The sequence below is a fragment of the Phodopus roborovskii genome, unplaced genomic scaffold (assembly GCF_943737965.1).
Source record: "Phodopus roborovskii unplaced genomic scaffold, PHOROB, whole genome shotgun sequence".
NCBI classification, from domain to species: Eukaryota; Metazoa; Chordata; class Mammalia; order Rodentia; family Cricetidae; genus Phodopus; species Phodopus roborovskii.
This window is the reverse complement of record NW_026126517.1, coordinates 12450642-12522730: the sequence shown is the minus strand read 5'-3', so window position 1 is coordinate 12522730 and position 72089 is coordinate 12450642.

The window sequence follows — 72089 nt, the reverse complement described above, 5'->3', positions numbered from 1 at the left end:
CTCTTCTCAGATAATTTTAGCTTGTGTAAAGTTGTCAAGTTGACTGGAAAAAAATAAGTATACTTTCATTCCTAATTTTATGAAGGCAAAATGGAATTTTGTCTGTTTGGTTGGTTCTTTTCAAGTTAGGGTTTTTCTGGCTGTCCTGGAACACACTCTGTAGATTAGGCTAGCCTCAAACTCAGAGATCCTTCTGCTTCTGCCTCATTAGTGTTGGGATTAAAGGCATGACAAATTTGGTTTCATTACATACTTTTTTTCATTCTTAATGTGTTAAGATTACCATGCATTTTTCCTCCTCAGCTTGTCAGTGTGCTTGGTTTATGTTAATTGAATTTCAAAGGTTGAAACAGTCTTATGTATCTGTGGTAAATTCCACTTGATTGTGATGTATAATTCTTTTTGTACATTTATTGGATTTCATTTGCTAATATTTTGTTAAAGCTCTACATCAATGTTTCTGAGGATACTGATCTATAATTTTATTACATCTGCAAGGTAATATTGGCATCATAAAATGAGTTACAAAATGTTTCTTCTACTCCCATATTCTGAAGTAGAAAACTCCTGTAATTTCTTCCTGGAATATTTGATAGAATTCACCAATGTACCCTTTTGGGCTAACTGCTTTCTGGGGGACATTTGGTAATTATTAGTTCAGTTTCCTTAATAAAGACCTGTTTAGATCATTTATTTTGTGTGAGTTTTTCTAAATTGTGTACTTTTAAAAATCGTTTTCCAGGCCTGAATGTTGTCAGGCTTAGAGCTGTTCAAAGAATTCTCTTCTTGTTTTATTTTCAAGGTTTCTCTGATTTGATCTCTGTTAATTCTGACATTAGTAACTCAAGCACACTTCCTTAGCCTGGTGAAAGCATTATCTTAATACTCATTTCATGGAACCAGCTCTTGGTTTCATTGATTTTTTTCTCTATTGATTCAGTTTTCAAATTCATTGCTTCCTTCTCTAATTTTTATTTCTTTTCTTCTGCTTCCCATGATTTTAATTTGCTCTTCTCTATTTAGATTCCTAAAGTGGAAATTGGGAAAATTGAATATAAATCTTTCTCCTTCCCAACATGTACATTCAGTGCTAAGAATTTTCCTGTAAATACTGCTTTCACTAAGTCCCACAAAGTGGGAAGTATTTTCATTATCAGTTACATAATAATATTTCAACTTTATGTAGTCATGGTGTGTAAATTTTTCTCTTTTCATTTTGTTATTGGTTTTTAGTTTAATCCCATTGTGTTCTAAAAAAAAAAAAAAAAGACTATATGACCTAAGTATTTTTCAATCAGTTGAAATATATTTTATGGTCCAGAATATGATAATCTTGAAGATTAGTCCACCTTTTTTCAAGAGGAATATATACTCTGTTGTTGTCAGGTGAAGGAGAAAACAGATATCAATAAGTTCAGGTGTTTATTTTATTTCTGAATTTAATGGTGTTCTTACCTGTTTGCACCCTGCTATGTCTGTAGCTGACTGGGCGCTGTAGTCTCTAGTTATACTTTATGTAGTTTTCTTTTTAACCCCTGCGTTACATTGTCATCCTCTTATTAGACATACATTAAGAATTGCTATGTATTTTCAGAAAACTGACCATTTCATAATTGTACAATACCATCATTTATACATGACGACTTTCCTGACTATGAAATCTTCTCTATGTTTACCTTTAAAAACTATTTCCTTTTTTAAAAAACAGAATTATTATGGCATAATTGTCTCCACTCATATTGGAACCTATTTTTTATATGTAATACAGTTTTTTCTTGATGCATGGATATACCAGCGGTATTTAATACACAGTTACCTGTTAGATCAATGAATGCTAATAATGCAAAGCATTAAACTTTATTGACACAAAATCTTTCTTAATATTCTTTTAAGCTTTTAAAATATATTTTGAGATATCAGTCTCCCAGCAACAAATTGCATTCATTTTGTTTGCTAAAGTCATCGTTTCTCATGAATTTTGGAGGAATATTTTAAAAATTCCAGAATTCCAGTTTGCATTGTGTTTCACTGAATATTTAAAACATTTTACCCCATTTTTTCTAATTTGTATGTATGTATGACACATGCTTATGTCAACTTTTCAAATAAACTTATCTTTTATTTTTATGTAGTTTGAAAACTATGTTCCTATTTATGATTTCTTTATTTTTAAATTTTCTTTGTATGTCCTGAATCTTTAGTTTGACATTTGACATCAATTTGGAGAAATTCTTAGTGTTTGCTTCAAGTACATCATCTGATACTTTCTCTAGTCCTTCTTTTCCTGAATTCCTCTGATGCATATATTGTACTCTTTGTAGTTGTCCTTCTTTACTTGAATTATGATACTCTGTTTAGCAGCCTTTGTTTTTTCTTTAATATTTTTTGGTCTTTTTGTTTGTTTGTTTTTAGCTTTGTGTATTTCAGTTGCCTCAGAGATTGTTCTTTTTTTTCAAACTATTTCCTTAGATGCATCTATACTAATAATAAATTTGCTGAAGACATTCTTTATGTCACCTACAGTTTTTGATATTCACCTAATCATTTCTATCTGCCTACAATGATTATTTGCTCTTTATGCTTCCTAATTTATTTATTAGTATTTATTATATATTAATTTATCCTAAAAGCTCATGTGATAGATGCTTGACCCCCCAGCTGGTAGCTCCACCTTTGGAGATGGTAGAAACTAATAGGTAGGTACAACTAGAAGAAACAGGTCACAGGAAGTATGATTTTGAAGTTTATGTCTTGTCCTTGATCTTATCTGCTTTCTTTTATCATCATCATAAGATAAGTATCCTTTGCAACATGCTCATACCACCATGGTATTCTGCCTCATGATGATGCCTGAATCAATAATTTCAATGGCTAGAGACTAAAATTTCTGAGCCAATATAAATCTTTGTTTGTAGGATATTTTACCATAGCAATGAAAAGTGTGAATAACATGTAGTCATTAGAATTATTGGTTATTGCTATTTAAATTCTGTCTGCAAATTCTAATATCATTACTGTTGTGTCTCATAATACTTTATCTGGTTCTTAAAATTTTGGGATTTTTATGTGTTTTACCTCTTATTTGTGGGTTTTATTGTTTTTTCTGAATAGACATGAACAAGTATTTGCTCTTCCAAACTGGGCACTGATAACATGTCAAACAAAAGAACAATTATATTCAGGTCTAGTTTAGTGAACCAACACATTTACTGAAGTTACTTCAGGAGTATGGGTGAGTGGTTATTTACAGGAGCATTCATAATGCAATGGCAGCTCCATTATAAGAAAATTTACTTCAGCACGAATGAGGTAGTTTCCAGTAACTTTTTGAACAACTTTCAAATAGTACAGCTAGTGTGAGAAGTTCTCCCTGGCAACTAGTATGGCTTTTGGGGAGGGAATTTGTGAATCTTGTAAGTTTCAGGAGCCTCTTAATGATTGTAAGTTTCAGTTGAGTCCTGAGCCTTGTAAATTACATTACTTCCTGAATCTTATGAGCCTCCCTCTTCCATCTAGGACAGGAAATCTAAATTAATATAAAACAGTTGTGTATAATACTTCTTGTATGACTTCTAATTATTTCTGTGTAGGTAGATGTGAACTCATTAAATGGTCCTGCCATTAAGTGGGCCCTTATCAATGTGTGACAAGATGGAGGAGATAGAGAGCATCTTTGTATACTACTGTGTGTACCCCTGAGTTATTATTTAGTGAGCCTATTGCATTAGAAATAGTTTTTGTTCTTTTGTAGAACTTGTGGCTAGAGAGATGAGCAGTGCCCCTTTTCCAATATCAGTGAGGTTCTAGTTAAATCATTTCTTTTGAACACAGGCTTTTTGAGGAGAGTGTTCTAAAATATTTAGAAGTAAGTTTCAATGAGTCTCACCCATCTTGAGCCTTCCTTTTACTTAGCTTCTTTGGTTTGTGGATTGTAGTCTGGTTATCCTTCAGTTTATGGTTAACATTCACCTATAAATGTTTGTCTTTCTGGATCTGAATTACCTTACTCATGATGATCTTATCTAGTTCTATCAGAAAATTTCACACTGTCATTGTTTTTAACAGCTGAGTAATACTCCATTGTGTAAATGTATTATATTTTTTATTCATTCTTTGTTTGATGTTTGATAGATATCTAGGTTATTTTGCTATTATAAATAAAGATGCCATGAACATAGTTGAGCAAATGTCCTTGTTGCATGATAGAACGTATTTTGAGTATAAACCCAGGAGTGGTACAGCTGGGTCTTGAGGTAGATCTGGTGCCAATTTTTGGAAAAATCACCATATTCATTTCTTTTTTTTTTTTACCGTGTGTAAACACTTATTTTTATTTTTTAATTTTATATAACCAAGTCCATTTAAATGAAAACAAACATTTATAGACAATATTTGGAAATTTGGGTGTTGTTCTTTTTTTTTTTTTTTTTTTTTTTTTTTTTTTTTTTTCGTGAGAACTTCAGTTTTATTGTCCGTCTTTGACACTGAACATCTGTGATCACCACTGATCTGAACTTCGTGAGTGTGCTGACCAGTGGGTTGGGTTTGGGCCTAAATGTGGACTTCCTGCTTGTTTTGGATTTACTTTGTGCCCCTGCTGGTGTTTATCTTTTTTTTTTTTTTCTTTCTTTTTTTTTTTTTTTTTTTTTTTATGCATATAGAGTATTTTTTATTTAATTTTATATAACAAAGTCCAATTAAATGAAAACAAACATTTATACACAATATTTGGGAATTTGGGCGTCGTTCTTTCCAAACTACTTCCTGCTGGTAAGGGGCGCTGTCTTGGGGGATTCGAAGAAGATTCAGATATCCTAGCTGTAGTCTGTAGGGCTGTTTTGTCCAGCTGTTTGGAATGTAGGATCAGCTTGTACTCTGTTTCAGGCGGTCTGGTGTGATCAAACCACATTAGTCTGGAAGGAATCCACATCTTTTCATTTTCTGTGGAAACAAAAATAGAAATACTTTTCCCCAGTAACTTGTTCTTCAACTTAAATTTTGGAGTCAAAGCGTTTTTTTTTTTTTTTTTTTTTTTTTTTTATTTTACATGTCGATCCCAGTTCCCTCTCCCTCCCTTCCTCCCCCCAACCCCTCCCTCCCTCCTTCCCTCCCTTTTGCCCTCTCTACCCTCTCCCATGCACTCTAAACACCCTCCCCTCCCAACCCCCCACCACAATACAATATGTAGGGGAATTCCATCCAGTTGGGGTCATGTAGATCTGACAGGTCCTGTGAAGTAGGGACTAGGGCTTCTCTCCTATCTCTAGAATAAGGCAGTTATCCCTCCATGGGGGATATGTTTGCAAAGTCCTTTTGTGCACCAGGGATACATCCTGGCTCCACTGTCTGAGGTCTCTTAGACTGCTCAGACCTTCTGGCTGAGACCCATATTCAGGGGGGTCCGAGTCAGACCCCTGTTGGCTTCCCAGCTATCAGTCTAGTGGCCCTTAGCTCCTCCTTGTTCAGGTAAGCTGTCTCTGTGTACTTCTACCGCATGGTCTTGTCCTCTCCATCTGCTTCTGGGTTCTAGTTTGACTCAGTGTTTATGTATGGGTGTTTGCTCCTGTTTTCAACAGGCATTAGTTGAGGACTCCATGGAGAAGTTAGTTGTTGATCTCACTCTCCGGGAAGGGCATTTATGATAGCCTTTCCATTGAAGCTGAGATTGTTAGTTGGGAGCAGTCTTGTAGTTCCCTCGACCTTTCTTTGTGTTCAACTTTATCTTCAAACCAATATTGGCTCCCTCTTTTATGTTCTCTCTCTCTGTCTCTGTCTCTCTCTCTCTTTCCTATTTTCCATTCCTAACCAGGCTCAATCCTCCTGGTCGCACATGCCTTCCTCTCCTCCCTCTCATTTTCTCCTACTTCTCTCTCCATTAGCTGTCCTCCCCCACTATAACTGAGGTCTGGGGGACTTGTCCCTTCCCAGTTCTGTGAGGGACTTTATATGAATCTCTTAGAATACAACTTGTATCCTAGTTCCTCTGGTGATGTGAATTATAGGCTGGTGATCATTTGATCTAGGTCTAAAATCCATATATGAGTGAGTACATACTGTGTTCCTCTTTTTGTGACTGGGTTACCTCATTCAGGATGGTTTCTTCAAGTGCCATCCACTTGCCTGCGAATTTCAAGATACCATTATTTTTTTCTGCAGAGTAGTATTCCATTGTGTAGATGTGCCACATCTTCATTAACCATTCTTCAATTGAAGGGCATCTAGGTTGCTTCCAGGTTCTTGCTATTACAAATAGTGCTGCTATGAACATAGTTGAACAGATGTCTTTGTTGCATGGATGTGAATCCTTTGGGTATATGCCTAAGAGGGGGATTGCCGGGTCCTGTGGTAAACTAATTCCCATTTTCCTGAGGAACCGCCATACTGATCTCCAAAGTGGCTGTATGAGTTTGCACTCCCACCAGCAGTGGAGGAGTGTTCCACTTTCTCCACATCCTCTCCAACATAAGTCATCACTGGTGTTTCTAATTTTAGCCATTCTGGCAGGGGTAAGATGGTATCTCAAAGTTGTTTTGATTTGCATTTCCCTGGTGTTGTTCTTTCCAAACTACTTCCTGCTGGTAAAGGGGCGCTGTCATGGAGATTCGAAGAAGATTCAGAAATCCTGGCTGTAGTCTATCAGGCTGTTTTGTCCAGCTGTTTTGAATGTAGGATCACCTGTTACTCTGTTTCAGGCAGTCTGGCTTGATGAAGCCACATTAGTCTGGAAGGAATCCACATCTTTTCATTTTCTGTGGAAACAAAAATAGAAATCCTTTTCCCCAGTAACTTGTCCTTCAACTTAAAATTTGAAGTCAAAGCATTTTTTAAATTTAATTTATTATTTTACATGTCGATCCCAGTTCCCTCTCCCTCCCTCCCAACTACCCTCACTCCCTCCCTTTCTCCCTCCCTCCTTCCCTCTCACATGCACTCTAAACACCCTCCCATCCCCCACCCCAATTCCATATGTAGGGGAATGTCATCCAGTAGGGGTCATGTAGGTCTGACAGGTCATGTGAAGTAGGGACTAGGGCTTCTCTCCTGTCTCTAGATTAAGGCAGTTATCCCTCCATGGGGGATGTGTTCGCAAAGTTCTTTTGCGCTCCAGGGATATCTCCTGGCTCTACTCTCTGAGGTCACTTAGACGGCTCATTCCTTCTGGCTGAGACCCATATTCAGGAGTCCTGAGTCAGTCCCATGCTGGCTTCCCAGCTATCAGTCTGGTGGCCTGTTAGCTCCTCCTTGTTCAGGTAAGCTGTCTCTATGTGTTTCTGCCGCCTGGTCTTGTCCTCTCACTCTGCACCTGAGTTCTACTTTGACTCAGTGTTTATGTATGGGTGTTTGCTTCTGTTTCCAACAGGCATTAGTTGAGGGCTCCATGGATAAGTTAGTTGTTGATCTCACTCTCCAGGAAGGGCATTTATGAGTTCCTGCAGGCAAGATCCTTGACCCACAAATCTGGGCCTCTGCTAAAGAAAGAGGCCTCAGATGGAGAATTCCAGTCTCCAGTGAGATCCGACTATCCAGCAAAACCTTCCCAAGTTTTAGTTCAGCCCTTGTCCTCTTCCACCAGCTATTGGCCAGAGGTAAGTCTGGGCCCAAAGTGGCTGAACAAGTTTGCATTCCCACCAGCAAAGGAGGGATGTTCCCTTTGCTCCACATCGTCCCTAGCATGAGCTGCCACTTGTGTTTTTTACCTTAGCCATGCTGACATGTATAACATGGAATATGGGCTCATGGGGACTCACAGAAACTAAACCCCCAACCAGAGAGCTTAGATAGGACTGACCTAAGCCCCTGCACATATGTTATACTTGTGTAGCTTATTCTACTTGTGAGTCTCCTACAGGGGAGACTGACTCTGTTCCTTTCTTTTAGGACCCCTTTCTTCTACTAAGTTGCCTCATCCAGTCTCAATAGAGAGGATGGACCTGGTTTTACCACAACTTGATATACCATGGCTGGCTGATATACATGGGAGGCCCGCTCTTTTCTGAAGAGAAAGGAGGAGGAGGTTGGGAGGAAGGAGAAAGGGACTTGGGGGAGGGGGGAGTGAGAAAAGAAGAGAGGGAGGGAATATTATGATTGGGAAGGAAAAAATTAATTAGTTAACTAAAATACATTTTTAAAACTTCATTTTTCTTCTTATTTGTTTCAGGAAATATCAGACAATTTTCTGATACTTACAGTGGCTACCTAGTAGAGTTCATAATGAAAAACATTCACAGAAATGTTGATTCCCTGCAGTTTGGAACTTTCAGACTTGTCTACACTGGGCCTTCAATAATTCTTCATTTACAGCTTAGGTTTTCTAGTCAAGGTGCTGGATCCCATAGTGATTTCCACCCATAAATCTGCCCTAGTAAACATGGTCTTCTGCCTGGGCCTGCCTGTCTCACTAGCCTTGTAGACAGTGACCTACTTAATGTTCTCTGTTTTCCTATGGCTTCAATAGGAGCTATTCTTTTATACCAGTCAGCTCCTACTTATTTGGATATAGTGGCCCTATCCAAGTTCTTTACACACAGATCCAACAGTTAGCATTTAAAAAACCTGATGGTTTTAAAGATGGTTAAAAATATTTTTGGCTCTTCCGCCAGCTATTGGCCAGAGGTGAGTCTGGGCCCAATCGGGGCTGCCTGTCCTCTACAACCTCTTTTCCCCCCTCCCCCACCCGAACTCCCTGGGATGGCCCCTGATCCTTCTGCTCCTGTCTCCAGTCCCCATTGAGAGCACCCTTGGAGCTCTGATACACCCCCACCCATCCCCACTTCCAGCCTACCCACCCCACCCTGTGCCCTACCCAACCCACGGTCCTGCCACTCTGGTTGAGCACTGGGACAGAGGGTGGAGACAACAGTCCACCCTACTTCGGAGACTTCTTGGAGCAACTCTGAACAAAGGAGACCTAACTATCCTCTCGGGACCACTCACCAACAGCTTGGTCTCTGACCCCCGCCTCCAGTCCTCTGCTGGAGTCCCAGGCCCCTCCCAGAGATCCTCCTATCTCTGCTGGTCCACTCTGAGTTCCAGCAGGCAAGATCCTTGACCCCCAAATCCTGGCCTCTCCCAAAGAACCAGGTCTCAGCTGGAGAGCGCCAGTTTCCACTGAGATCCCACTACCCTGCAAAACCTTCTCAAGTTCCAGCTCAGCCCTTGCCCTCTTTTGCCAGCTATTGGCCAGAGGTATTGGCCAGAGCTATTGGCCGGAGGACCACTATGAGTACCTGCTTACATCTTCTGGATCCTCATCCTTGACCCCATCCCTGGATCTCTGTCTGCGGAGAAACCTCCTAGAGAGCTTGGACCACACAGAGCTACAGATATTGAATCTCAGACCCACATAAGCCCATCGGGGAAGTACCATAGGGAGAGGGGGGATACACCACCAACACCTACTGGAAGAAGCTATGGGAAGAAGGCAATAGAAGAGAACACCTAACAATAGAAAGACAAACATGACACCACCAGAATCTAGGGAATCTACACCAACTAGAATGGAACACAACAACAAAGCAGAGGAAGCAGAAGGGTACGACTTAAAAATTACCATCATAAAAATGATAGAGGCCCTAAAAGAAGATGTGAGAAAATCCCTTAAAGAAATGGAGGAAAAAAACAAACAAAAAAGTGGAAGAAATGAACAAATTCCTTAAGGAAAGTACAGAAAGCCAAGAAAAAACAATTAACCAGGTGAAGGAAACGGTTCAAGACTTGAAAACTGAAATTGAGAAAATAAAGGCAACACAAACAGAAGGAATGCTGGAAATTGAAAAGCTGGGCAAAAAATCGGCAACTACGGACACAAGCATAACCAATAGAATTCAAGAGATGGAAGAGAGAATCTCAGGCTCAGAAGATAAACTAGAAGAAATAGATTCATCGACCAAAGATAATCATAAATCCAACAAATCCTTAACACAAAACATCCAGGAAATGTGGGACACCATGAAAAGGCCAAACCTAAGAATAATAGGCATAGACAAAGGTGAGGAAGCCCAGCTCAAAGGTGCCGAAAACATATTCAACAAAATCATCGAGGAAAGCTTCCCAAATCTGAAGAAGGACATGCCCATGAAAGTACAAGAAGCATACCGAACCCCAAATAGGCTGGACCAAAGAAAAAAGACCCCTTGACATATAATAATCAAAACACCTAGCATACAGAATAAAGAAAGAATATTAAGAGCAGCGAAGGAAAAAGGACAGGTAACATATAAAGGCAGACCTATCAAAATTACACCTGACTTCTCCATGGAAACCCTCAAGGCCAGAAGATCCTGGATAGATGTTCTAAAAGTATTAAGAGAACATGGATGCCAGCCTAGGCTACTATATCCAACAAAACTCTCAATCAATATAGATGGAGAGAACAAGATATTTAATGACAAAACCAGATTTTCCCAATATGTATCTACAAATCCAGCCCTACAGAAAGTATTGGAAGGAAAACTCCAACCCAAGGAAGGTAACTACGCCCACAAAAATGTAGGAAACAGATAATCCAACTACACCAGAAACCAAGGGTGAAGCAGAAAAAATATATTCACAATACCACCGCCAACAACAAACCTAAATCAAACAAGCATCAACAACCAATGGTCCTTACTCACCCTCAATATTAATGGTCTTAACTCACCTATAAAAAGACACAGGCTAACAGAATGGATATGAAGACAGAATCCATCCTTCTGCTGCATACAAGAAACACATCTTAGGTTCAAAGATAGACATTACCTAAGGGTAAAGGGTTGGGAAAAGATTTTCCAATCAAATGGAAATAAGAAGCAAGCAGGTGTAGCTATCCTAATATCCAACAAGTTAGACTTCAAACCAAAATTAGTCTAAAGAGATGAAGATGGTCATTTCATATTCATCTCAGGAGAAATCCATCAACACAAAGTCTCAGTTCTGAACATCTATGCCCCTAATACAAAGGCACCCACATTTATAAAAGAAACACTACTAAAACTCAAAGCTCATATAAAACCTCACACACTTATAGTGGGAGACTTCAATACACCACTCTCAACACTAGACAGGACCACAAATCAGAAACTCAACAAAGAAACAAAAGAATTAACAGAAGTTATGTCTCAACTGGGGTTAACAGACATCTATAGAACATTCCATCCAAAGACAAAAGAATATACCTTCTTCTCTGCTCCACATGTAACCTTCTCTAAAATCGACCACATACTAGGAGACATAACAAACCTCAACAGATACAAGAGAATAGGAATAGTCCCCTGTATCTTATCGGACCACCATGCTTTAACATTGGAATTCAACAACAACACAAATAGCAGAAAACCTGCAAACTCATGGAAACTGAACAATGTGCAATTGCACCACTCCTGGGTCAAAGAAGAAATAAAGAAAGAAAATAAAAACTTTCTAATATTCAATGAGAATGAGGATACAACATACCCAAACTTATGGGACACCTTGAAAGCAGTGCTATGAGGGAAGTTCATTGCACTAAGTGCCCATATGAAGAAAACAGAGGATAGTCACATAAGAAATTTAACAGCCCAAATGAAAACCTTAGAACAGAGAGAAGGGAATTCACCCCGCAGGAGTAGATGCCAGGAAATAATCAACTTGAGGGCTGAAATCAACAAAATAGAAACCAGGAAAACAATACAAAAAAATCAATGCAACAAAGAGTTGGTTTTTTGAGAAAATCAACAAGATAGACAAACCTTTATCCAAATTAACGAAAAAGCAGAGACAGAACATGCAAATTAACAAAATTAGAAACGAAATGGGGAACATAACAACAGACACAGAGGAAATCCAGACAATTTTCAGGTCATACTTTGAAAATCTGTATTCCACAAAAATTGAAAATTCAAAGGAAATGGACAAGTTTCTGGATAACTATCACTTACCAAAATTAAATCAAGAACAGACAAACTTAAATAGACCTATAACCCGCAATGAAATAGAAGCAGTCATCGAAAGCCTTCCAACCAAAAAAAGTCCAGGGCCAGATGGATTCAGTGCAGAATTCTACCAGACATTCAAGGAAGAACTAATACCACTTCTCCTCAAACTGTTCCACAAGATAGAAACAGAAGGTTCATTGCCAAACTCTTTTTATGAGGCCACAATAACTTTGGTAACCCAAACCTCACAAAGACACAACTAAGAAAGAAAACTACAGACCAATATCCCTGATGAACATCGATGTAAAAATATTCAATAAACTACTGGCAAACTGAATTAAAGAATACATCAGAGAAATCATCCACCATGACCAAGTAGGCTTCATCCCTGGAATTCAGGGATGGTTTAACATAAGAAAATCTATCAACGTGATCCACCATATAAACAAACTGAAAAAGAAAAACCATATGATTATCTCCCTAGATGCGGAAAAAGCCTTCGACAAAATTCAATACCCTTTCATGATAAAGGTATTGGAGAGGTCAGGGATAACAGGAACATACCTAAACATAATAAGAGCAATATACAGCAAACCAACTGCCAACATCAAACTGAATGGAGAGAAACTTAAGCCAATTCCTCTAAAATCAGGAACAAGACAAGGCTGTCCTCTCTCTCCATATCTCTTCAATATCGTACTAGAAGTTCTAACTAATGCTATAAGACAACAAAAGGAGATCAAGGGCATCCAAATTGGAAAGGAAGAAGTCAAACTGTCTCTATTTGCAGATGATATGATAATTTACATAAGTGACCCAATAAACTCTACCAGGGAACTCCTACAGATGATAAACACCTTCAGCAAACTAGCAGTATACAAGATAAACTCAAAAAAATCAGTAGCCCTACTTTTTTCAGACAACAAAGAGGCAGAGAAAGAAATCAGAGAAACATCACCCTTTACAATAGCCACAAGCAACATAAAGTATCTTGGTGTAACGCTTACCAAACAAGTAAAAGACCTATATAATAAGAACTTTGTGACTCTAAAGAAAGAAATTAAAGAAGATACCAGAAAATGGAAAGACCTCCCATGCTCTTGGTTAGGTAGGATTAACATAGTAAAAATGGCAATCTTACCAAAAGCAATCTACAGATTCGATGCAATCCCCATTCAAATCCCACCACAATTCTTCACCGACTTGAAAGGATTATAATCAACTTTATATGGAAAAACAAAAGACCCAGGATAGCCAAAACAACCCTATACAATAAAAGAACTTCAGGAGTCATCACCATTCCTGACTTTAAGCTCTACTACAGAGCTATAGTTCAGAAAACAGCCTGGTATTGGCATAAAAATAGACAGGTAGACCAATGGAATCGAATTGAAAATCCTGATATTAATCCATGCACCTATGAACACCTGATTTTCGACAAAACAGATAAAATTATACAATGGGGCAAGGACAGCATCTTCAACAAATCGTGCTGGCACAATTGGATGAGGGTGTGTAGAAGACTGCAGATAGACCCATGTCTGTCACCATGCACAAAACTCAAGTCCAAATGGATCAAAGACCTTAACATCAATCCAGCCACATTGAACCTCTTAGAAGAGAAAGTAGGAGGTACCCTTGAACAAATTGGTATAGGAGACCGCTTCTTGAACATATCTCCAGGGGCACAGACACTGAAAGAAACAATGAATAAATGGGACCTTTTCAAACTTAGAAGCTTCTGTAAGGCAAAAGACACAGTCGACAAGACCAAATGGCAGCCCACAGACTGGGAAAAGATTTTCACCAACCCTATATCCGACAAAGGGCTGATCTTCAAAATATACAAAAAATTCAAGAAACTAGTCAACAAAACACCAAATAACCCTATTAAAAATGGGGTACAGAACTGAAGAAAGAATTCTCAATGGAGGAAATCAAAAAGGCTGAAAGACACTTAAGAAAATGCTCCACATCCTTAGCTATCAGGGAAATGCAAATCAAAACAACTTTGAGATACCATCTTACCCCTGCCAGAATGGCTAAAATTAGAAACACCAGTGATGACTTATGTTGGAGAGGATGTGGAGAAAGTGGAACACTCCTCCACTGCTGGTGGGAGTGCAAACTCATACAGCCATTTTGGAGATCAGTATGGCGGTTCCTCAGGAAAATGGGAATTAGTTTACCACAGGACCCGGCAATCCCCCTCTTAGGCATATACCCAAAGGATTCATATCCATGCAACAAAGACATCTGTTCAACTATGTTCATAGCAGCACTATTTCTAATAGCAAGAACCTGGAAGTAACCTAGATGCCCCTCAATTGAAGAATGGTTAATGAAGATGTGGCACATCTACACAATGGAATACTACTCTGCAGAAAAAAATAATGGTATCTTGAAATTCGCAGGCAAGTGGATGGCACTTGAAGAAACCATCCTGAATGAGGTAACCCAGTCACAAAAAGAGGAACACAGTATGTACTCACTCATATATGGATTTTAGACCTAGATCAAATGATCACCAGCCTATAATTCACATCACCAGAGGAACTAGGATACAAGGTGTATTCTAAGAGATTCATGTAAAGTCCCTTACAGAACTGGGAAGGGACAAGTCCCCCAGAGCTCAAGTGAAGTGGGGGAGGACAGCGAATGGAGAGAGAAGTAGGAGAAAATGAGGGGGAGGAGAGGAAGGCATGTGTGACCAGGAGGATTGAGCCTGGTTAGGAATGGAAGATAGGAAAGAGAGAGAGAGAGTGACAGAGACAGAGAGAGAGAAAATAAAAGAGGGAGCCAATATTGGTTTGAAGATAAAATTGAACACAAAGAAAGGTTGAGAGAACTACATGACTGCTCCCAACTAACAATCTCAGCTTCAATGGAAAGGCTATCATAAATGCCCTTCCCGGAGAGTGAGATCAACAACTAACTTCCCCATGGAGCCCTCAACTAATGCCTGTTGAAAATAGGAGCAAACACCCATACAGAAACACTGAGTTGAACTAGAACCCAGAAGCAGATGGAGAGGACAAGACCACGGGGCAGAAGCACATAGAGACAGCTTACCTGAACAAGGAGGAGCTAACGGGCCCCCAGACTGATAGCTGGGAAGCCAGCATGGAACTGACTCAGGCACCCCTGAATATGGGTCTCAGCCAGAAGGACTGAGCAGTCTAAGGGACCTCAGACAGTGGAGCCAGGATGTATCCCTGGTGCACAAAAGGACTTTGCAAATATATCCCCCATGGAGGGATAACTGCCTTAATCTAGAGACAGGAGAGAAGCCCTAGTCCCTACTTCACAGGACCTGTCAGATCTACATGACCCCAACTGGATGGCATTCCCCTACACATGGAATTGGGGTGGGGGGATGGGAGGGGAGGGTGTTTAGAGTGCATGTGAGAGGGCAGAAGGAGGGAGGGAGGGTTGGGGGGAGGGAGGGAGGGAAGGAGGGAGGGAGAGGGAACTGGGATCGACATGTAAAACAATAAATTAAATTAAAAAAATGCTTTGACTCCAAAATTTAAGTTGAAGGACAAGTTACTGGGGAAAAGGATTTCTATTTTTATTTCCACAGAAAATGAAAAGATGTAGATTCCTTCCAGACTAATGAGGTTTGATCACGCCAGACCGCCTGAAACAGAGTACAAGCTAATCCTACATTCAAAACAGCTGGACAAAACAGCCCTACAGACTACAGCCAGGATATCTGAATCTTCTTCGAATCCCCCCAAGACAGCGCCCCTTACCAGCAGGAAGTAGCTTGGAAAGAATGATGCCCAAATTCCCAAATATTGTGTTTAAATGTTTGTTTTCACTTAATTGGACTTTGTTATATAAAATTAAATAAAAATTAAATAAAATAAAAAAATATTTTTGCATCATTCTATAGTAGTAGATATATTTCTTTTGTGCATTTGTCAAAAATTATAAAACTTTTGGTAGTGTGATGATAAATTAGTTAATTGTGATGGTCAAATTGACAGGATCTAGTAGCCCTGAGAAGACAAATCTCTAGGCAAATCTGCAATGGGTTACTTAGACTAGATTAACTGAGGCGAGAAGATATATCTTAAAGTAGTAGTATGATGACATGGCCTAGGGTCCTAAAATGTACAAAAACCAGAACACTAACTAAACACTAGCATTCAACTCTCTCTTGATTGAATGCAATGTGACCAGTGGCTACCAACTCCAGCACCCATTCCTTCTTTGAAATTGATAGGTCCAGAAATAGACCCTAAACATGGACTTCTCCATTCCATATGGAGTTTCCCATCAAACACGGAGCTGCTTTCCATCCAAAGCAGGGCTCTCTGTTGTGCTGAAAAATCAAGCCCCAAGGACAAAGGAGTTACAGAGAGTTGTCAAAATACAGATGTTGGATGAAAACCTGAAGCCTTGAGCAGCAAGAGGAGCAGATGGCAGGCTGTAAGGTGGTCTTAACAATAGAAATGCATACACTTTTGACAGCTCTTTCTTGATTGGTCCTAAGTTCTTACCTTATTTGCATGACCATATCCTGCAAATCAGTCTCTCCATACATTAGCAGACACTTAAGGCTTCATCACACAGATATAACAAGAGCTCCAAGGAGGAAGAAGACAAGGGAAACTTCTGAGCCTGACTCAGCTCCAGATAGGGGCCCCACTCTCCAATGTTCCTGTTTTATTTGTAGGAAAAAAGGTCGAAGACTTCAGAGGCAAACTTTTAGATAAAGTGCTTTTCTGAGGTTTCCTCTTGAGGTTTCTACCCCAAGTAGCAGGTACTGAAAGTCCCCCCATATCTGAGCATTCTTCTTTGAGCAGAGAGTTCAACCCAGCTAGCCTCAAGGATTATACCAGGGGCTATAGGCAAAGGCTTAGCCTCTAGAGACATGAAATTTGAGCACTGGAGAACTGTTGGATGCAGGAAAATTGTCCTTGTTATGCCCATCAGTGTCTTGGAGACTTGTTCTCTAAGGTACTGCTTTGGGTTAGCACCCCAAACCTGCCTGGGAACTTATGAACTCTAATACAGTCTCTCAGTTGGCAACTGAAACTTGCCCAAATCATAGGATTTAACATATGAGGCTCTTTGGTTAGGGACTGTGGATCCTGCTGAGGTCTTGGAACTAGAACACTACAAGCCTCTTCCAGTTGGAATCCTGTTGCTGTAGATGGTCTCAGAGTTCTTGCTTTTTTGTTCAAATTGTCATTCCATGTTGAAATAGATTTATCCCTGTTTTCCTTTTGCTATCTTCCCACTCCTGTCTTTATGGAGAAGTGGACAATGACCCAGGTGGAAAAAGGAGACTGTCGTTGTACCACATCATCCCTTCAAATTAACAGGGATGAATAAACCCTTCATCCCTGTTGTAGTTAGCTTTCACTCTCAACTTGACACTGTGAAACCTGGGAATAGGGAACAACATCAGAGGAATTACCTAGATCAGATTGGCTATGCCATGCCTTTGAGGCATTTTCTTCATTGTTAATTGATGTAGGAAGGATCAGCCCACTGTGGGTAATGCTATCCCTAGGCAAGTGGTCCTGTAGTATGAGAAATAAAGCTGAACTACCAGATGAAGCAAGCCATTAACCAGCATTCCTTTGTGATCTACTTTAGTGCCTACCTCCAGGTTCCTGCCTTGGCTTTTCAACATGATGCACTGTTAGAAAAATTCCTTTCCTCTTAAGTTGTTCTTGTTCATAGTATTTATCTCAGCCATGGGGGGGGGGAATAACTAGAATAGTTCCTCAAGTTACTTATTTCCAGGAATTTTATCAGAGCAATGATAAAAGAAACAAATACAGGAGTGAATAGCAAATCTTTATAAACACAAAATTTAAAATGTAGCTTAAGGATTTGAATGGATCTGGGAGAAATGAAAATTTGGAAAAATGATCAAATTGCATTCCAACCCTTAGAAAGGAGTGAGGGAGAAAAGATATAGAACTAAGAGACTTTTGAAAAGTGTGGCATCTTTTAGACTATAGACAAAGCAATGTACATAACAACCATACTGTACTCTAAGGCGCCCATCATCAGTGTCAAAACTCAGAACCATACATACATACATACATACATACATACATACATACATACATATATATATTGCAAATAAAGAGTAAGTAGATGGTAGAAGAAAGGAAATGTGTTACTAGTATTGGAAAGAGGGATGTGATTCAATTGAGGAAAGTGCTAGAGTTGTCTGTATGCATACACATAAATGATATGGCTTTATGCATGAATATTTAAAGAATTTGTATATGTTTAAAGTGGTAATTTGTATCATGCCGTAATATCTGAAGAGATTTATAAATAATGTCATCTCATCAGAGTGTGTAAAACCAAGCATATGTAGCAGGACAAAATTGATTTATAATATTATTGTCTGAGAAATAAAAGCTGGGCTACCTCCTTAGAGAAGTGAACACTTCTAAGACTGATTAGCCTGGAGCATATTGTATCAGAAAATGCAACACATGTAAGATTCTGGAGAAGCAGATGCTGTAAGCCAGACAGCAAAACACAAATACCACCTGATCTCACTTGTATATGGAATCTGATACAATTGAACCGGAACACCAATTACCAGTAACTAGGGTAGGATGGAGAAGAAAGACAGGAGTTGTCCTTGATCAAAGGGACCAAAGTTTTAGATAGACAGGAGGAATATCTTTTGAGATCTATTATTCAGCAGGGTGAAGGTAGTAGATAAAAATACATTGTTCATTTTTAAAAAACTGGAAAAGTAAATTCTAACTGTCTCACAACAAGAATCATAGGCGAGATGAGTTATGTTATTTAGCTTGAATTAATGGTAGCACATTTCCATATATAAAAAAGTGCTTTGAACTTCACAGTTGTATATAATTGTGATTTTTCAATCAAAATTAATATTGAAAAATTAGAAAAATTTTGATAAATTGGGCAACATCACCCAAACCAACATACAGCAATTTGAAAACAACAACAATAATAAACAACAATCTTGCTAAAAACAAAACGTGAAACATATTAATCAGAAAATTAGATAACACTGCAATGGATTACAAATCAAGTAAATAAGTAAATAAATAAACCAGAGACAGTTCACAAATGTGTGGGGTCATCCATCTGAAATTCCTCCTCAGAGGAGGGGACTGAAGAAAAGATGAGCGTGCTGTCATCCGTTCCCTAACCCTTGCCCACAGATGGAACAGGAAGCCTGCTGTGGGCAGGAACTCGCTTTATTGATCAGAGCACATGTTTAAATAGGCTTCAGGGTAGGGGCAGGGCTTTAGTGGAAGAAGTTTGATGATAGTGGGTGGAGAGATTAGTGAGGGCCAATAGAATTGTTTTTAATCACCAGTTATCAGGCAGGGTTACTTTATTTCACACCCTCCTGAATCATCGCTATTGGGAAGTGTAATCGAAGACAGGTCTCCAAACTTGAGGCAGGCTTGGGGCATGCCTTTAGGCCAGGCCTGGTGACCATCCCAAGGCCTGATGTCCCCACATAAATGCAGACTAATTTCTATAGTTACTACCCCCTTATGTCAACTGTGCATAGTGGCATCTTTCCTAAGAGTCCAATCCAAAACCAGAAGGAGAAGTAAGTTACCTCAAAGAAACTCAAATCACATTGCTACAGCCATGTGATCAAAGGTAAGAAGACTACCAGGCTATCTTGAAGAAACACATTGATAGCACAGACACTTGATATGATGTGCTGGGAGAGTTGTGCTGTATTTTTGGCCTTCTGTGACCAAGTTCATAGCTGTACTCTAGCATAGAAAAACATGCTACAAAATCATACAACTGGTCCTAAAATGTCAGCCTACAAAACTCCTGTGACCAAGATGGGTCTAAAGAGATGGGACTGAATATTGCAACGTGGTATCTAGAGTGGAATTCTGAAATCAAAGAAAGACATTACATATAGCTGAGAAAATTTTCATAAGATATAGATGTTAGTCAATAAAATAATGATGATGATAATGTATTTTTCTCTTGTTCATTAAGAAAAATGTAAGATGCTAGCTATAAAGAAAACTTGTACAGTATGCACAGGCTGTAGGTACCATATGTTAAGTAATTCTCTAAACCTAAACTGTTCTTAATGATTTTATTTAAACATTATTAAAGACTATAAAAGTCAGTAAATAAAAAAAACTTCATCAAAAAAAAAAAAAAAAGAAGAAGAAGAAGAAGAAAGAAAAGAAAGATTATTGTCTAGGTTAGGGTTTCTATTGTCATCATGAAACACCATGACCCAAAAGTAAATTGGTGAGAAATGGGGTTATTTGGCTTATACTTTCAAATTATAGTCCATCATTGGAAAAAGTCAGCAAAGGAAATCAAGCAGGGCAGGAACCTGGAAGCAGGAGCTGATGCAGAGGCCATGTAGTCATACTGTTTACTGACTTGCTTCTCATGGCATGCTAGGCCTGCTGTCTTCTGGAACCCTAGACCAGCAACCCAGAGATGGGCCCACCCACAATGGGCTGGACCCTCCCCCATCAATCACAAAATGTGAAAATGTCTTACAGCTTGGTCTCATGGAAGCATCTTCTCAACTAAAGCTCCTTCCTCTGATCACTCCAGCTTGTGTCAAGCTGACACACAAAACCAGCCATTACAACACTATGGTAATTTGAACATAATTGGAACCCACATGTTCATAGGAAGTGGCACTATTAGAAGATGAGGCTTTGTTGGAATAGATATGGTCTTGTTCCCTCCTCTCTACTATCTCATTCAAACCACCATGGGAAACCATTGTGACCTTCCTGTGATCCCTAGTGACAGATGACCTAACAGGGAGCTCGCTAAAGGATCTTTCCTGCAGTTGAGCACACAGCCCCTTGTTTCATCCCTCTGCCTTCCAGATAACAACGTTTCCCCTCTTTTACTGTCTTTCACTCATGCCAGCAGAAAACCTTAGTTTAAGATGTACAAAGTTATAGAATATGTGAGTAGAAGATGATAAAGCAGGAAAGCAAAAATAAATTCAAATTATGGAAAGAAAATACTGCTGTTCTGTTTCCAGTGATTAGCAGTTTTAAACTGGAGATAATCGGCCCTTATACAGAAGGTTTGAGGATTACCTGAAAAAGTGCAGGTAATCCAAATTATTCTATTATTGTGCAACTATTATTTTCCATCATTACCATCAAAGTTGTTTGCAGAAAAATTGCTTCTTCCCCTAATCACTTTATACCCTGCTTCTCCTCTTGTAGGTCTCCACACTACATTCTCACTTCCATGTGAATGTAAGTATTAATGCCACTTAAAAGATCTGTTTAAGAGAACTGTATGTAGAGTTTTTCTTTTAATTTTGGCTGCCCTAAAGAAAATCTCACAGGTGAGAAATGAAAAGATAAAGATGTATGTACACAATCAAATTAAAATATATGCAAGAGACAAGTTTTAAGGGAGCCCTTTTCCACACCTGAAATGCTGACTGTAGACAAAAACCAATTCAACTTACCTGCTTTTCCATAGGCCAAGTCCAAAGCTATGGGTTTCCTGGGAACCTCGTTTCTGGATAGGTTTTGTAAGAGATAGGCCAGTTGACTCTCATGGCGCCAGCCCAGACCCTGACTTGTGACCCTTACAGGGTAAGGTCAGATATACTTTTCTGCAGCTGGAGCAGGAAGCTGAATGATGAAGCCCTTGGCTGGGGGGGGGGGGTTAGGGGTCTGGGACCTCATTACTCCTAAATCAGCAAACATACACAAAGGACATAGGGTAAGTCAGTATGCCAGATGTGTGAAGGAGCATCTGGGCTCCCAGCCATTCAGTTACCCTGGCTGGGAATGTGGGAGTTCCTGTGGCTCTTAAGGGCATGCTAAACTCAAGAGCATTTGATTGTAGTAATTACCTGGGAGCCATCTGATTAATGTTCACACCTACCATGTGGTGCTGGAGACATTATTTCTAGGAAGTGATAAATGGCAGCTGCTTAATTGTTTGAAGAAAAAGGGGATGCCAGTTTCTATTTGGCCAGCTTCCCAACCTATAACCAAGAGTGCCTTTCCAAACAGCATCAATAATAGCATTCTCTAGATAGCAGGATCCCATTCCACTGGCATTTCTTACAGGCATTATGTCTTAAGTATATTCTCAGGGAAGGCAAGTATAATATGCTTAATCCATTTCTTCCCATTAGAGAAAATTATTCATTTGAATGCAGTGGAAAATGTTCAGAGTCACACAATGGATGTCAATGGTGGGGGCAAAAATGACCCCAGGAATCCAAGGCCTTAGTAAACTCGATGGTGTGAGGATGAATACATTTCACTTATAATGGGGGAAGATTTCTTCCTTCATAAAAGGAGGCTGACAAAAAGAAGGGTATCCATATTTACAAGGACCTACTTTGGAGCCTTATATACAATGTCAAGTGAACAAAGACTCATTTCTCTCCCCCTTCCTTTCCCTCCACTTCGTCACCTTTCTTCGTTAATGTCTCATCTCTGAGAAAATACTTTAATCTCCTATCAATCTTGCAATCATTCTTTCTAATAATTAAAGAAGGTGTTTTCCTTTCTGCCTCTTCCCTCCCCTGTATCCACCTCCGACCCACTTTCAAGGTCTTGACAAGCTAAACAGTTAATTAATCAAAGCCAACAGATGGGAACTGTACAGCATAGAACAGAGAGGAGAGCCTCTTCCTTTTCCTCTTAGCCTTTAGGAACTTGGGGGAAAATGGAGGAAACATCACTTCCTTGGGTTAGTGTTTGACTTCATACTTCATGTTCCTACTTTTCTTCACTGGCCCCACCACCTGCCTGCCACTGACCTCCCAGAGTAATGATCCTGACAGGAAGTGCTGAAAGCTTGTCGAAAGCAGTCTTCGATGGTTGAACACGCTGTGCTCACAGCCAGAGTTTTCTCACACACCTGTCCAATTAAGAATCTGGCCCATCCTGAATAAATTACACTGCAGTTTTTACTCTGAAGTGAAAGGAGATGCTGTGTACTCCTGCTGCCTCCAGGCCCTCCTGGGACAGCAGCAAGTGCACCTGTACCAACATCCCAGCACAGGGTGGTGCTCATCTGCTCCATCCAGGTGTGTGGCGAGCACCATGGCTCTTATCACACATGGCACATAGCATGCTTCCCGCAGGGAGCCAATTGCCCGGCACATTTTGTATGCCAAAGGATGTGTCTTCAGTGATTACTTATCCGTGCTCATCTTCATAAAAGTGGGATAGATGGCTAGCTGGTTCAAGTTTGTATGCTTTCGTATTTTATTTTAATCTTCCTCAAGTGGGGGTGTGTTTTCAGGCTTAATTTTACACTGTCAAGATAAAGGAACTAACATTCATGACATACCACATTTTCTGGACTGTGTTCACCTTTAAGGTACCTTCTCCCCACTTCCACTTTGCTAAACACACATATATCTTGGTAGTTGTCATCAAGGAGAACAGTAGTTAGTTCTCCAGTATTGTAAAGTTTTTGTAATATACTTGGGGTTAACAAAGACTTGGCTTTATTGCAAGCTGTGTTTGCAACCGCATCCTGTTTTGGCTCCTGGACCAAACAAGGAAGCATTCATCAGAAAGGAATAAAAGTCAAATACATGATTTTGGTCTTAAGACAGTGCTATAGGTAGAAGCAGGGAGCTAGAGAGTCATAGCAAAATACCTGTTACTCAAACTTCTTCATTGCTAAAGTCTCTGTAAACTTATAACAAACAGCTGCAGGTAAGATAGCATAAGCTAATTGCCTCAACTGTATGTGAACATTGAGTAGCCAGAGTCCTCTATCGTTGATACCTATTTAATTGAATGAAGCACAGTAGGAAACAATTCATTTCTATTCATTACTGGGCTTGAGCTTTGAGCTGTGCAAAACCTCTCCTTATAACCCTCTCCCATTCCAAGCTAGTGATCATTACTGAAAGCAGAGTGATAATGCTCTGTGTGTGTGTGTGTGTGTGTGTGTGTGTGTGTGTGTGTGTGATGGTTGAAGGGGTGGGTCAGGGTCAACTTTGGAGTCATGTGGCAGCAATACCCTTGGTGTGACCTTTCATACCAGCATAGTCCCGTAGGATGATGAGATACTCCAGTGGAGCCAGAAGAGTGACAGCATCTCTACCACAGGGACATGAAGCATGCCAGATGTCACTTGGAACCTGTGACATAGCCTGGGGGAATTAACAGGCATGACTACAGGTGTTCCCAAATAGCAGGTGGGCTCATGTTGGAAAGCAGCACACTTTCTGCTTATTTATCCAAGGTATTCCTGACATGGCATAAAGAAATAGGAGGGTTCACAAAACCAAAACCCACACTTGAGATACATGTGCAAACATACCAAAGTGAAGCTCATCTTTGTGTGCTAACTTAAAAATAATGAAGAGATACTTGAGAGGTTGAAAAGTGAAATACAACTATTGAAGGTCACATAGGCCATAAGGGAGAATTTTGCAGGAAAACACATTGTCCTTGTGTCTCCTGGGGAAGGACTCTCTTTATCATATTTTATCAGGATTATTTTAATGTTTTAAAGATGGTAGTCTCTGCTGTCGTGAAAGTATGACATCTATGTCTTAGATTTAAACATTGCTCTGCTTCAGTTTACCTTGATCATACCATTTTAGTGAGACTAAGATGAATGTAGTAGATTACTTAAATTTCCATTATATGAGTAAATGCAAGATCATTTTTTTTTACCCCAAATTACTCTAAAGCAATTAGGAAGCCGTAATTTCAAATCAGTATATCAGCAAACTACAGAAAATACAAGCAGAATGTATTAGCTCCTGTTGTGCCACTGATACAAAACACACAACATGAATATCAAATTAGAAGTAATGTTGATTTGTTCTCATGATTTCAGAGAAGCCAGGCCATGCTTGGTTGGCCTCCAGTTTCTTGGGAAATGTATGGCAGTGGTGGAAGCATGTGGCCAAGAAGCAAAGAAAAATAAACTCAAGGAGGTGGGAGAACAAAATAGAGATCCAGGGACACAGACCTCTAACTTGGTTCTTCTAAAAGCCCCATCTCTTACTGTTTAACCCCTTCTAGTAATAAATATTATGAATCTATCAAAGACTTAATCCATCAATTAGGTCCAAGCCTTCATGGTCTAGTTGTCTCTGGAAACCCCACCTATATCATGGACACACCCAAAGATGATTTTTTAGAATATCTTGGACTTTTCATAATTCAATAAATTTGACAATCAGGATAACCGTCATTAACCATCATATTATACACTTTGAAATGAATGTCACAAGTATAATGCACATGTAAAGGTGACTGTCATTTTAGAATCACTAAAGAGCCTAAGAAATTGGTCAAAGCAGCTTACTTGAGCAAGGAAGAGCTAAAGGGCCCCCAAACTGATATCTGGGAAGCCAGCATGGAACTGACTCAGGCCCCCCTGAATATGAGTCTCAGCCAGAAGGACTGAGCAGTCTAAGGGACCTCAGACAGTGGAGCCAGGAAGTATCCCTGGTGCACAAAAGGACCTTGCTAACACATCCCCCATGGAGGGATAACTGCCTTAACCTAGAGACAGGAGAGAAGCCCTAGTCCCTACTTCACATGACCTGTCAGATCTACATGACCCCAACTGGATAGCATTCCCCTACATATGGAATTGGGGTGGGGGATGGGAGGGGAGTGTGGTTAGGGTGCTTGTGAGAGGGCAGAGAGGGTAAAAGGGAGGGAGGGAGGGAAGAAGGAAGGCAGGGAGGAAGAGGGAACTGGGATCGACATGTAAAATAATAAATTAAAAAATAATGCTCTGACTCAAAAATTTAAGTTCAAGGACAATTTACTGGGGAAAAGGATTTCTATTTTTGTTTCCACAGAAAATGAAAAGCTGTTCCTTCCAGACTAATGTGGTTTGATCAAGCCAGACCTCCTGAAACAGAGTACCAAGTGATCCTACATTCAAAACAGCTGGATGAAGCAGCCTTGCAGACTACAGCCAGGATTTCTGCATCCTCTTAGAATCCCGCATGACAGCACCCCTTACCAGCAGGAAGTAGTTTGGAAAGAACGATGCCCAAATTCCCAAATATTGTCTATAATTGTTTGTTTTCATTTAAATGGACTTGGTTATAATAAATAAATAAATAAAACAATAAATAAATAAATAACTTTTAAAAAAAGAAATTGGTCAAAGCATGAAGGAACTACTATATAAGTTTACTTAATAATATCAAGAGAATGTAATAAACTTCCATGACATCAGTACAAGTTGCAACCACATAAAACATTTTAAAAAATATTTTGCAGCAGAAGTAGGAAACAATTAAAATTGATAATATTTGAGTTATGTTGTACCCAAGCAAAATTTATTTAAAGCCTTTTTTATGTCATGTTTCCATTACTTCTCTAAGCCTAGAATGGTTTGCAACCACTGCTCTGCAACACAGAGCTTCCCTAAGCAGTCAGTCTGCAGGCATCAAGCATGTATACATGCACAGGAATACATGCATGGAAAATATTCATACACATAAAACAAATAGATCTAAATAAATATAGAAATAGATCAATTAAATAACAAATACTTAAAATACAACTAGTAAGGTTAAAAAGTTAAGGTTAGAAGCAAGTTTTCCCTAGCCTACTCTCATCCCTTCCTTCCCTTACCTCCTGCCTCTTTCCATGCTTAAACCTTTAGCTGTCAGAAACACCCTCATCCCCACTCTTTCATACAACCTGTGCTCTGTTATCCCCATTTGTTATATTTCTTAGTTGGGTTGCAAGATCATAAATTCTATGTGAATTTTTTATGCACAATCATTTCATTTAATCCTTCACCTGCTCTTGTTTCATCTTTTCCATCATTCCACTATCTTCCTGAAGCCTCTGATTCAGGTATTACTCCTCTTTCACTTCACCTCTATTCTACCACTCCTTCAACTCACTGTGCTCTTTTCCATTGTCTTCTCTGATTTCCAGGCTTCCACATGCGCTACAAGTTAAACACACAAAAGAAGGTATTTGAAACTAGGACCTACATATGAACAAAGCAAGAGGCACTTATCTTTCTGGGACTGAGTTATTTCACTCAGTATAAATACTTAGTTCAGTAACATAGAGATAGCCAATAGAACATGTAGTACAGCCATGGTACTTGGATAAAGCAAGGTCCCGTACCTGGCAGCTATGTAACCTTGGGCAAATTATACAAGCATTTTGGACCAATTTCCTTACCAATAGAATAGTATTCTAGCAGAGAGTTGCTTACAGCACATATGAGGTGTGAAGTTCACTGTGGGGACTGAAAGAAGTTTGGCAAGAGTAAAAACGGTTTCTAAATATAAAATCACCAAAAGACAATGCAGTGTCAACCGTGCAAACAATCTAATGTCATTCTGATGGTGTTTGCCCATGTCCCATTGTTCAACATCACCATCCCTGTGGGTGGTTCTTTAGTGTCCAACACACACATTTTGCATTATGCATGCTGGCCACATAACACCAGCAAACATTGCCTGTAACAACTCAGATTTGATTCAAGATAGTTGTCTGTTAGGAATTGAAGTGTGTTTTTTTTTTGTTGTTGTTGTTGTTATTGTTTGTTTGTTTATTTTTTCCAGCATGTACAAAAGTTTTCACACTTACAATGCCTCAGTAATTTAATTATGGAAAACACACCCTTTCAATGCTGTCCTCAGTCATTCCTCAGCATGGAAGTGTCAGAGTAGTGTGTCTTTGGATTGGATTATGTTAGAGCATTTGAATTTTTTAAGTGAACGTTTGTGTCACTGACTTGAGTTTTATTCAATGAATTCAGTAAATATTGAGATTAGGGTAGAATTTCCAAGTTTTTGAATTGGACATAAATGCATTTCTGCTATTTTATACTATGTGTTTCTGTGGGGCCGTGTTGTCAATACAGACTGAAAGATATTGAACAGGCTCTATGTATCAAATACAGCAAGATTTAATACTTTATGTAAAAATAAACAAGTACACTTTCACAGCCATCTCATTATATGCATTTTGCTTTCACAGTCAATGTTAAAATTGTATGTGTACCAAAAAAAATGTTTTAAATTTTTTATGACTGAAGTGAATACCTGATTTACATGCATAGGATCACACAAGAATTTCCCCATGAGAATTTCCCAAGTTGAGACAATTTAAGAATATCTAATATACAGGAATGAGTGAGCCTGTACATGCACATGCAGAGACCTTGGTATCATATATGGAAAAACTTCAATACACTACACATGAGGCGTTTCTGTTAACACAGCACTACTCTCATCAGAGACATGAGCTTCCGGTGTAAATGAGCAAAACCAGAGGAAAAGATTTAGCTATGCCCTTCAAAAGTGAGGAAGGATCGATGTCAACAGCATCCTACAGGCATACCCAACCTTTTGACCTTGTGACAAGAAGTTATCATCTGTGAAGTTCAAGCTCAAGACCCTAGAAAATAAGTTACCAAAAAAAACCCTCATGTTTTAAATAAGTATACAATCTTCTGTTAGGTCTCATTCCTAGCAGTCCTAGTGCCACAGGCCTCAAACTATTTAACACTTGTGACTCTCAGAACAGAAATATCTTTAAAGAGGGATTTTAACTACAGGCTCACCATGTTTACTAAGACAAAATACATTTATTTGACATTGACTTTGAAAACTCTCATAATGTGCTTTAGGCTTTTTGTCGTGCTTGTTTTGTTTTGTTTTGTTTTGTTTTAAGAGAGGGTCTTATTATGTAGCCTAGGCTGACCTACCTAGAACTCATGACCCTTCTGCCCTGACCTCTCCTTAGCTAGTCTTATAGAAGTATCCTACTGTACCTAGTTAATAGCTCCTTTTAGAGCCTTAGTGCCATTCATTTTATTCTTCTTGGTACTTCTTTCACCCAAAAATACAATAAATGTGTTATTCGACCTACAGAAACAAAATACATAAGTGAATACACACATACAATATAACTCTGGAGGGACCATATTTAAAGAAAATAATATGAGCTTATATGTAACTATTTTTAATGAAAAAAAAACTTACCTAGGAAATTTTAATTGCATTTTATACAGAATGATTCCATCTTTTAAATATCAGAAACTTTTCATGGATATATGATTATTAGCTACAACTGAATTTATGGGTATTTAGGCCATTTCTGATGTTTCATGTAATTTGTGTATTAGCACATACAATATTTGACATATCAGCGGTATTTCAAGATTAGAATTTGAAATAAATATTGTGAGATTGCCCTTCTAATCATGTTTATAGTATTCCATTTCAAAATTTTCAAGAAGAAAAAAGAATATAAATTATGTAATTTTTATTTAGTTAGTTAATATTTAGTTAATACATCAATCAATCTAAATCCATGGAAACTTTACAGTTCTATTTTGTATGAGGTTTGTGTATATTATGTCTGATCCCCTATCAAATAAAATACATATGCCCGTTTTTAAAAACTTGGAATATGTTTTTACTTTTTAAAATCAATATAGACTTCTGTAATTTTCACTTTGCTTTCAATATAGGCTGGCCTATCAGAGATGCATCTGGTGCTGGATTCCTTTTCCTCAATATAGTCTCAAATCTCAATACTACACTGGCTCATCTGGGTCCAGAGCTTAAACTCCTTTCGATATGACTCCGAGCCTCCCAAAACATGCATGGTCAAAAATAGGAGAACCCTAACAAAACTGATCCAACTCAGATCAGCAAGGTGTCAAGATGCTTCACCTGCATAGTAGCCTACATGTTCTGGGAACCATAGTCCCATGGGAGACACACATGCTTCCTCTAGCTTTTGGAGGCAGTGACTAGGATCCTGTCTGCTTTGATGAAATCATTGTTCATTTCTAAAAGAAAACTCACAAGCACAAGTTTCAAGAGAAAAACAGAGGTGCTCTGGGATTGTGTGTGACTCTGTATTCTGAATTTACTGTGTTACTGAGCCCTCCTTTCCAAATCTATGAAGTATCAAAGTCCTCACATGTATAACTAAGGTTTCTGTAATGACTACAACAGTTAACAATTGCAAGCTCCTGTCCTCTAATTATGATCTTTCACTTTGCATTTTTTCCAGTCACAGAACATATGCTCTAGTGTCAGCCACTGACTTTGAAGTGGTGTTGCTCAGAAGAGGGGTCCCCAGACCACATTCTGTAGGCCAAATGAGGTCTGTTTGGAGATGGCCTGTAGTTGCAAGCTGAAAATCATTTTCACATTTTTCTTCATTAAATATTAATTTGTCTTATCTACATATGTATGATTCCAAATTTGATGAATATACAATGGCTACAAGAAATCACCTTCTCAAAAGGAGGTTGACAATTTCAATAGGTTTTAATACTAGGAAAGGGGGACTTGGAACTTTAATCTCAGTGAGAGCTCATCTTCTTGATTTAAATTAAATTCCACAGTAAGAAAAATTTCTCTGGCATTCATTCCCTCATTCAGGAGATATGTGCAAGTGGGCATCTGTGTGTGAAGAGAAAGGTAATGTAGTAGAAGTGTCATTCTAGGAACAAATCAAATCCGGGGACAATAAGCAAATAAATAAAATAATCTTACATCTCTGCATCGACACATTCAACTTTCTCACTTATAGGTACCATTTAGGATGCTCCTAACAAATTAAATATAAATTGAGCTCTGACAAGTTTTCTTTTGAGACCACAGTCTCGGGGTCGGAAAGTCAGGATGAAATACTAAAAAAGATGCATAAAAACTCCTCAGAAAGGCATTGGAAGTGAGTATTGTCCTGAGTGATCTTGGTGTTGGTTAGCTTTTTTGTCAAATTGACACAAACTAGAGTCACCTGGGAAGAGGTAAGAGAATTAAAGAAGTGGCCTCATCATATTAGCCTGCAAAGCAAATCTGTGGGGAGAATGTTCTTGATTAATGACTGATGCGGGAGGATTCAGCCAACTGTGGGCAGTCCCACTCCATCACATGTGATTCTGGGATAAAAAAAAAAAAAAGTCAGGTGAGCAAATCATGGCAAGTTAGCAAGTAAACAAAACTCCTCAAATTTCCTCTGCTTCCATTCTGCTTCCAACTTCTTTCTCTGAGCTCCTGTCCTGAATTGTCACCATGAAAAGCTGAAATCTGTGAGATAAAATAAACCCGTTCCTTGCAAGTTGCTTGTTGTCATTTTTTAAATGAAAATAGAAAACAAACTAGGAAAGTTACTTTACATAGAAAATGAGACTAGCTGGGAACACAGCGCATTATTAATATTTTTTCTCTCTTTAATACCTATTTTCAGAATTTAGTACAATCAATTATGATTATATTTACCAATCAACATAACTCTTTCCAAACCCACTCCCCATTTCTCTATGTATCTAACTTTGTGTTATCTATTTTTTAAACTATTTTTTAAAGTACAATATATGTTGTCCATTGATTCTTGGATGGATGGTCTTCCACTGGCACATGGGTGATATACCCGGAGTGGAACTTTGTGCCCACCTCTTCTCTCTATGCTGATATTTTTGTCAGGCTCAAGCTTGTGGGATTCCTATGCGTTTATAAGTGCAGCTGTCCTGTTGTATGTGGAAACACTGCTTCATTACAGTCATCCCACACCCCCTGCTCTTGTATTTTTTTTTTTTTTGTCTCCTCTTCCTCAATGTTCCCTGAGCCTTGGGAAGAGGGGATAAGATATAGACATCCCATGCAAGCCTGAGTTTTCTTCAGTCTCTACATGTCTAGAAGGAACAATGTTGCTTCATTGGAAAACAAATCCATTTAAACTATTTGTATGTCTTTATGAATGTATCTTATGAAAATTCTTCTTTTTTCAAAAGGATGTTATTCTACCCCTCCAATTTTTTCATTTTTCTACTGATCTCACCATTCCCACCCCCATTTAATCCTTCCTGCTCCATTACCTCCCCCCCTCAACCTTTGATACAATTATATTCTATCTCTCATTCCTTCATATCCTACTTCTACCATGGCCCCTTAACAATTTTCTGACCTTCATGTTTATACTAAATGGAACTCACATGTCTGGGGAATGTTGTATTTATCTTTTTGGTTCTGAGTTACCTCACCTAGAACAATGTTTCCAGCTCCATCCATTTGCCTATGCACTTCCATTTTCTTAACAGCTGAGTGATATTCTACAATGCAAATGTACCATACTTTACTTATCCATCTGTTAGTTGTTGAATATCTAGGCAGTTTCCATTTCCTATTGGTGAATTGAGCAGCAATTGTGAAAATGGCCTACCTACCAAAATCAGTCTAAAGATTCAACACAATTCCAATAAAAATTTTAACATAATTCTTTAAAAAATATATATATACTTAAGTTTCATATGAAAATATCTGGAAGAGCTAGAACTATCTTGAACAATGGAAACAGTTGATGGAGGTATCACTATACCATATTTCAAGTTATATTAATAAATAAAAATATCATGATACTGGCATGAGAATATACCTACTGATCAATGTAATAAAAATTGAGGACTGACAGATAAGCCTGAACACCCAAAGCCACTTGATTTTATTTTTACATAGGCCAAAAATGCACATTGGAGAAAAGATAACATCTTCAACAAATGGTGCTTGACAATGTAGATAGTTACTTGTTGAAGACTAAAACTTGATAATTATCTCTCACTTTGCACAGCTCCATACAGACAAGGACCTCAACATAAAATCTAATAGCTTAAACTAGTTGAGAAGGAAGTAATGTTCGAACTCATTGGCAGAGGAAAGAACTTTATAAATGAGAACCAGATAATGCAAACATTAAGACTGGCAAGTGATGAATGGGACCTTGTGAAACTAAAAAGCTTCTATACAACACAGGATACCACCATTCAAGGACGGAGATGGGCTACAGTACAGAGGAAAAAAAAAATCTTGAACAGATACACATGTGACAAAGATTTATGAAATATAAAAAAAATTCTAAAAATTAAAGACAAAGAAAACAAGAAACACAATTAAGCCACAGGACATAAAACCAGAGTTCTGAAATGCTAAAACACAAATTACCAAGGAAAAAAAATTTTTTTTAATGTTCAACATCCTTACCCATCAAGGAAATGCAAATTAAAAAGGCTTTTATATCTCATCTTTCCCCAATCAGAATGACAAAAAATATCAAATGTTGGCATGGATTTGAGAAAGGGAAACACTTATTCACTGATGATAGAAGGGCAAACTGGTGCCGCCACGATGGAAATTAATGTGGAGGTTCCTCAGAAAGAAGAAATAGATTCATCACACAATCTATGCTGCTCTTTGGCCCATACCCAAAGGACTCTACATTCTACTATTGAGATGCCTGTTTGTACAATGTTAAATTTCAGCATGCTTGTTGGAAGCAGATACAATTGATCTCCAGTGTAATTATTTAATCTATTTATAACTACATTTAGAAGTGGTTGAAAAGCCAAGTGGAAAATAGTATTTCATGACATGAACAAAATGTAAAACATTCAAAAGTCATTTTTCACAAAATGAAAATGAGCACACCTTGGTGCCTGTTCCCCTACTTGCCATATGTGAATTCTTTTACACTACTGTTTCCTGTCTAGACTTGAAATGCCTTACCAAATACCCCCTTACTTCTTAGCTACACAGTATCACTAATGGGCATGTGAATGTCCGAACTCAGGGGTAATATATGTGAATTGGCTAACAAGGTTCTGCAAGCCTATGGTGTTGGCACATGGAATGGCTTATCCTCTATAGCACTAGTGAACTCCCAAGGCTTCTTACTTTAAGGGTCATATGTCTGTCTAACTATAAACACAACAGAATCTGCCTTTTGAAATCTGTAGTCCCTGACTTGAGAAAGCCTTTGATTCCTGTGTAGTTAGACCTCTCAAAAGTATACAAAACATTCTTAGCTTGCAAAGTAATTTTCATGAATTAGTCTGTGCCTCCTTCCCAATGGATGTTTGCTTACTTAACAATGTGTATGAGATGAACAGAATTTGAAAGTTAACACTGTAACAAATTGGTGGTAAGATTGTACCAAAGGAATTGACTCAAGCTCACTCCTCAAATATTAGAATTTCTAAGAACAAACAGTTATATCTAACCAGACTCACTTGTAGTTCATCAAATTCCCTTGATTCTCTGTTGTCAGACTTAACCAGTGTGCCATAAAAATAAGTATTGAATATTTGCCCATATTTTTCAAAAAGAGTTGCAATAATGTTTTATTATTTTTGAAAATGAGCAACCTGGAAGGTCATAAAGCTGTATTTACTTTTATCCTTCTAGATTCTAAAAATAGAGAACACCAGCAAATGCATAAGCTTGAATACAGTAAAGAATCTTCAGTAGAAATCCTTAAGGATTGAATGAAGAACAGAAAAAGCAGCAAATGGCAGCACCTGGGGTCTATTCCACACAGGAGAAAATTAGCAGCCTGGCAGGACCAGCCTTTGAGTTTCTTAATCCTTCTTGCTCCTCTTTGCTAGTTCCTTTCCTCAGGTTCATACATGAACAACTGTTTGATGTTCTCTTAAGTGTGGGAAAAAACTCTCACTTAGCATAAATGGATACTATGACTAAACTAGTTTGATCAGCCCTAAAATTAGCCTTTTTGTGATTATGCCTTCACTGAACTAATGAACATTTGTTTTCTGTTCATGGGTGCTGGAGAATTTTCAAAAGAAAAAATCCCCCAAATCTACATTTGTACAAGGCTAAGTGGCTTATTAAAATGGCTCATAGTCTCCTAACTTTAGCTTGCTTTTTTTGTATAACCCAGAATTCCTCAGACTGTCTCCAGCCTGTGAGAGGGAACACTAACAGCAATAACTTGTGTTCTGCTGGATCAACCCCAACCAACATAATCAAGTCTGTTAATTTTGCCCCTCTCTCTGGTCCAGTTGTTTCCAGGGTTGTCCAGAGGTGCACCATATAGTGTAATGGTAGGAACTAGTTATCTAATTTCTTAATTTGCCAGGGTCTGACATCTAGCAAGTTGCTCTAAGATGGAGGTTCATTCTCCATCTTATCATCTCAGATGCTCCCTTGAGGTGCATGTTCTGAAGGCACCCTTCCTCCAAACAGGCCAAAGGACACTTCTGAATCCTCTCCCATGTTTTGATAGTGCTTACCATGGTGTCATTCTTCCTGGCTTACAGAAAAGGGAACACAGACCACCTGTCATCCTCCATCACAACGGACTCTTTAGTCTTGCCCTGCATCTCACTAAAGGTTCTAGGAAAAGAACTGCATAAGCAATGGCTTCAGCACCCTTTTCCCATGGCAGTTCAGACATTATCACAGGAAAATATAGTGGGAATGAGATTAGTCACTTTTCTGACCCCCACCTCTCTCTAGTAATACCTATCTGTAGGTGCCTAGAAATAAATGTTGATGTAATGTTCTCTCAAGCCTGGCAAACTTAAATGAGCAAGCAGAATCCTGGGATGAAAAAGCATATCCACTTGAATTGTCATTTTCCTTAAAGACAGACACTGCAAAGATGTTTACAATGCATAAAGAATCTAGTAACCAAATAACACATCTTTGATCACACACCATTATACAGCTGTGGCAAGCAATTGCCTCCATCTCAGTCACCTCGGAATATGTTACTTCTGAGCTTCTGACTTCAAATCTGGCTTTCCATGTCAGAGCCCAGACGGAAAAGCCAAGGAGGGAAGACACTTGTCCTTGTCATTTTCCTCCCAATAACATTTTTTTTCAGCCTGCCAAATGTTGAGTATAAATGAGAAACCAAGAAAAAACACCCGGTATGGTCACAAAATAACATCATAACCCTTTCATTATTTCATTTCTCCTATGCATCGACTCGGAAGCACATGATTGGCAAGGACCACTTCACCCTGATCTGGCATCCAAGACTTGAAGAAGAAACCCTCTGCAAAGGGCTTCCAAAGCAGAAAGACCATGTGCCAGGGGAGGCTCTAAGGAGTATTAGTTGCTTGTGTTCTTGTTGGGAAGTCCAGAAGCCCTGTCATATTCAGAATAGCTTTCTTTCAGTGTCCTAAATATAAATACTATCATACACCTTTAAACAGCTAGTAATGTTCAAACAAATAAGGTGTTTGTTATTTGGGTATATAAACAACAACAACACACATACACACACTTCAGTATAAGAGGAATAAATATGGATGAATAAAGTTTATAATAACCACAGACAGGTTATTATATTCTTATTTTAGTTGAAGCAAAATAGTCCTCCACAAAATGTACAGAACCCAAGTTGGAAGGAAAACTAAAGAAAACATATTTTTGCATTATTTTCTTTTGTGTAAAATTGCAATTCACGAGGGTTTCTGAGCATCTTTGTGCAACAAATCACTTCAGAGACCTAGTGTAGTGTAAGAATATATTCTCAGAAAAAATGTTATGTTAATGTATACAGTAAAAGACATAGCGTAAAAAGGAAACTATATTAAAGTAAATGGTCATATGGTTTATATGAGTTTCTTTATCAACACATTAAACAAAAATGAACACAATGAGAAAGTAATGATAGGAAAATCCCAGAGGAATACAGAGATGGCTCAGTCTGTGAGATGTCTCTCAAGCATGAGAATCTGAATTCAGATACCAGAACCTACATAAAAAAAAAAAAAAAAAAAAAAAAAAAAACAAAACCACACAGCAGCACACAGCAGTCCTGAAACCCATGCACTGGAGATGGTAAGGGGGTGGGACAGGCAGATACCTCAAGATCATTGGCCAACCAGCTGAGGCAAATAAATGATCTGCAAGTTCACTGAGAGACGCTGCCTCAAAACAACAAAAGTGAAGAATAATAAAGGAAAGGAACCTAACCTTGACTCCAGGCCTCCACACACATGCACATCCATGTGCACAAGCAACTACACGTGCGTGCGCACACACACACAAATAGTAAACATACAATGCTCAACTATTCAACTACACTGGGGGTGGGGAGGGCAGAGGGGAACCAATAGCAAAGCTATAATGACAATGTTTTATAATTTTTTGCTTTCGGTAGTAAGATTAAAAAATGTATTATGTTCTTGTCAGAATTAAATAAAAAGTATAGATGCCACACTATGTCTACTAAAATCATGTGTCTTCTTCTGGGAAGTTCCTGGGTCCCCAGAATCCCTGCAATACACTGACAGTGTGGATGGTCACCATGGTCAGTTTTTCTGAGAGGAGAGATTAAATGTAGTTAGTGCTCAGCAGGTGTCCTCCCCTTGGAGTCTGCCTTCCCTCAGGCCACTGCCACCCAGCTGCTTTGCCATCAGGATCCCAGTCACATTATCAATCTGTGTGTCTTGAGGCCTGATGTTTGAAAATCATTCCTTCATATCTGTCTCCTCTGGCTTAGCTGAGACGTGATCAGCATCTTGAAATGCATTCCCGGAAACAATCCAGGTCCTGTTTAGGAGCTTTTGGGAACATGGTTGTTGTCCTTGAACTGTTCCTTCCTGAATGTGAATGAGCACTTGGTGATGATCTCTGCAGATGCCCTCTGTGGAAGCAAAATGATTGGATAACAACCTAGTGAAGAACAACAGCCGATAACCCAAGGCTGGATGAGTGGTGAGCTCCAGCAAGGTAACAAGTGAGACGTGCCACTCACACCCAGGACTGAAAGGGAACAAAGAGGGGAGTGAACCACCACAACACCACAATAGAGGCTTAACCTGCATGCCTTCAATGTATCTCACAGACTCTAGCAAGCCAAGAAGCCCATCCAACCTCTCCAAGGAGGAGGACTGGAAACCTGGCTCTTCTCTCTGATGAGAAACCTTTTCACAGCTTACAAAGGAAGCATGTGGAGACTGTCTGCCCCCTCAAGTGCCATTTCTGGAAGTTACCTAACTGGCCCACCCAATAACTTTCTAGGGATTCACACAAGGCTTGACTTTACTGTTAATAGCTAATTAACTTCCCAGTATTAATACATAGATTTGTGCCATGAAGAAAGACACATGATTTCCATTCCATATAAAAGATTATCTCAACAGTATGGATGTATTATTTCTTCAAACATTAAACAGTTTTATTCCCAATGTTCTGTTTTCTTTACTTTATCCCCCCTTTCTTCTTATTCTGGTGCTAGAGTGTGAATTCAGAACCTCCCATGGATGCTAAGCATGTACTCCCTCACTGAACTACACCCTCTCTCACACACATTTTTAAGTGTATATAAACACCTATTTGTCTGTTTTTATCATCTTACTAGTATCCTCATCAACTGTTCTGAATTGCTCCATGTCCACACATGTCACAATTTGAACTTTTGAAAAGGGTAAGTTTTGAAAGTGGTTTGAACTGAGGAATCTTTAGGAATGTGATCCTCAGTATTTTACTCATCACCATCGCCAAAGCCTTATTCCAAAATATGATTTTTGGTCCAGACACTGGATCTACTCTATGGGTTCCTCTAGGGGGAAGGACTTCAGGAGGGTCAGATTGAGACAAAGGGCATAGAGGGAAACAGCTGCTTATCCACACTTTGCTCTTGTGAGTCATAAATTTGAGAATGCATCTTGAGATTTTCAGAGCTTATCAAAATGCAGATTTCTAAACCATACCTGCAGAGTTTCTAACACTAAGTTAGGGCTGGGGCACTAATTTGCATTTCTTACAAATTTGGTAATGTGGCTGCTGCAGCTGACCAGTGAGAACACTTTGATGTATGTAAGTGAACTTCTTAGACTGAGCTGAGGCTCAAACCCTTATTTTCTGAAGGATTTTATTTTAACATACTATGAAGAAAGAGGCTTTCTGTTGGGTTATTTTGTTTATTTTGCAACTCCATTATCTCATGGAGACTTACTCTGTTTTAGTTAGACTTTAAGTATCTTCTATGCTTTGTATTCCACTGTGATTCTTTCTTCTAGTTCCAGTGAATAATAATGGGCCTGTGAAAAATTTAGCAAGACTGGTTTCTCTGTCCCTGGCAATGGTGCACAGACTTTCAGGTTGCTGGACATCTCTGTCAGTGACAGCTGATATTGGGATCTTGTGGTGATATTTTGTTTGTGCTTTAACCAATAAAGTTTGCCTAAAGAGCAGAATGCAGAGCTATGCTACTAGTTAGACACAGAGACCAGACAGTGGTGACACACACCTTTAATCCCAACACTCAGGTGACAAGAGGCAGACAAATCTCTGTGAGTTCAAGGCCACCCTGGAGAAACAGAGCTAACATCTTTGATCCCAGCACCTTGAAAGGTAGAGACAGGAGTGACGTGGCTGGGGATAGAGAGGAATGTAAGGCAGGAAGAGACAGGAACTCAGAGTATTCAGTCTGAAGATTCCTAGAGACAGCATTCAGTCTGAGGATCCATAGAGACAGGATCACCACTTTGGTCTGAGGTAGAGGTAAGAACTAGTGTCTGGCTGCTGTTTCTCCGATCTTTAAGCTGTGATAGCTGATTCTAGCTACAGGGTCCTGGTAGCTCTTCTTGGGCCATCTCCTCCTATGCATCATGCAAGACTTGAAAATTTTCTCACAGAAGGAGAACATCCCTCCATCAATTTCTTGCCATTTGCATTTCAAGAGCCCAGACCAGACACAGAGAAGGAATTCAGAGAAACCTCTCTGTCACATGTCTATGTGTGTAATTTTATTTTGATTCAGTTTTTGTTATTACCAAACAATTTAAAAATCTTTGCTTAACTACTTATTCTGTGCAAATCATTGTTAGGTTTTTAGGGCTACAAAAAGTAATAGTAATACGTAAGGAATGAAGTCTGTCATCCACAAGTTAATAACTGTGTTTTGTTTCTTTATTTTTAGATATCAGGCTAGTCCTTACCCAAGCCAGCCCCAGCCTCCTAATCCTCTACTCTTAACAGTAGGAATCTTAATTCTGTTTCTCCAGGACTGTACCAGGCTAAATAATGTTCTGTTTTGCTGCTTACTTTAATCCATGGAACTTTCAGTTTGTTGATGTTATCCCTTGTCAGTTTGTGTCTCTGTGTACCTTTAACACTGATATATATATATATATATATATCAGTGTTTTATATATATATATATATATATATATGTTTGTGTGTGTGTGTGTGTGTGTGTATACACATATATATGATGGAACTTGAGTGAAAGCATATAATCTTTGACAAGTCTATATACCTTATGCATATAGTCTGTATTTAATTTTAGGCAGCAATTTCATGGTTTTACAAATTTAACAAAGTTTTATGGTATGGAACTGTCAACTCTTGGAATCATGCTGGAACTCAGATACTTTTAGATCTTCAAGCACCTGAGGTTTCAAATGCTCTGATTAGAGATGCTTAACAGGTGACTGTTTCCTTTGAAGTTGCAGGTCTTGTGTACTGCTCATCTTGTTTCCAGCTGGAAAGCACCTGAGAGGAGCATTCTGAATGCCAGGCAAACCAGACCTATCTGCAGTAAACTGGGGAAGCCTTGAACCCCATGTGTTACCTTGGATCTTGACTCGTATCTAGTAAGATGTCCCTCACTTGTGGTTCCAACTTGAGCCCTATGTACTGTCTGTTCTTCTTGTTTTCTTCTAAGTTCTGTCTCTGGAGAAACCTCAAAGCCATTGCTATTCATTTTGTATCTGAACATGCCATGGGATCCTTGTGCCTTTCTTTTCTGGTTTCCCCACCCTGAGTCCCTCATCTTTGATCATCATACTTCTAATGAAGAATGGCTATGATAAAAAGAAGTCAATAAATTTCACTGTCCATTTCTTCCTAATGCCTATGGGGAGGAGAATATGAGTAGTGCTATAATATGAATGTTTTGTTTAAGAATTAACTTACAGAAATGTTCTTTTCTGATTGGTTTAAAGAGCAGGTATTCATGAGAAAGCCTTTGATTTCTATCATTCCAAGAATTTGGTAAAATCTATATAGATTTTTTCATTTGCTCTCAACTCTACTTTATCTCTTACCACCATACTAAATTCTCTGCCGACTCAAAGGATTGGCTGCCTCCATGGCTATCCCCATAAACCCTTCTATTGAGCAACCTCCTGATGAACAGTTCCTTCTTTGAATACTCTTCAGTCTAGACACACTCCAGTCATTTGAAATCATGTCCCCTTGGTCTCATTCCTTCTAAACATGTTTAGCTGCTTCACATTGAATAAAATGGGCAACTTCTTAAGAGGCAAGCAGACTTGGATTGGAATGCTGGTTCTATTTAGGATTAGGATCTATCCTGGAAGTAACTGGTCAGGTTCAAATCCTTCATTTGGGTGCAAGAACTAATATTATCCAAAGATACCTACTTTGGAATAATGCTTTGAGTCTGATCACAGCCACGGACATGTGACTGTTCTTGGTGTTCCAAGAAACCAGCATACTTTAATCAATAACTCTCATTGTAGGTGTTAGTATGCTTGCATCCATATGTTATATACTTGCTTGTCTGTTATGAATTAATAAGTTATTTTCACAAAGGATGGAAATATATAGCATACATTGGTTCACACAACAAATAATACATTTTTTAGTTACAAGGCACAGTGATCATATTTGTGTGCTTCCATATACCTGAATACCTATTTACACAAACCACAGAAGTTATCAATGGACTAAACAGGAAGCATTGTCTAGGGGATAACTACTGACTCATAGATAGACCACAAAGACCTAGATAAACACTTTCCTGGTGTCTCTAAAGAGGATGGAGCAGGCACCCAATGGCTATTATGCATTTTTGTTTCTGTTTTTATTCTTGTTTTCCAACTTCCAGATTATGTTTAAGCAGAAAAATAAAATATGACTTGCTGCTTTATAAGTTTTGATTTCCAAGAATGTTTACCTCCAGTTCAGCCTGAGACAAAAAAAAAATCCCTTTCAATTTCCCCAGTCTCCAATTATTCATGAAAAATATCAAACTGTGAAACAAAGGTCTTCCTTTAGCAAAAAAGGAAAAGAAATGAATAGTGTTTTTCAACATCAGCATCATCAGACATCTTCACAGAAGATGCTGATGACTTCAAGAGAGGGGCCTGTGAGTCCCTCATTTTGCTAAGGATTCCCCCACCCCCACACTTCACATCAGCCTAGGGTGCTTTTGTGTTAATAATTTAAAACTCAGAAATTTCCAAACCAAATCATTCTTTGTTTATAACAGCTGGGAACAGGTATCTGAGTATCAAGAGGTGGTCCCAAATTCTAAGGTCAAACTTGACATTAATTGATACCTGACGTTTAAACAAATATAGACAATAACTCATAGAGTTTTTTTCTGAACATTGGTGTTTGAATTCCATCATTTAAAGAAAACAGAGACAGATGACCATCTTTGATCCATGGTGGTGTGGTCCTGGAAGGAACTGGACACAGGTCTGTTAAAACTCGCATATATTATCATAGAATCATATGTATGAAAATAAAATGCATTCTGTATTCACAATTAGTCTAAAAGTGAAGATCATGAATACATGTTTGAAGAAAATGGACATTTTCGTAGTAGTTGGCAATCATTCAAAGCTGAAAAAAAAAAAAAAAAGTGTGTGTCTGCAATCCGGAACATATACTAGGAATAATTTAGAAAGAACTTTATGCAGCATTTTCCTTTCATGACCCTACCCCCCAAAAAATAATGAATGGCACTTAGAGATTCTGAGATCTGAACTTGAACTGACTTGCCAAAGACCTAGCGGGACAGGTCATTAGTGGAGTAACAGAGGTGATTCTGACCATGGATTCCACAGTCAAATGGAGTTTACTTTTTACTACAGGTCATCATCTGTCTCTGTTTTGTTTGGTGAAGCAGAATTAATTTTTAATACAATGTTCAAAGATTAAAATAGCATTACTGCTTTGTCCAGATTGTAGCTGAAAGAAGTTATATGTGGTTTTTTTTTTCAGCTAGCAATGGCCATTAACAGTTCTCAAGAAGTCATTTCCCTAGGGTTTCTTGAGTCTTTGTCTTGTTATGTTTTTCTGTTCTTAACCAAGATAAAAGTAAAGCACACGCAGAAAAGAAGCTATTTTTTCAGTTGCTAAAACAGACAAGACATTGGTATCAAAATTACGGGGCCTGAGGTGACTTAAAATTCTGCCTACATGAAAGAGGGATCTTGGGAGACAAGTTAACATCTTTACATCAAGCAAATTCAAATAATCAAATACCTAGTTTAGGGGAAAATGATAAATGGATTTGTTTCTAATAACTGCAAGAGATCAATAATTGTATGCTAACTGTCATTATTTATTAAAACTGAAAGAGGGAGACTTCATTGCTTGTGTCAGAGATTGCACATGAATTGAGAGGCAAATTGTTTTTGGAAGACATTTGGTGAGGAAATCTGGGAGGTTATACCATAACAAGGTAGAGCTATTGCTGCCTTGGCTGCTATCTCACATGACATACCATCTTTCACCTGTAGTCAGTGGCTCAGACCATGGTGCATGAGTCAGTGGATGACTTCTGAAATTTTAGTATCTTCTGGTACCAGGTGTTGTTACATCATCATCTTCTAAGAGAAAAACTTGGTATCTTTTTCAGGACTCCAGACATTCATGAATGTCTGTTAAAACTCCTAGGTCCTAGAAGATGAACAGAGTGAACATTACATACAGAGAAATGAGTGGACATTTTTGGCTCTTTCCAAAAAGTGGACTCTGAAACCACCTGACATTTCTAGACCTGGCTGATTCCGAGCAAGCACAGCTCTACCTGAGGTCTCTAGGCAGGAAAAATTTTACCCACAAGCCCATCCAGTGCTTCTGGTGCTTGGCAGGCAGGGCACCATTATGGTGAATGAGTGCAGAGTGGTAAAATGGTAGAGAAAGAGATGGCAGGCCAGAATGATTCATGTGCTGAGGAAAAAGGCATATTTTGAAGAGGCAAGGGCAGTGAGGAATGGGCTGAGGTAGATGCCTTGCTTGTCACCCAGGACCATGACAATGTCTGGGCCTAGGCTGCTGCCAAGAGCCATGACTTTGCCTATGACCCTGATGCAGCTGTGAGGGTCTGTGTTGATTTTACCACTGAGGGACCTATGGTCACATAGACTCTGGGCCACTACCTGGGACCAACTTGATACCCAAGGATCCAGGATTCCTGTGCCACCACCCAGGACCATGGTGATATCCAACCCAGACTATTGCCAGGGGCAAAATCTGGGCCCCTGGCCCTACTTTGACCTGGCTCTGAGTTGATGCCTATGGCTCCTCTTGCCACCAAGGGCTGATACTTGAGGCCATGTTGGTCTTAGAGGATCAAGATGCCACCAGGGCCATGCAGATCTGAGTACCCTGCACTGCCACCCAGGGCCATGGTGTCACCTGGACGTGGGCTGCTTCCAGGGTGTGTGGTCCTACTGCAGCCAGGATCTGTGTAGATGTAAATGGCTCCTGTTACTATTGAAGGCTGATCAGGTATCTGAGGTATGTGCTACCACTTGGAGAAATGTTGGTGTTTGGGGCCATGCCAATCTGCGTGACCTGCAATGACAAGTAGATCCACAATTGTGGCAGGCTTTTTTTTAGGCCAATTATCTCCCAAATCATTCTATGGAGACTTCTTATTAGTTATGAATGCTTGGCTTTATCTTATGCTTGTCTCACTAGTTCTTATAAATTATAACCTATGTGTCTTTAGCTATGTTTTGCCTCAGGGCTTTTTACTTTTCTTTCCTTCTGTGTGACCTACTCTGGCTGGCTGGCTGGCTGGCTGGCAGTCAGCTAGACCCAGTTGTCTCCCTTTCTTTCTCCCTCATTCTCTCCTCTAATTCTTCTCTCTAGAGCCTTGATTTCTCCACTTATTCTTTCTGCATGCCAGCTCCACCTGTACCCCTCCTGCTTAGCTATTGGCCATTGAGCTTTTTATTAGGGTGCCTTGGGCAGGCAAGGTGAAAACAATATAACACAGCTTTACATAATTAAACAAATGCAGCATAACCAAATGTAACACACCTTTACCCAGCTGAAGTAATATTGTACAACTTAAACACTTATAAAGCATCTTTACATAGATAACTATTCTACAACGTCACACTCTCTTCTCTTCCTAACCTTTGATCATAAAGACCTAATCAAGCAGATTATAAACTCTAACTCTCATGAGAATTTTCAAGGACAGAAATAAGACACATTTTAATGCATCTCTTTGTCACTGTTGCCCAATAGGTCACATCTCAGGACCCTCCTCTCAGCATTAGGTCTGACAGTGGCAGTCCTTGAGTAATCCTCAGAGGCAGGTTATGATGGAGCAAACAGAATCCACTAAAGACAACAGGCAGGTGACCCAGTTCATGTTGCAATGTTTTACCTGCCTAATGAAAGAAGGGAAGAACAACCACTCTGTGTGTGTGTGTGTGTGTGTGTGTGTGTGTGTGTGCGTGTCTTTTAAGCTGTCATCCCAGACACATATACACACCTTCTCCTTCTTTTCTGGCCATGAACAAAGTCTCTAGTGTGAAAAGTATGGGCCTGTAAGAAAGCACCTGCCTACTGTTCTTTTAACAGACACCCACAGACACCCCTCTTTCAAATGCATATTCATATCTGGTTCACATCTGGAAATACAAGACTTGTTTTTGTTCAACATGCTGACCTTAAGTTCTCATCTGTTAATTTGTATGAAATGCAGCAACTAGTGTAGCCAATTCCTCCCCCTAACCCCTGGCAGAAACAGCCCAGATGTGTGTCAGACACAGCTGATGGCTGTTTTTAGACGCTGCATTTACTGACTCCACAGCATGTTCCCTTTTCTATAGCTCCTCTGGCACAAGGGCGGTGAACTCAGATCCAGTAATCACTGGGCCTTGTTATAGTGGCTGCACTTCTTCAAAGGATAATAGAAGTCCCTCTATGGTGATCAGGGCTTCAACAGAGGAATCAATTTTCTAATTTGGCTGGCTGAAAATAGATGTAAGAATTCCAGACAGAATACTCTCTTGGGACACAGGGATCCTGAGTTCTGTTCTGATCTTTTCTGTCTGGGCTTGGGTTTTGTTATGGGTTTTTTGTTTGTTTCTTTCCTGCTTTCAATTTTCAGCAACAGCAAATGGCAGTTTGCTGGAAGAGAATTCTGATTTGACTCCTGTAATATCCACCCATTTCAGGTTAACTCTTCATTTCTAAATTTCTTTATTATTGAAATGGGAGGGACTGTGATATTTCTTGATTCACTTCTCATTGATTTGCAAATAATAGAAAAGCCTGTCTACCTACTTACCTTCGTACCTACCTATCCACCTACCTTCCTATCTATATATCTATCTAACTACCTACCTACAACCATAACATATTATGTTACCTTACACATCTTTAAGAAGAGAAGTAGGAGCTTGGCTATGACACAGCTGGTAAAAATCTTGCTTAGCATGTGTGAGCCTCTGAGATCAGTATGACTCCCAACACCACATCAACCAGAAAAGGCAGCACTTCCCTCCAATCTTCACACTCACATTAGAGGTAAAGGCAGGCAGATAAGAAGTTCAAAATCATCCCCAGTTACACAAGAATTTCAAGACTGGGCTGGGTTAGAGTTGAATCAACAACCAAGCAAACCAGAAGAGAAGTAGGAAACTTATCAAGACCTGATTGATTCAATAGTTCAGTCACATTGTTATTATTTGGATTTGAAAATCTCCCAGGCAGGACTAGAAAGGTGGGTAAGTGGTTTAGAACATATACTACTCTTCAAGAGGAGTTGAATTTTGTTCCCACCACCCATAGTTGGCAATTCACAACTGCCTGCAATTCTAGTTACAGAGGATCTAATGCTCTCTTCTAGTCTCCACAGCCATATCACATACAGACATATACACACAGAGATGCACAGACGCATTAGGGGAGATGCATATAAAATTTTTAAAAAATGAATATAAAACCACCTCCTAAAATCTTATGTGTTCGAGATTTGGTCTCCAATACAGCAATACTCAGATGTGGGACCTTGAGATCATTTGGATTATTTGGGCTCCAATATCATCCTTGAATTAAACATGATGACTCACATAGCTGTTGGGAAGCTGAGAAAACATTAAAAATTGGAGCAGAATTAATGTATAGCACTGGGGTTACGAAGGGAATATTTTGTTTCTTTCTACCTTTCCTCCACTTGTTTTCATTAATTTATCGTGAGACATAAGTAATAAGATGCATTTCTTGAATCAAGGACATTACCCTGATGCACCTAAACTTCAGCTCTAGACATGGCTCCTATTAGAATAACAGCCAGTAACCTTAAAGGCACAGTTGTTTGTCCATGCATTTCTCCACATACATCCATGGCAATGGCAAAATGACAAACATTCTCATTCAGAAAACCAGGGTGAGCACTCACAGACTTTAGTTGTTAGTTGCATTCTGAAATCTGCTCTTGTTTGGTTGTTTGAAATAAAACTTGCTTTGTAGTCAGGCTGATCTCAAACTCATATCAGTTCTCTTGCCTTAACTTTTTGAGTTCTAGGATTACTATTGTGCATTACCATAAACAGCTCTGCATTCTGCAATCATGTGGTTCTGGAAGCATTGACTCTGTACCCAGACCAGAGTGCAAGTTTTCTGACTACGGGGTGACTTGCAGTCCTGTTGATAGGATAAAGTGGCTCTGCTTTTCATTTTGCCTCCTTGACCTCATCCTCATAGGTCTTTACAGGGCTATCCTTTGTGAGAACTCTGTAACTATCAATGCTAGCCTGCTGGTTGTGAACAAGCCGGGCCCTGCAGGGTTCTTTTAAATTCAAAACCAAACCCTCTGTTGTCCAAAGGCTTCTGTTTGTTATTTGTTTTCCTAATACAATTTCCTTAAAAAAAAAAAAAAAAAAAAAAACATTGGGCCTCTGATCTGTTTGCTTCTGTTCAGTTCCCTGGGCAGGAACCTTAGGAAATTATTTTTCAGATATAATTCTAGAGCCTGGCTGATTTTGCTTCTTTAACACCCCTTTTCAATTTAAGTTCAACTTCCCTGAGGTGACATGGAACAGAAGATGAGAAGGCCCGGTTCTTAATCTGATGTTTGCCTTGAGTGACTTTCCTTCCACTGAGAAGTTATGCCTTGAATCACTTCAATCAACTACAAAGTTTCATAGGGTCTTAGTTTTTCAATGTCTTGTTGAAAACCAAATCTTAATTTTCTGGGATTAGAAGCTTGAAAAATTTCAATCAAACAAGGATCTGAATTTCTAGGCTGTTTATTACTGTTATTTTGTCTGAAAAAAATCATCCAGTTATGACTTAATGGAGTCTTTTTCTGCAGTACCTTGATAAATATGACAACAATGTTTCACACACTGTTAGTAGTCTGGCTTCCAGTGTCTTCACCATAATTATAAAGTCACCGAGGTTGGTGTTTCTGTCTAGTTACCACAGAAGTGCCATTTTCCTCTCTCATGATAAAATATATTCTAACACACAGGCTTTAAGTGATAATTTGATATGTACATACAGTGTGGCAGGATAAAATCAGGGTGAGGAGCAATTCCCTCTCCTGAGACCTTAATCATGAATGTGTACCAGGATTTCCATACTCTTCTGGTGATTTTGAAGTATATCACAGAATGGGGAAAAGCAAGACAAATTCTTCTTCCCTGTGTTTGGATAGGCCCATTTCTAATTTTCTCAGCTCCTACATTTACCATTCTCTGATGGTCACTGTGCTATACTATTTTTCTAAGAGATAGAATTCCTTATTTCTATGAGTGAGAACATGTTGTGTTTGCCTTTCTGTGCTTAGTTTATCTCAGTTAAGTTCCCAGGCTCATCTCAGTTTTTTTTCCTTGCTTTCTGACTCATTTAGATGCCATATGGCTTAGGAGTTCTGTTATTGTTATGATAAAAGATGATGCTTAGTATAAATTTTTCCAAGATCCAAGATATAATAGATTATGTCATAATAACCTAGAGGCTAAACACAAAATAACTCAAATCTTACTCAGCCCAGCCCTCTTCCAAGCAGGCACTTAGACCCTGGGATTTTCAGCCTTTCAGCTCCATGCTCTCTGAATTTCGAGTCACCTTGCTTCAAGACAGCAGAGAGAAAAAAGGCAGATGGATATGAATCATGAGCTCAGAGCAACTTCAAATGCCTGCACTGAGCTTGTAGGAGACTGGTTCTGTTGAGTCATGAACAGTCATAAATGTGGCATTGGGCCTTATGACTTACCCCCTAACTATTGGCTATTGACAGATTCTGGGATATGGAGATGATTGTCTTCAATTGTCCATAGGCATATGTATGTATGTATGTGTTTTATATATATGTATATATGTGTGTGTGTGTGTGTGTGTGTGTGTGTGACTTATTACGATGAAAGTCAATTTGCATACTAAAGAGTTGATAAGGTTATTTAGACAAAGAGGTAAATTTTGGCTGAATATTTGGTATAATAGGAGTTAGCCCATCTATGTCAGAGTTGATGGGTATACTGATTTTATAATTGTTAATGCTGAGGGAACTGCTTCCCATAAATATGTATCACAAATTGGCAGAAGTGTGTTCAGGACAATTACAGTTGGAAATCCTGAACTAATCCCAAGCTAAAGTCCATTGAACAATATTTCATGAATCTTGAGTCACCAATTCAAAAGGCCATCTGTAGAATCAAATGTTCTTATAAAAAAATCCAAAAGTTACAGTTTTGATGCTTATACTATAAGGTAGCAACATTTATTTTCCAAAAATTATGTCATTGTGTTTCTAAAAGAGTGGAAGCCTTTGCATGGGCTGTTGAAACACTACAACTCAGGAGTTTTGAACCTGAACCAGGGTGTTTAGGCAAGGATCATTGGTATACTGTGGTGCCGTGGCATGCACACTACCAAACTTACATATTGTGTGTTCAGAACGAACACTGCAATGATGTCATGCAATGCAACAATGACAAGTGTCATTGACAAGTGTCAATGACAGTCTCCTTGCCTTTGACTCTGAATTAAGTTTGGTTATTGTGTGTTCAGAAACCTTTCTTTGTGACTTTTTTTTTGCCACCCTCACACCCTCACATTTACTCAGATAGCCTACCCAACTGGTGTGGGCACTGCATTAGTCAGTCAGCTGTCAGCTTTCTATGACTGTCACACACAGCTGAGGAAATCAACTTAAAGGAGAAAAGCTCATTTCCGTCCATGGTTTCAGATGTTTTGGTCCATGGTCAATTGACTTCATCATTTCTGTGTGGTGGTAAGCAGAGCACCATGGAGAGAGTATGCGACAGGGCAGAGAATTAGAAGAAAAGGAAGAGAAAGCGGGAGGGAGGAAGGGAGGGAGAGAGAGAGAGAAAATCCAATGTCCAAGATTGTGCTTTTGAAGACCAAGTCCTACGTTCCTAGCACCTTCTAATTATGCTGGCATTGAATCCATCAATTGATTAATCCACTGAGAATTCAAAGCCCCCAGGATCATTTTCTAAAGCCCATCATCCTGCAGCCAGGATTTTATCACATAGCCTCCAGGATATATTTTTAAGTCCAAACCAGAATAGAAACTGAGAAATTAGTGTAAGGTATTAGGCATTTTCTATTTTATAATAATATTTTTATTTAAATTTGAAACAAGTTTGTTTTAATAGAGGATATTACATAGATATGATAGGCAAGCAGTATCTACTGCTGTCACCCCAACTGCAGTTGTATTTAAAAGGAAATGGTATACAATGGATACTAAGTAAGGAAACAATAGAATCGGCCACAATAAACTTCACTAGATTCTTGACAGAATAAATCCATAATGAATGCCAAATATTTAACAGAGAACCTGACACATTAATGCTTAATAAACTGTAACTATCTGTGTTTATGCTTTCTATTACTGTTTCTTTATATAAAATTGGTGTTGGTATAGGAATTAATGTTTTAGTTTGAGTTTATTCTAGCCCAAACATTGGATATTTCTTGTTTTCTCATTTTGCTGTAGGAACAAATCTAGATGAGAACATTTACGTTAGGAAGATTTTCAATTTCTGCAAAAATGTTCTATTCCATGGCTTTTATTGGTAATTTCTCTGACATCTATATACTTGTTTTTTATTAACTCATAAAGCTATTTTTTTAACATTGAGCTACCATTGATATTGAGAAAATAAACTTGACCACAGATGTGTCCTCTTGTCAAATCCCAGGAGGGTGTATCTGTCCTGACTTCTATTTCCTGCTGATTGCATTCTAGCATACAAAACAAAACTGACACTTGTCTCTGAAGGATCAAGGTGAAAGCCAAGACCACAGATAACCTAGAAATCAAGATAGTGCAAGGGTCTTTGGCATCTGAGCAAAAAGGGCAAAGGAGGCTGCAGAGCAAAATGTTGAAAAGAAAAATGATGTGTTGTTGCAGTATTGCAATAAATTTTCCATAAAGAAAAAAAAAAGAAAAGAAAAAGATAGTACAAGGGTAAAGTGTAATTTCATTGACTGATGTTTGCCATACTTTCAATGTGTCTCATCTGTGAGTCTCAAGGTATGCAATAGCAAAGAAGGAAAAGTGACTTTTCCTCTGTAAGAAGCTCCTGAGCATCTACACCAGACAAAGGGAAGAAGTAGAATAGATCAGTTCTCATAGGTGTTAGAGGAACAGTCTGCATTGAAGAGCTTAGGCAGATGCTGTATGTTCATAGAAACTGGAACAAGTAAACTTTTAAATAAATAAGCAGGAGCATCCAAGCAACTGTATGTAGGAAGCTGCTAACAGTTCAGGATGGTGTAAAGTGGGAAGAAACCAGTCAATGGTGCACAATGCTTAGATGGAGATGTCTCCTAAAGGCAAGACAGGGATAATCATGAGCAGAGGAAGACAGGGTGGCTGCCCAGAAATCTCAGTCCTCCTGTGTGTTCCCCACAAATGAAAGAAAGGCAGGAAAACCAGATCCTCCTCCTCTATGCTCCCCAAAGAAATGAAATTCCAGAGGAAGCAGAAGTCATAAATTACATGATCAGAACAAGGGAAATGCTTTTTTCCTCAAACATTTTTCTTTTTTCTTGATGCAATGTCCATACATAAATAACAGTATAAATGAAAAGGGAAAAATAAAGCCAGGCCAAATTACAATGAACAATTCCTTGACCTAAACCAAAACAGTCTGCTACAAACAATGTAGCCTGAACATAGACATGCAAGCCATAACCAAGAACCCTGCACAGGGAAAGGAGAAAATGTCTACAGTTTCTGACAAAAAGAAGACACTCAGGCTTGGAGAGATGACTCAGAGGTTAAGAGCACTGACTGCTCTTCCATAGATTCTGGGTTCAATTCCCAGTACCCACGTGGTGTCTCACAACTTTCTATAATTCCAGTTCCAATGGATTCAGTGCTCTCTTTGAGCACTGCAGGCACACAGATTTTTAAGCAAGCAAAGCACACACACACATAGAATAAAGATTAAAAACATATCTTTTAAAAAGACGGTGTTCACACTGCACATGAGAATACTGAAACAAGGTTCTAGCCAAACTCGGAGGACACTGAATTCACAGTTGAGGGTTTTAGAACCCTGTGATTTAAGCAGATGTAAATGACATAGGTCCTAAAGGAAAAATAAAGGGACAACTGGAAGAAGATCTCTTTTGGAAATTTAGGGGAAGAGGAGATTTTACAGTCTGATAGTACAAAGAATATATTGCTGGGCCTGTGTACTTTTCTCTGCCACAACACATATGAAAATTCAATAAAGAGAATAAATTTGGCCATAACATTTGCAAGAAGCGCTTCGGAACCAATCAGAACAGAACTAGTTAGAGTAAAACTCAGCTATCCTAGGCTCATCCCACTCTATCCCAATTCCAAATATGAAGCAGAGAAAAAAATGTAGAATGACATTACAAACCAAATTAAACATTTCCAAGTAAACATTTGGAAATGGAATAAAAATTACTTAGAATTAGAAATTCATAAATTCAGGACAAGCTGTGTGTGGTGGCTCACACCTGTAAATCCGGTCCTGAAGAATCAGGGTAGGTAGTCACAAGTTCAAAGCCAGTCTGGTCTACATAGAAAATTCCAGATTTACCTGACATACATAGTGATGCCTTACAGAGAGAGAGAGAGAGAGAGAGAGAGAGAGAGAGAGAGAGAGAGAGAGAGAAAGAGAGAGAGAGAGAGAGAAATTGGCACTAAATTTTTAGGAAGAAATACGTTATTGAACTCAAGGGAAGTAGGAAATAAAAGTAGTTTAGATATAAAGAATAATTTACAAAATAGGAATTTAGTAAGTGTCTCTGAAGAGTGATGTGAGGATAAACAAGAAAATTGAAGAAAGGTTCAAAACAAGCAAAGTCGGAGATAAATGGGCAGAAATGGAGGCAGACAAATGAGGGACCATATAAACAACCGTGAAAAAGTTAAATGTAGCAATATTTATAATTGTCCCCTGAGAAAATATTGCAGAAAAATAACAAAATATAAATCTATACATAAAAGCAGCAAAGTTAGTTCCTGAAGAAAATTGCTTGAAAAAATATGTCTGAGACCTTTCATAGCTAATAAATTAAATAAATAAATTTCAAAGCCTGAGAAATAAAACTCCAATCTGAAGGCAAAACTATCAAGTAACTTACATGCAAAATAATTCATTACACTGTTAAGGTACTAGTAACCTTGAAGAATGTACATAATAGGGTAGAAATGTGTCTCAGTGATGGGGGATTGCCTGAGACATTGTATGCCTTGTGCTCCATACAAATACATAGGGCCCATCCCACATAAGTGATTGTTTCCAGCAAGAAACATCAACAGATCCTAGATTGCCAAAACTAAGATGAAAACTTGGATATTTGCATAGTTTTAACATGATCATCTGCAGAATTTTATCCATTACAGAAGTTAGAACAAGAATTTTAATAAAAAGCTTGCTGACACCACTCCTAACACAGCTAGTATAGTGAACACTCCTTGAACAGGCTAAAAAAACAGCCAGCTTCAGATTCTAGAAAACGAGAGGAATGGGACTTCCTGATTCTGGAGTTACAGCCCCAAATACATAGCATGTATGCCCCAGGAAACATCAGACTGCCAAAACTGAGGCACATTCTAAAAGACAGCTATCCAACCCTAGTCAGATCATTGTCTGCTGGTGCTCAGGCAGATGGGATGGCAGAACCTAGAGTATGAGGCTAGCATGGACTTATAGAGCAACTTGGTCTCAGAAAAATAAACAAGACAAAAGCAAACCAAACTAAACCAATATTTCATGGTATAATAATCTGAAAAATCTGTAAAGCAATTAAGTGAGTATGTCCTCCTAGATTGTATCTGAAACTAAAAAATAGAATGTATTAGAGTGACAATTGGTGAATAGAATGAAAAAATTTTAAAGAGGTACATTTTAATAATATCATCAATAATGCTTTAGCTAGTGATAATTTTAAGAATGATTTGTGAGGAAAGGTTCTTGTTTTTAGAAAATACTCAGCATTTTAGAGGTAAAGGGTCATCATAACAAGAGCTAAAGAATGCTTAAGTATATCCATTTTCTATGCATGGGGTCTACATATTACATGTGAATTATATGTGAATATGTACATGTACACGTTTATGTACATGTACACAGGCACATACATAAACAGACATTATATGTGTAAACAGAATTTTTCTGTCCCAACAGCCTGGTCCCAAATAAACACACAGGTTTATATTAATTACAAGTGTTCAGCTGATAGCTCAGACTTATTACTAGCTAACTCTTACACTTAATTAACCCACATTTCTATCTATACTTTGTCATGTGGTTCATGGCCTGTTACCTCATTTTCTATATGGGATGCTTGTTGGGCAGCTGGCTGGTGTCTCTCGACCCCCCCCCATCATCCTTAGTTTGGTCACCCCACTTATACTTCCTGCCTGGCTACTGGAAAATCAGTGTTTTAGTAAACTAATTCCAGTGACAAATCTTTACAGTGAAGAAGAGAATTATTCCACAGCAGTATATGTATATATATAAACAAATAAACGTATCCTTATGTGTCCATGCTCAAGTATACAATGACAGATTCAATAATGACACAAGAAGGAAAATACATCAGACTAATGACAATTTTATCTAGTTTAAAATAAGCAAACGTACATCCTTATCTTTGACAGGGCTAAGAGACCCATTTGTGAATTAGCCTATCCAACTGCATTTTGGGGTGTTTCCAGCATCCCCTGTTTGACACGAGCATAGAGCTGAATGAAAGCTGGATTTAGACTTGAGAAGCCCAAGCTTGTTTTCCCATCACCTAGCTTCATGATGATTTGTACTGGGTACCTTTGTAACTTTCATTCTCGATTTAAATGTACATAACTCTGTAAAATGCATACAATTGTGCATCTCAAGCCTGTGAATTAATCAACTAGTATTAATGAAAGTACTTTTCAAGCCCTTCTGCCCTATTTCTATGAATAGTGACATTCATAGAAGTATTGCTAGAAACCACCCTCCCAGTGGAGTGGTGGGGGATGGGATGGGAGGGTGGTTGGGGGAATGGGAGGGAGAGGGAACTGGGATCTATATGTAAAATAAGAAAAAAATTTAAAAAAGAAGAAGTATTTAAAAAAGAAATATTGCTAGAAGTATAAAGTTTAATTCATTCATGAATAATTTTAGAAATTTAGAACTTAATCTAGAAATTAAGTTAAAATAGCCCCTTTTGTTACATATAGGACTATGTGTGCAGTATTGACATGGTTGGTCAGGATGATGGATATGGCAGGGACTTAAGAATTAGGTGTGTATGTGAACTTGATGGTTTTCTACACTACTGAAACTTTATTGCTTTTATGGCCATAAAACTTGGCCCCATTCTCTTCATTGCTGTCGTTTCTCTACATCTTATTTGTATTCCAAATGGTAGCTTCTAGGGAACTAAAGCAGACAAAATGCTGTAATAGAAGTTTGTTGTCATACAGCTCAGAAGACCTGAAATGTCACTGGGGCTAATCTCAGGGGTCTCTTCCTTCTGGAGACTCTGGGGGAAGGTTCAGTTCCATGTGCTGAACAGCTGCTAAGCACTGCCCACCTTCCTTGTTTCTCAGTCTGGAGAGCTGGCAGTGGAAAGTGGACTCTTCATAAGAATGTCTCTTTGTGTGCTGTCTCTTGTTGGCTTGCATAGACTTCTGTGACTACATCAGATACAGAACCCCCCCCAACCATCTTATTTCAAGATCCTTTATTCAAGCACCTGAAAAGTCTAGTTTCACCATCTCCAGTCACATGGGCACAAATGCCAGTTACAGAAAATGTCTCTTGTGGAATTTGAGCTAACCATACACAGGTGATGAGTATCAGATAAACATGGCTATCCTTGTGTCTGGTAAGAGGAAAGCACTAGACTGAAACTGTGTGGCAATTCAGAGAGGTGATGGGGAGAAATACCACCTCATTTGTTGTCAGAGTGCAACCACACTTTGTTTCTTCCTAAATTCTCTGTCACAGATCTCCTGGAAACTCCCATGTGAAACAGAATCTTGACTTTTGGAGGATCTGTGGAGACTCAGAGTGAACATAAATGTCTTGAAATGCTTGAAATTTCAGGCATTTTTATTATCTGTGTTTAATATTGCCACAGACCCTTTTAAAATCTTGAGTTTATCGTGTTTCTATTTATTATTTTCACACCTGGAGGCACTTTTAGAGAGAATCTAGTTTTAAAATTGTGAACAAAAACAAATTATGTGGAAACATATTTAGGGGGTCATATAGCTGTGCCTCCTGTCCTACCTACAGGCAGAACCCTTGTTAAATGAGTTGTTATCTGTATGTTGAATGCACAAAGAAATAATATAATAAATATGGGCAAATAGATTATTTCATCAGAAAACAATAAGATTTTCTTTAAAAAAAAAAAAAGAAAGAAAGAAAAGAAAAAAACATACACCTTTCTCTGTATAGATTCACCCTGCAAATTAGCCGAAGTTTAGTGTGTGTGTGTGTGTGTGTGTGTGTGTGTGTGTGTGTGTGTGTGTGTGTGTGTGTGCTATGTAACTTCATATCCTGGAGAGATAAGGAATGCACTTCCTACCTCTACTCATGTGAAAAAACAAAAACAAAAACAAAACAATTGCACAGCTTGGAACCTATACCTTTTCTGTTACTTTGAGTTTATTAATGGCTAAAAAGAAATCTATGGTTACCTAGTCTAAAGTCAAACATAGCTGCAACTGTGTGGAGGCCACAATGCATTTGTATATTTATGCAGTTGGGCAACATCTTGCTTACCTTCTTTCTGTTAAGCACCATCATAGACATCCAAGGGGAAAGTTAGTTAAGGCAAGCCCTTTTCCTTTATGACAGGGATTATCTAACTGTCTGTCCAAATCCAGCTTAAAGAATATATTTTACATATTCAAACACTCTTTAAAAAGAAACAAAAATGCATGAAACAATGACTTTAGTGTGTATAAAGCTCTTCAGTGGTTTGATGTTATAGAAGGCCCTTGCTTATGTAGTTCTTGCTGACTTGGAACTCACAATTCTTCCTCAGTTTCTCAGTGTTGAAATTGTTAAGCCAGAAATCCAGAACCCGAATCTTCCTGGTAAGACCAACTACAATGCAAAAACAAAGAGCCATTATTTGTGAGTTAACTGGGGTCTCTCTGTCTGTAGGAAGCAGCTGCAGAAACTATAGCAGCAGGAACAGCAGCAGCAGCAGAAACAGCAATAGGAGCAATAGGAGCAGAGCAGGAGACACCCAGAGCATGAGGGAACAGGATTTATATAGTAGCCAGGCAGAAGGGTGGGGCTTGGGAAACTCCAAATCTGCCTGACTACAGGCTTCAGATTGACACAAACAACCCCAAAACTGCACAGTTAAAGCCTAAGAACTGGTTCAAGCTCTGACTGGGTATATCTGGACTGAGCTGATTAGGCGAATTCCAAGCCCTCTGGATGGTGATTGGTTGACTCCTTCAAGTGGCAAGAATTCACAGTCTAGGGGAATCCAGAGCCTAAAAAGATTCCAAACCTAGAGACAGGAGAGATGTCCTAGTCCCTACTTCAAATGACCTGACATATCTACAATACCCCACCTGGATGGCATTGCCCTACATGTGAAATTTGGGTGGGGGGATGGGATGGGAGGGTAGTCAGGGTGCATGTGAGGGGGCAGAGAGGGTAAAAGTGAGGGAGAGAAGGAGGGAAAAGTGAGGGAGGAGGATGGGATAGGGAACTGGGATCAACATGTAAAATAATAAATTAAAAGCATAAATTAAATAAAAAGAAAAAATGTGATTTGACCAATGTTACCCTACTACTTATGGCTCTATTGTGTACAGAAATTAAGTAAGCACAGACTTCACAACTACCCCCCCAAAAAAATAAATAGGGTTTTTCTTGACAGTGAAGCACAACAGCTCCTGGCAACTCCACCTGTGTCAGAAAGGAAGATGGACATCGAATAAACACGTATGGAGTTTGTTTCCAATATGGCAAGACTAGTCATTTGGACAAGATACTGCTCTTGTCTGGACTGTTTGACTTTATGCTATATAAACTGGACATGCAAGACCCACAGAAAAGTGACTGCTGATTCAAGATGGACATTGCTACAGAGTTCCTGCTTCATGGAAGAGTCTGCAAGACTGGGTGCAGGACACACAGAAAAGTGACTGACAAACTGCCAATACAAGAAGACAGTTTAAATTTTCCTGCTTTGCTGAAGAGTCTGCCAGACACTCTATGGCCTGTGGGCTGAAGATGGAACATTACAGAAGAACTTCGGGTGACTGATCAGGCAGTGAGTTGTCTCTGTCATTTCTAGAATTTATTTATTATCCTTCTGTGGTCTTTGAGGGAGTTGAAGACAAATAGTTAGGATTAAAGATAAGTTACATAGACTTTAGACACACCAAGATAGGATAGATGATGGGATATTTTCTTTAAACCTTGCTAAGTGTTAATGGACTAAATATTGCTAACTGTGATTCTTATTTGATAACTGTTGTGTGATATATTTTGCTCTGTTAAGGTTAAAAACCTTCCTTTTATTTTAGACAGAAAAGAGGATATGATGGGAGATGTGATTCTGTAAATATGTTTCTCATACTGGTTAATGAATAAAGCACTGTTGGCCAATAGGAAAGCAAGATAGGCAGGACTCGGAGACAAGGAGGAGAGCAGAAGTAGTAAGGAGGAGTCAGCATGAAGAGACTGGAGAGAAAACAATGACAGCTCCTCTCTGGTAAGATGAGACCACTTGGAAATACTTAGAATAATAGAAATGGGTTAATACTTAAGACAGAGCTAGAGGATGAGAAACAAGTAACTGGCCAACAGCTTTATATCCAAAAAAAAAAAAAAAAAAAAAAAAAAGATTCCAAACCTAGGGGGAATAACAAGCCTGCTGGCCTGAAATTGGTCATTTTTTTTTTTTTTTTTTGCTCAGAGATTAGTTTTGACAAACTGTGTTTTTTTTCTATGTTTGTTTGTTTGTTTGGCTTTTTGTTTCCAGTTTTAGAGGGGCTGGGCAAATTTCTTTTACATGTCCTGAATCCAGTCCAGGGATCAAGTTTTTTTTTTTTTTTTTTTTTTTTTTTTTGATTTTGGTTTTGGTTTGGGTGCTACCTATAGAAGTAGAAGTAGGATTTCTTTTTCCTGTCCCTAGGCTTAGTGATAAAGTGTCTCTCTTGCTGGCCAGAGTCCGAAATCCAGTGTGTGTTTCTTCCACTGGGTTGGGACTTGCAGCTGAGCCACTCAGTGTCCATGTAGGGGCTGTGAACCAGGGATTTTCTGGAAGCTGGAACTCTCAAAACTATAGGCATGGTGTATGGCTATCTTTTGTAGTACTTAATCCTGCTATTAATCCTGCTATTAAAGTAGGAACTTTAAAATAACCTTGTCAAAAATCCACTCAATGGATTTTCTGCAAGTTGTATGACAGGCATTGTAGGAGAGGCACAAAATGCATGTCTACTCACTCCAGAAAAGGATACCATGAGAGATCAAAGTAATTATTGCACCAATGTCCTATTTGGTAAAATAGTGCTTTTAAGTATTTTAATTAGGGTTACTGACAGAAGTATGGGTAATGGGTTAATTAGAAGAAGAAGAAGGGATAATTATTCAATAACAATGTTATTCAGTAGCTTAGGCTAGAAAAGCCACTCTAACAAGAGCAATAGTTTTGAAAACCTGTTATCCTGGGACTCTATGTAGGCAGGTGGAAGGCTGATAAATAGTTCAAATATCTCTACTTGTCTGCAGTTTGGCTTACCAGAGACCCCTAGCAATCATTTACTTCCATTATATATGGAGTTGTAGAACAATTTTTTTTGTTATCTTGTACATGTGAGGCTTCTGAAGAAATGTTTCAATTTGGAGGGAATTCTGTGACACAGAGGAACAGGCAATACAACACTCAAGTCCTAGTGAGTGACTGACCCTTGGAAGACTATGAACCAAGGAGCATGATTCTCCCAAGATGGAGTAAGGGTAACATTACCATACTGTCTTCTATGAGGCCTTTAGAACTGTGGAATTTCAACTTCTCCCATATCTATGTGATATGTTCTGAATTACTTGGACCTTGAAATCAGATGAATGAATGGAGAATACTCAGTCACAAAGAAACATGTATGGGAAGTCTGAAATTGTGTGGGCTGTGATCACTCTGATATGGGGGAACCTACCATGCAAGCCGTTTATATAATGCACAAAGCAGGATGAGTTAGCTACTCCAGGTAGGAGGTCTCTGTAGGGAAGAAGCCTCGGGCTGTAAATATGGAGAGGAAGGAAAGTGTAGTTTCTGCTTTCTACACTGTCAACATTCACATATGAATCTAAGCATGGCTTTGAGTATTCCCATAGATCTGAGGCATTGGTCCTTGTCAGTAACACACATTTACAGAACCTTTCTCCACTTCTTACCTCTGTATATATAGATTTAGAACCTCTTATTTAACAAGATTCCCAAATATTTCACATTCTTTGAATATGTGGAACTGTTCTAGGACTGTTCCAAGAACAGAAGACTTTACAAAGAAGAATTTTCAGAAGAAAAGGAATATTGTTTATTCTATGATACAAATAATAACATTTTAAAGTATTACTACACAAGCTTGGTATGTACTATTAATTAAAATTCTTCTCTTTTTAAAGATCATCTCTCCTTGAAAATGAATGTTTTTATGATGCGCAAAATCCATAGCATTTCACTCTTGCCATCATGTTTTCAATTATTGGTTCCAAGGAATTAACCCTACTTTAATAGTTTTGTTCCAGATAACCTTTCCTTCATCAATTTCAGAGGTTGTTGCTATGAAGACATCAACTTGAGAAAATATTATGGATTAAGTGATATTGCACTTGCCCAAGTAGAATTAATGCCAATCACTCTATCTAAGACACAGTTCTCCCTCTGGGGTAGGGAATTTGTCCAGAACCAAAATGGGTACATGGTTTCTTCAACAGCACCATTTCAAATTATACCTTGCTAACCCAGGGTGATTCTTAAGAATAAGATGGAGAAATATCCAAGGTGTTCTTCTATTGGGGCTGAGTGAGGCTATGCTGAAAGGCCTGGGATTTTAAAAAGAAAGGTGATCCAATGAAACTCTAACTGACTTTAGATGAAAATCAAGTTTAGAAAATAGTACATAGAGTTGAGAAAAACTGAGTTCCCTAAATATTGTGCATGCTGCCCACCCTTCAGAAAGTCTTTGCAAATCTTCACTGATAATAAATCCCAATTGGAGACCCATAGCACTAGTGAATAAGGATAAGACAGATACAGTAATTGTCTCACACACACACACACACACACACACACACACACACACACACGCACGCACAGAGCCATATATCACACTATGTAATGCAGAGTACTGATACTGAAACATGAACCACAAAGAAGATAAAAGTGGGTTCCACCAGATACTGATCTGTGCACAAAAGCCATACAGAAGTCAATCTAAAATTGATGAAAAACTGACAAAATGCACTAGGCTTCAAACGGTTCTAGAATGAACCCAAGTTGAGCCTTATTATAGAGAAATAGCTGATATCTTTAAAGTCTGGGTAACATAATTAAGTTTTCTTAAAATAAGAGTACCACAACAAGAGTAGGTTGTCCCTGATGATGTAACTTTAGCAGTTCCCAAACCAGTATCTACAGACACATAGAGGGAGTATTTCTATGATATATGACAATCAGTACAAAAACCTGTAAATATTAACATGGTTTTCCACATAAACACAGTACTGTTTTGTTTTTCTATTGTTGTTTGTTTATTTGTTGTTCTTTTTGTTATGTGTATATTTGAAAACACTGGAGGTACACTCATTTTGAAGTGTTCTAGTACTTGTAAAGAGTGGAATTTGAGTGTGTCATATTCTCTCACTCCACAGATAGACACCATTAAAAAAGGAGGCTAAATCTTTTCTTGTTTGAAAAATATAATCAGAGATGGGAGTATAACTTAGTATTAAGTAGAGTACAAGAAAAGAAATGAAATAACTAATTTTGTGATATGAGCAAAAAGGGCTTGCCTACTTGTTGAATAAGAGTTAGAATTATCTTTTCAAGTTGTAAAAAAAAATAGAAATTAAAGTGTGCTAAGTTCTCCCCCCGCCCCCACAAAATCTTACTTTAGGTATACCTAATGTTTAAAAAAATGGTTATACACAAAATCTAAATTTAAAAAACAAGTTATTCACTTTTTATGGGATTTGCAGTAGGATATGAGAAAATGCTCCAGCATATTTTAAATGGAATTCAATTTACATGCAACTCTATGGAGTCTCTCCTCTTGTGCCAAACATGGCCAGCTGGTTGCACTGTTTAATTGCCACACCATGAAGAACACTACAGACAAAAGTGGTCTGCAATTGGAGACATGAATTAGTTTCTACAGGTCACCATTATAGCACAATAACACCAGATAGTTTTAAAAGAGAGAACAATTGATATTAACATCATTTAGCCAGTTTCTATGAATGTAATCACTGGAAAGGGACCTATGCTTGACCCACACAAGAGGTGCTTCTTGGTGGACCCAACCAGAGAACTCTATGTAAGTTTCAACAATCCTGGAAGGTAATTTTCCACTCCATCAGATCATAGTTTCTGTATGCTATAAATCAGTATTCCTCTCATTGGTAAATAATAAAAGCTGCTTGACCAAGAGCCAGACAAGATTAGGTGGAATAATCAAACTGAGAACTGAGATGTGGAGGAGGAAGCTGAGAGAGAAGTCAGTCAGATGTTGAACAAGCAGGACATGTTGAAAATGAGGTACAAAGCCTTGAGCTACATGTCAAAATATAAATAAAAATATGGGCTAATTTAAAGAAAAGAGATACCATAATAGAGGGAGCCATTATAGGTTTTAAGAGAAATCTGGCACTAGGGAAAGGTCCAGAGGCTACCTTAATTGTCTTTCCCCTATAATTAGATGGATTACTACATTATATGTCATCCTAGAGCCTTCCTCTAGTATCTGATGGAAGCAGAAGCAGACATTCACAGCTAAACACTGAGCATAACTCCTGGAATCCAGTTGTAGACAGGGAGGAGTGATGAGCAAAGAAGTCAAGCTCAGGTTAGAGAAACCCACAGAAAGTGCTGACCTGAACAAAGGGGAGCTCATGGACTCCAGTCTGATAACTGGGAAACCAGCATAGGACTGACCCAGATTCCCTGAGTGTGGTGTTAGCTGGGAGGACTGGGCAGTCTATGGGGCCTGTGGTAGTGGATCAGTATTTATCCCTAGTATACAAATGGACTTTGGGAGTCCATTCTACATAGAGGGATACTCTCTCAGCCTAGACACATGAGGGAGGGCCTGGACCCTGCTCCAAATGATATGACAGACTTTGAAGATTCCCCATGGAAATCCTCACTCTCCCTGGGGAGCAGAGAGGGGATGGGATAGGGGTAGGGGAAAACAGGGGAGGGCAAGAGGGTTCAGGAACTGGGATTGACATATAAAAAAGAAAGTTTGTTTCAAACTTAAATTTTAAAAAATGGGCCCATTTAAATGTAAGCATTTGCCAGTAATAAGCCTTAGGTATTGGTCAAGCATTAATAATCAATATAAGCTTCTGAATGATCATTTGCAAGTAGCTACGGAAGAGGGTGGGACAGAGAAACCTCTGTTTACAACTTCTTTGTGATTTGAACATGATTCCTACAGGGAAGTGAAAAAGAATGAATAGTTATAAACAAAAGGATTGAGAGTACTAACTGAGTGTTATCCTAATAGTGAGTAGTTGAGGCCAAATCAATGCAAATCAACTGAGTAAGAAAAGAAAAATATTTGCTCACGAAAGTAAAAGGCTTATGTAAGTATATCTAGATCTCAGGAAGAGCTAGATATAGATACTCAAAAATGAAAGAAATGCCCTTGAAAATTATACCTTCTAGCCTTTGATTTTGTCTTCTCACAGACTGATCTAACTCTGAATCAATATGGTGTAAATGACAAATATATCCACTAAATTTTCTTGAGGCATCCTTAGCATTGGTTTTAATCAGGCTGACAAAGCTAAGTAGTTCTCTGGACTTGCTGGAAGATAACCTGACATATCTTAAGTGGGGAGGGGTATAAAATGTTTTTCCTGTTAATAGCAATCCTAACTTAAAGAAATGTATGTGTTTTAATGTGCATTTGTAAAAATCCTCAGGTAGCAATTAGAAGTTATGCAGGTATTTTAGAATGCCTCCAGTTTTCTCTGTTCCAGAGTCTCATAACCACAACCACTGTCTGACCCAGAAAGGCTTAGGGACCAAGCAAACCAAACAAAAATTGTGAGTTACATTGTCATCACCTTCATGAAGATGAGCATCAACACCAAGCTAAGGTGATATATTTAATAAAATTACATTTTTAATGGCTTAGGCTGTAGTCTGACATACTACACACATGTCTTCTCAAAGTCCCAAGACTCTTGAGAGCTGTGATAGGCACTCATGCGTAGAACCCTCCTTTATGACACATCCAAGCACAGATCTCCTGCTCCGGTGCACAGAGCAATATAAAACAACACTGGGATGCTGCCAAGAGGTCCAGGTCATATTTCCTGCTATCAAGATGTGTGGCTTCAGATCTATTTTTCAGTCCTGTAGGAGTTTTGTTTAATAAATTTTGGACAAAAGGTATATGGAAGAATAAATGTATTCTCTCTTAACCCATTTCATATATTGACAAATAGTTTTATATCCTAAGTATATATCATTCACTACTCCAAGAATTTTGAATTCTTATAGTCTGAAAATAAATGCTCATCTTTGGACATAGTATAATCCAATGTAATTGATGCAACAGTAAGGAATAGTATAGCTTCACATGACAAGAGAACTAAACAACGAATGACTTAAGAGTTGATTAAAAAAAAAAAAAAAGCAAACCAGTAGATTTGTTCAAGGTAGGCTGGCTTTCATTGCCTATGCATTTTGGGAATGGACATGCACACAATCATGGCCAGAAGAGAAAACAGAAACTCTTGTTTGGCCATTAATGGCTGCTTGTTCATGTGTCTCTTACCAAGCTCATGTCTTGGTGTTCTTTGAGTCACATTAACTCAAGAACACCTAATGTTGTCAATTACCATTGCCTGGGCTTTTTCCTTTGCCTGGAATAATTGCTGCTTAACCCTTGAACTCCTACCCTTCTTAATGTTACTCCATCAGGAAGGCAAATGTTCTCCAATATCTCTGCTTTCCCCTAGCCCTTGCCCCCTAGCTGCTTTGTGTCAGGTATCACTGCTGTCTTCTGTAGAACCTCAACTTCTGTCTCTACATTTTCTATTGGGCTATTTTGGCCTCAGTATTACCTGTTTTAAACTTGGACTAAATGAATGGTTGGAAGTATTTCATTCATCTTTGAATAGTTGGTGAATAGTAAAGGCTCAAGCAATGGATATAAACTCATGAAAAATGAATGAATCAAGAAATGACTACATATATCTTAGTTCAAGAAAAAGAGTTTGGATTCTATTTCCTAGAAATGGTCCAGGGTGATTTTTTTTAAATTGACTCCCAGACGCTAATTCCTTTTGTTTATTCCTAACTCAAATAAAGAACTTGTTAGCTAAGTAGCAACAGAACAAGAGGTACTTGGCAGAACAGAACAGGGCTAGCTGCTGATGGCATCTTGGGTTGTGAAACACATCCCTATTATTAGGGCATAATTAACAACTTTCCACTTATAGACATTAATTTATTTTGTCATTAAATTAATTAGAATTAAATAGGCCTTTAAATCATGGCTTGTTCCTGGAAAGAGAGATGTGTTTTTAAGTGTAAAGTCAGGCAAAGTTTCCATTGGTGGTATGCCCTCAAGAGCAGGAGAAGAGATGGGTCTGGATGCAAGCATGCATTTTACAGGGAGAGGTGATGCATAACCTCTAAAGTCAGTGGGAAAAACAAACTGCCAATGGAGCCATGAAGGGTGGCCCATAATCCTAGTTATTCAGGTAGTACAGGCAGAAGAATTTCAAGTTGGAGGCTTGCCTGGGATACATGGTAAGACTTTGTCTCAAAAAAGGGGGGCAGGAGACTGAGTATTGGCTCAGTGGGAGAGTGCTTACTTAGTGTGTGTGAATGCCTGGGTCTTGTCTTCAGTACACAGGGGTAAGGTAAGGAAGGCGAAACTGCAAAAGGAATGCCTTTAAAGTCTCACATATATTTTTATATGAGACAAAAATATTATATAATATATAATTTATATAAGACATACATAACTTTTTGATAAAAGGAGATAGCACATGAAATCCCATGAGGACACTATGAAATTTTATTTCAAAAATATAAATAAATATGAAGAGCTTATTGAACTTGGACCTGCTCCTACTTAACCGCTCCCTCTTTTATAGGCATCCAGAGCTTAGTTCAGGTAATGACTGAGTCAGGCCTTTCCATAAATAAAACTTGTTGTTTTACGATCTGCAAGCAAAAGCAAATCTACAACCAAAACAAAGCATTGCAACACCACAATTGTCATGAGTTCTTCATATACTCCCTCCATCTAAGCTGTCTATATAAATCTTTTTCCTGGTTTCCTGGTCTTTCTTCAATGCCTTTATATTCTGAGCTCATCTGAGTTTGCTTGCTGTTTTGCCAATGCTATAACTTCTGTTCTCTTTTCTCAAACACAAGACTCCACCACACCCAAGGAAATCATCCAACTCAAGCCAAGAAGAGGCATGTTTACTGTTTATCTTTCCCCCTGTGCAGAAATCAATGATGAATATAGCATGTACAAAGGCTTATATTGAAACTATACATTATACATTTAGTTTTTATTACATCTATAGATTTCCCCTTTTTCAAATGATGCAAATTTTGTGTAAAAGTAATTGATTTTTAATTTCAGATCTTGCAATGAAACCTCAGAATTTTAAGTACTTAAACACTATATAAGCTAATCTTGTTTGATCCAAACAGTTCCAGAGGAACTTAGGTCTCACTCAGTAGTACTTCATAGCTTGAGGAATTGCTTGTGAGTTCTATTAATGAGGATTTGGTCAAAGGACATACACTCCATAATGTGTCCACAATATAATCCTACTGTGATATCAGTTGAGATACCCTCATGAAGTCTTATGGCAGCTCCAATGTAAGATTAATGCAAATATGACGTTAAATGCAAACTTTTCCAAGAATAATAATTGTGACACAAGGGATCAATTCAATGTCTTAGGCATTTTTATAAGCTTATAAAATGAAAGGATTCCCTATGGAATTTTCATTCTTGCTTAGATTTGGTTGATTCTCCTACTCTTCCATCTCCTTGTACCTCTTTCCTCAAGTACCTTTCCACCCCCAATATTTACCCTCTCATGTTCATACTCACATTATCTATCATTCTTCTCATCCTCTCCCATCCTGATCATGGGACTCTTTCCAGCCTTCTAACCATAATAGATATTTCCAACAACTACATAAACACAATTTCAGAAACAGGATCTATACATAAAGAAGAGTTTGCAGTATTTGTCTCTCTGAGCCTAGGTTACCTTTCTTAATATGTTTCCAGCTCCATTGTTTCCCCATTTCATTCATCTCATCTTTTCACGAACATCTAGGCTGATTCTATTTCCCTACTATTCTGAAAAGGACAGTGATGAACATGAACATGTTTCTGCATGTAGATTCCTGCTGAGAAAAATGCCTTGGCATCACTGGTAAGCTAACACAAAGTGGAGATATAGAGATTATTATAAATGGGTTAATAATTAAGAGAGCACTAGCCACATAAGAAGCCTGAGCCATGGGCCAAATAATTTTTAATTAACATAAGCCTCCATGTGTTTATTTGGGACTAAACAGCTACAGGACCTGGAGGGACTGAAACTCTGTCTTCATATGGTACCACCAACATGGGGCAAGAAGCTGAAAAGGACATTCTAAACACAAAAGGACAGAGGCAAGCACAGCTTCTTGGTAGCAGCATTTTCTTGGGTGGGCAATGTTTGCTAGAGGCCATCAAAGGCTCAAGGTTCCTTTAAGAGAGGTTCCATGACTCAGCATTACCAGCATAAACCTCATGGCTCTTTTAATGGTGTTTAAGAACTGGCAGCAGTATGCTTCTTGGTCGTGGCATGTACCTAGAAACTCCAAAGAGTTGTGGCAATAAGCAGGGCTCCCACCAGTACTCCACTATGAAGCTACCCTCAGAAAGCCAGGGAATAGAGTGGGCCAGCCTCTGCTTTATTCCTAGCAATGCTGTTTAGCAGATAAGACTTGTGTGATAAGAAAAAGAGAGATAGCCAGTAAAGACTGATTCAGATGAAGAAAAAACCCTCTAAACATTTTACACTGTGCTTAAAAATATACATAGGCTTTGGAGAGAAAAGAAAAAGAATAGAGAAAGTCCTTAAAAAAAGAAATAGAGAAGCTGCATATAGTGGAGCACACCTTTAATCCCAGTACTCCAGAGGCAGAAGCAGGCAGATCTCTGTGATTTCAAAGCCAGCATGGTCTACAGAGTAAGTTCCAGGACAGCTAAAAACACACAGAGAAACCCTGTTTCAACATATGAAAACATAAAAGTAAAACAAAGAGGGTAAAAATAGGTCACATAAAGATGAAACATACAGAGTCTGATTACTGTTATGTTATTGCATTGTCTTTGAATTGCTTGATTGCTGAGGAAAAAGCAACAGCTGCTAAAAGACATTTGATTATAAATGCTGCTAGATTAATCCAAACCATATATTTTGAATATGCCTTGAACTCAAAATTTAAGTCTAAGGACAGGTTACTTTGGAAAAGAGGTTCTGTTTTTGTTTCCACAGAAGGTGAAAAGCTGTGGATTCCATCCAGACTAAAATGGTTTGATCAAGCAAGACTCCTTGAAGCGGTGGCACAGGTGATCCAACATCCAAAATGGCTGAGAGGATGTAGTCTCAGACTAGTACAGCCAGGATATGGACAGGTTTCTGGATTTTCTTAGGATCCCCTTGGGATTGACAGAGTCTCTAAACAGCACAACGCAGTTTGGAGAGATCAACACCCAAATGATGGGCGATGTCATGCTGTAAATATGATTCTCATACTGGTTAATGAATAAAGCACTGTTGGCCAATAGGAAAGCAAGATAGGCGGGACTAGGAGAGAAGGAGGATTCGAGAAAGGAGTAAGGAGGAGTCAAGATGGAGACTCTGGAGACAGCAGGATGCCAGCCAACTCTCTGGTAAGAGGAGACCATGTAGAAATATGTAGATTAACAGACAGAGCTAGCCGATAAGTAACTAGTACCTGGCCAACAGCATTTTATCTAATACAAAGCCTCTGTGCATTTATTGGGGATAGCATGGTGGTAGGACAAGACCAGCAGTGGTAGGAAAAACCTTACTCCCAAATTCCCAAATATTGGTTATAATTGTTTGTTTTGATTGAAACGATCTTGGTTATCATGGTTTAATGCCCACAGTCAGTCTCTTTATCAAGAAAAAAAAAGGGAATGAATGATTTTCATTGGTATGGATTTTGGTTTATTGATACAAATTTGAGGTCAATTTTGTTATAACAAAACATACATATATAAAAATATATGCATGTTTCTGCTCTTGTTTAAGTATTATGTTTATACAGCTCATTTAAAAATGTAATTGGTAAATAATACAGATTATAGTCACCTATGATAGTCAAGACACAATCATGTTAGTTGTGTTTTTAGATATATAGAAATGTATTTCAAATGGATACGTATTCTTCAAAACCTTTCAAAGACCTTCAGAATATTGCATTTAAAGTTTATTAGACTTTTTTGAAGATAATGAGACACAAATTCTTCTGGCAGCACCAATTATATCAGAGAGGAAGATGGGCATTGAAGAAAATCATTATGGAGTTTGCTTTTAATATGGTGAGACTAGCCATTTGGGTAAGAAACTGTTCTTGCTTGCCTGGACTGTTTGACTGTATGCTGTATAAACTGGATATACAGGACCTACAGAAAAGTGACTGCGGACCTTACCAAAACAATAAGGGGCAGTCCTGCAGGACTGGAAGAGTCTGGAAGGGTCTGCCAGACATTCTGCAAGACACAAGAGAAAAATGACTAATGAATTGCCAATACAGGTGGGACAGTTTCAAATTTCCTGCTTTGCTGAGAAGTCTCCCAGACATTGTGGGATTATAGGCTGAAGATGTATGTTCTGACATTGCAGAGGAACTTTGGGTTACTTTCCAAGCAGTGAGATGTCTCTGTCAAGTCTAGAATTTATATATTAACCTTCTGTGTTTTTGATGGTGTTGAAGACAGATAGTTATGGTTTTCCTTAGTTATGACCAAAAAATAAATTATACATAAAAATTTAGGTGCAAAACAGTATAATAGATGAAAGAATATTTTCTTTAAATTTTGCCAAGTGTTAATGGATTATATATTGTTAACTATTGTTCTTGCTTGATAACTATTTTGTTATATATAATTTTGTTATGTTAAAGTTAAAACCTCCTTTTATTTAGAAAGAAAAGAGGAGATGATGGGGGATATCCTTCTGTACATATATATCTCTTACTGTTTGATAAATAAAGTACTGATTGACCAGTAGACAGGCAAGAAGTATAGGTGGAGCTACTAGACTAGGAGAATTCTTGGAAGAAGAAAGGGAGTGAGGATCTGCCAGAGAGAGTGATGCCAACAGAGCAAGAGGGCCAGACAACACTGGTAAGCAAGACAAAGTGTAGATACATAGATTAATAGAAATTATTAATGGATTAATAATTAAGAGAGAGCTAGACAAATAAGAAGCCAGAGCAATCAGCCAAACAGTTTATAATAAAAATATGCCTCTGTGTATTTATTTGGGACTAAACGGCTGTGGGACATCATGGGACAGAAATTCAGTCTACATCTATGTTAAGATATAGAGTCCATAGGGCATATCATACTGTGATACAGATAGGGCATGTGGTAGCTCTATTTTTTAGTATGCTAGGTACCTTCATGCTGATTTCACAGTGTCTATACCACCAATAATGACTAAAGTTAGCTCCTTCCATCCTCACTTGTATTAATTGTCATTTGATTTCTTGATGATAACCATTCTAGATGTAGTGGGAGAAAATATCAGAAGAGCTCTATTGCATTCTTTTCTGTTGGATAAATGTATTCTTTTGAGAACTATCTATTCGTTCATCAGCCCACTCATTAACTAGCAAGATTCTTGTGCTTTTGCTTGTTGTTGTATGGGACTTTTTTTTATTTTTTATTTTTTCTGTTTCTCATTATATCTGCCTTAGAAACATTCAGGCCAAAAAGCTTAAGCCCACCATTGAGAGTGATAGCTGAGATGGTTTGGTTGAAAATGTAGCTGCTGGATCAAGTGTCAATACTTTAACATTCACATTTGAACCTTGAATCAAAACACAAGTGAACATGGAATGTGGTCTTTGACTGGAATTTTTCCTTATTTGCCATTAAAATCAACCTGCAACTGATCAATCCTGAGTGATGTGACAGAGGTGCACTGTGCTTTTTCCCTTGATCTAACAGGGGGAAAAAATTAACAAGTTGATCGGGTTCATTTTCTTTAATTAAGAATACAGCATTATCAGGCCTTCTAAGACAAAACCGAATGTGCAGATGGATTGCTATTTAATTGAGTGTTCTAAGGATGTTTTGGAGGCTGCATATTAAACATTGAGATTTTACATTTTGCAGCTTATAAAGTAAGTTTATATTTTTTTTCATAGTTGACACTTTAAAAAATGTAAAGTCAACAATATGTAAGCTGAGAACAAAAGTAAATAGCTTACAAATCAGAGGCTTTCTGCGGGGTTTCTTCATACACCTTGTGTTGTGGTTAACCTGCTCGCATCCCTTCCTCCCCCTTATGTCCCTATCCACCTCCAATTAATCCTTTGACTACAGTTGTCACCCCTTTCCTTCATATCTCATGTATTCTTCTATCCAGTCCTATTATATTTGTTACATTGTTTGCAGGAATCTTGGTTGCTCTATA